This window comes from Varanus komodoensis, unplaced genomic scaffold (assembly GCF_004798865.1).
Source record: "Varanus komodoensis strain SLA01 unplaced genomic scaffold, ASM479886v1 scaffold105, whole genome shotgun sequence".
NCBI lineage: Eukaryota > Metazoa > Chordata > Lepidosauria > Squamata > Varanidae > Varanus > Varanus komodoensis.
In genome coordinates this window covers 234295-304938 of record NW_025335297.1, presented here as the reverse complement: position 1 = coordinate 304938, position 70644 = coordinate 234295, and the positions used below count along the sequence as shown (strand labels likewise).

Here is a 70644-nt window from a genome sequence, read left to right as displayed (position 1 = left end):
AATGCATTACCGGGTAGAGGCAAACTCAGCTACAAAATCACAGCCCATGTACAGACACTTTTACAACCTGCTGGTCGCGTACACCAATACAGAGTGTTAAATTTCCAGATAATGTTGGTGCAATAGCATCCTGATGTCTTTAGGCATGACATAATGTTCTAAACTATCAGAAATACTGGCAGCAATAGGATGGAAACCATTACCGGCTGCTGTTTTGATAGGTCAGTCTAGCAAATTCTTGACAGTTCGGGTCAGCCGAGTCGGTCTGCTTAAACATGCCAGTGTGTCCGATGGAGGAGCCCTTCGGGAAGTCTGGTTTGACAAGCACCCTCAGCAGGGGCTTGCCTCTGTTTAGGTGGGCCCATTCAGAAACAAATGAACAGCATTATTTCAGTTTTTCTACAGCTGATAAGAACACAGGTATTTCCTCACTAATAGTGTTAGTGAGGCTTCTCAGTCCAGCTGAGAATGCCATCTTCTTAAGGCAACAGCAATGCTAAGCAGTGACCTGGCTTGGAAAGCTGGTGCTTCGTGAGAAAGAGTTGCAGGTTTGCTTTTCTAACACAAAGGCACATATAAGCAACATTTTTCTGCCAGAATTTATCTCAATTTTTCCAACACTGGTCATAATTTGGGAATTTCCCAAGGGCCACATCAAGTGCAAGAAAGATGCTGCCCATCTGTCCTCACACCCCACAGGTTCACAAGAGAAAGTGACATTTGCCAGAGTAAAAGTGGAGTGTAATGTGTGTGCGGGATTGAGGATGGGGGATCCCGCAGGCCGGGTCTCCTCTGCACCCAGACAGAGAAATCTCTGAGCACTGCTCAGCGGCTGCCTGATCGAGCTAAGAGACTTCCCTGCTCCCTGCACCCTGCTGCATTTTGCCTGCGGTGGAAGCCCAGCTGAGGCGCGGGAGGGCAGGGTCACTGGTGGGTAGAGAAAAGCTAATCCCATCTTCCCCAGTGCTGAAATCGCCCTGCATGGAGAGCATTAAGTTGGGGGAGTTTGCTATTTTTTCTTTTTCTTTTTACCAGCAGTGTGTAGAGCTGGCAGTGATGGTCAAGAAATCTCCAGGCATTATTCACCCTTCCGGCTAATAGCCAAACAGCCCAGTCTGCACGCTTCATATACCATGTGGTTGTTGCCACGAGCAACTTTGCTATACCCACTGCATGAAAAACAGAGATCATGTGACTTGCCCAGGGTGTGTAGGCACAGTCCGTTCCACGGGGGCCCCACAGAGGGGGGGTGGTTAGGAGGCATCTTGCGATCTCACCCCAAATAACATGGAGCCACTCCTGTTCCCGGGACACATCACCCTGAATTAAGTAAACAATCCCACCCATTATGACAAGATGGGCCTGCCAAAATCCTCTCTTGTGTGCAACTTTTAAAGGCAGACAGGAACCCGAAAGCTTCCTCTGCAAATAGTGCCCCCCCCCAAGCTTTGCACTTTCCCAGATTTAATATTTCAGTCAGCTTGCCAGCTTTCTCCCCACACCCAGCCAGAAAAGTAGCCAGTGGATTCCTCAGCCTGGCAGCGTGTGAGGCTGCATCCCTCGCGGCAGGGGCATAGCTGCCTTTGGTTGTCTGGGACGTCAAGTGGGCTCCAGTGTAAGGCCAGGAAAGAAGTTCCCTGCAGCATGTCCCATCCAGGACGCCCCCTCTCAGCTGCTCTGGATCCAAGACTGTGGCTTACATGTGGCCCTGTGGATGGTGCTGGACTGCAATTCCATCAGCCCCAGCCAATTGGCTCATAGTGAGAGAGTTGCCTCTGGGGGGGCCACATGCTCCCTGTCCCGGCAGCAGGGCTCGTTGTCCCGTCCTTAGGTTACTTCTGAATGAAACTCGTGCCGTACCATCCCTCATCCGGCCCCATTCATGAAAATGTACAGGGATGGGTACAAACCAGATGTCCTCTTTTATTTGTAAACTTCCTGTGTTTTTCTGTGATTTCTCCTTTTCTCCCACTTTTTTAACCACCAAAAAAAAGAAAAAAAATAGAAGAAATTAAAATGAAATCAAAATGAAAGACGTTAAAACAGAGAGGCAAAGTAGCTGTACAATGGCTTTGGTATTGCCAGAAACCCTCCAGCCAGACCCATAATATGGAGGGATGAAAGTGCTGGGAGAGGCTGGAAGAGGAAGGTTCACGGTGTCAGCTCCCAGCAGGGAGGAGGTGGGGATTATCAGCATGACAAGCAACAAAAAACAGCTCGGGAACGGTGAGTAGAAACCAAATAAAGAACGGTGAGTAAAGACAGTGGAATTAACCACAGACAAATCAAACCAAATATGAGAACTGAGCCTCAGACAGACAGAAACAAGAGGGCAGGGAAATGCACCCCACCCGCTGCTTAAATGGGAATGGGGCACACCCAGGGTGTCAGGTCACAACCTGGAGATTCACTCTCACCATAATACCAGGGCTCAGGGCACCCGTCTGCCGGCCCGGCCCCTCCCTGCTTAGTCCTTCCTACGCGACACACCAGTGCGAGGAAAGGTTGGCACGCGCTGGAAGAGGAGCAAAGAGGAGCGAGCCAGGGAAGAACCTGGCAAAGAGCCGTGGCTACCGCAGCAGGTCCTTTCTCACGTGATAGAGGCAACTTGTGGCCACCCGGATATTCTGGCCAACAGTTCCTCTCATCCTTCACCACTGGATATGGGGCTGATGGAAGCTGTGGGCCAGCACATCCACGTGGCCACAAATTGCCCATCCCTGTTTCAAAGGATATGGTGAATCCCATGGCTGCATGTCAACTATTCCACATACACCAGTACAGAAGTAAACTGCACATCCTCATATGATCCTGGAATAGAAGTGTTTCTCTATTGTATTTATAGCCTGCCTTTCTTCCGAAGAGTTCAGTGTGGCACACACTGTGTGCCTTCTCTGCCTCATTTTATCTTCACAAAAAATCCAGTGGGGTCACTTAGGCTGAGAGAAACTAACTAGGTTCAGGCAACATTATAACCCACATTTAGGGAAAGTGTATGGGTTGTCTGTGGGTTGCTGTTGAACCATGGCTTGTTCTTGAGCCATGGTTCATTGTGTTGTCTGAATCCAACTGAGATAACAAACCATGGTGAACAACCCACAGTTCACAGCACAAGAAACCATGGGTTCTCTTCTTGGGTTGTTCATGGTTAATCCATGGCTTGTTAGCACATCTGGATTCTGACAACGCAATAACCCAAATCTCAACATCAAGCCACGGTTCAGCAACAACTTACCCTCAGGATTGGCATTTTTGGCAGCAGGCCCATGTTTATAGCATTATGGCCCCCTTACCAGCATTCAGCTTGGTATAAGAAACTTGCAGAGCCTTCCTCAACTGGATGCCATTCCGGTGTGTCAAGTCCCACCATACTGGCTAGGAGGGCCCCAGGCTGGGGAAGCCAGGTTTCCACGAACACCCCTGTAGTAGCAAACCTGAACTGATGCGGGCACAGGAATTGCTCCCACTACTAGAAAGCAAAAGAACTGTGCGGCCCTTTGCAGGGCTCATGCTGTCTTTAACGCAGGCTTATGCTGGCCAGGGCCATTGCTGTGTTCTGGCCAATGAGTCAACAAGGTGATTGAAGACATGCTGGAGGAAAATGAACCCTGGATCAAGCCTGGCAAGGGCTTTAGAGATCACGTCGTCCAACTGCCCGCTGGAGCTGTAGGATCCCAAGCAGTTGGGCTGGCCAGGCTGTGCTAAGAACCCTCCAGCGAAGGAGAAGACACCACTTCACAAGGTCGTCTTTTCTGTTCTGGGCCCTTCTTGTTAGGAAACTTCTCCTAATCTTTAGCAGAAACCTGCTCCCACATCACTTCCAGCCCTTGGTTCTCCTGGACAGAGTCCAACAATTCTGCCCTAAGGGCAAATAGCCACCACCATTCCAGCTTCTGTTTCTTGAAGGAGCAGGTGCAAGTTTACAAGATGCCCAATTCACACACTCCCTCACGTCATAATTTTGATTCTGAGGGAGACAATGAAATGATGAAAATCAAGGACACAAGGGCTGGGTTTACGTGACCCAACAAGCCACAGCAGTGTCTTATCATTCCTGGTCTGCTGTGTCATCCAGCCCGTGTATTCAGCACAGACAGCTTGGCCTTTAGAAACCACAAACCTTCCTATGGTTCCTTGCACCACCGTGGCTTGTTGTGCTTTCTGAACCCAGAAAACCAGACCATGGTGGTTTGAAGGCCAGAACCAGAGCGCTGCCATTCTCGCTGTTCTTGCCAAGCAGCGAGCTGGAGATGCTGCTCTGCATGACTGTCAGAGGCATCCCATCTCTGCCCGCCTCCTGTGCTAAAGATTTTCTCCAGGCCAGAAGCAGGCAGTCAGCTGGACAGTGCTGCAGGAAAAAGTGGTGTTGCTCGGCTGATGCCCCCGCTTCCTCTGTGCCGGAGGGAAGCTGTCCTTGCAGGAGCAGGAGGCGTGAGAAAAAGCTGGGCAGTGGGGCCTGCTTGGGGATGGCACCACTCAGCCGATTTGCCCCAATTTCTCAGCCCCACTCATGAGAGAGAAGGGCAAGTGCTTCCCCTCCTTTGCGGCTCCTGCTTGCAAGAAAGGCCCCCAGGCAGGCACGGCAGGCAAGCGGGAGCAAGAAGGGCACAAGCAGGGCAATCGGCTGAGCGTCACTGCCCGGCGGATTCCCTGCCCTCCCAGAGGCACCCGTGAGGGGCCTCCATCAGCTGCGTGCGTGGCAGAGCAGTGAGGGGGCTCAGCTGAGTGCTGCTGCTGTTTCCTTTTGCAGTGCTGCCCAGCTGGTTTCCTCCCACTGCCCTTTTGCCTGAGGGCCCCTGGCAGGCCCCCCGGAGAAGCAGGCGAGGGGCCTGATCCGTTTCCCCACCCTCTCAGCTGTGCTTCAGGACATGAGCCCTGCGTGCGCAGCAGAGCCGCCTGACAAGCCAAACGGCACTCATCACTGCAGCTGCCAAGGAGAGGAGCCTCCTGGGATACCTTCTGGAGGACTGAGAGGGAAAGAGTCGGCCAGAGGGAGGAAATGTCCCACCGGGAGCCTCTCTGTCCGATTGCGAGGCTGAAGAAAAAGCCACAGGCCACACAGAGCTGCGTGTCGTGACGTGGGAACCCAGCCCAGGTGCTGAGGCTGGCACCGTGGAACCAGGACTGGGTGGAAAGAAAACACACTGGTGGAGGCTGATCTTCGAAGGAGGAAATACGTCCAACGTTCACTGCCCAGCCTCTCAACGTGGGAAAGAGCAGAGCCACTGAGAAGCCCAGCAGGGATGCAGGAAGCAGAAATGACAACTTCCTGTGCGGGTTTGTTTGCAAGGGAGAAATGCAGACGTCCCAGGAGGGCTGCATCAAAGGATACTCTTGGCACCCCTCAAATAAGCTTTCCAGGGGGTTGTCTGGGTTTCTCGTGATGGAATAATAATCATGATACAAACATAGCAATATATTTTGTAGCTACCTTTCAAGAACTTCCCTTTTTCAGCTAGCTGTATCAATTCGCCTGCAAGCAAAGCAGCAGTTGCATGCCACAAACACGAATGATGCAATTTTAAACTTGCAGGTGCTTCTGTGTTACTTGTGTGGCATTCCTGTGGTTTCTTGTTTATTACGTTGTGGTAATATTTCTTTTAAAGCTTTCTGGAAGCATGACTGAGAGGTGGTACAGGAAAATATACCCACAATACATAAAAGAATATGTGTTGTTGTTTTTTAAAGTCTTTACATAAATAAATCATCTAAGGTTGGAGCACTATGAAGTTGTGGAGAGAACTGACTCACTTGGCATCTGTGTCTTCCAGAGATGGTGGCCACGGGAATGTGTCTGTCTGTCTGTCTGTCTGTCTGTCTGTCTGTCTCTCTCTCTCTCTCTCTCACACACACACACACACACCCTTTTGCATTTAGACATTCACTTCAGGAACTGCCCTCATGACCAGAAGATCTGCTAGCAAGGCTGGCCCAGGTGTTTTGGGACCTGAGGAAAAGCGGCGACGGGGGCCCCCACTACGCCCGCAAGCTGCCAAGTGAAGCTGCACGGTTTCCCCACACAGTGACGCTAGTTAGGCTCCTGGGGCAGAAAGCCCCTCCAGCCCCTCTCCCGCTTTCAGGCAGGAACGACACAGGAAGCCACCCACAGTGAGCTGCCTTGTCATGAGGCCCAAACCCTGCGGCCTGGGGCAGCGGTGAGGGCGGGCCTGCTCCTGCCTCACCCTCAGCGGGGCGACCGGCTCCCCTTCCTCTGCTTCCCCCGCTGCTGGAGGGCCAAGGGCAGAGAAGGCGGAGCTGGGACTCCACGGCCAGGATGGCCTGGTTGTCTACAGGACACGGCCGTGGTTTGTCCCCGGGGCAAGCAAGCCGCCCGCACAGCTTGCTGTGTTGTGTCAACCTGTCCAGTCACACCAAGCAGAGACGGAGGTGCGACGCCCAGATTTCTGGCTCGGTCTGCTCTGCGAAGGGGACCTGCGGCTCCTGCTTCAAAGCTGCCCAGCGCCACCGGCTGGAGCGGCAGGACGTTTCCTGCTGACAAAATGGAGAGGTTTGGAACAAACCCCAAAGCCACACCTCACCTAGGCATGGGGTGGGTGTGAAATGAAGAGCCGCCCAGCGTCCATCTTGTTGTGGGGGACGGGTGGGCAGGAGGAGACGAGGGGGCCTGGGGGGTTATTTCCGCAGCTTCCTAATCCCCCACCCCCAGCCTCTGTCCTCTGCCCAGTGCATGGCCCATTAACGAAAGCTCCTTACTGTGGAGGGAAGTTGGATCAGAGCAGTGGGGTAAGAGGATTGCTCGTCTCCATGGCGGAGGAGACAGGATCAGGAGCACTAAACCGCTGGCCGTATGGTGCCCTGGCTGAGCTGCTGAAGGCCTGCCGGAGGCGCAAGGCTGGGCTGAGGGAGAGCGCTCCTGGGGCAGAGCCCGCCGCCTCTGATCACTCCCCTTTCCATCCTGATTCCACTCCTCCCCCAAACACTCCGGGGCATCTTTCTGCCGGCAGGAGGAGAGCCTGCCTTGGGTATTTCAGGTTGCTTTTCCAAATAGGCTGCAGGATCTTCTCAGCCGTACTTCTCTGCACTGAGGTGCCGTGGAGCCCAGAGCTGCAGGACTTCGATTGGCAGGAATGCTCTGTCACCTGCGCATCCTCGCACCCTCCCTCCAGCTTTGCTCTTCCCCCTGACCGGGTCTGCACAGCACAACAGCCCACGGTGGCTTAATTCACCCACACAGGCTGCCCCACCAAGCTGGGAATCCACAGGTGCCTGGCTTGCCACGGCTTATCACGTCATACAAGCCCAGACAACAGGGGATGTTTGAAGGTTAAAATACCCTCAAATAACCCATGGCTTGTTTTAGGATTATTTGAGGGTTGTCTAACACTCAAACAACCCCTCAAACAAGCCATGGCAAGCCAGGTGTTGCTTTCTATTATGAAGTGAAATTATATTGTATTTTTTTTCTTTGAAAAGCCTACTTAGAAACATAGAGCGAGTCAGAAGGGGTCTCCTGGGTTATCTAATCTGACCCCCCCCGGCTCTAGCTGGCTCCGCTCATGACATGCCCCTCCTTTTGGAAGCTCCTCTGCCCTAAAAGGCTAATACATCTTTTGAATAAATAAAGCGACATTGATTTTAAAGAGCTCCCCTTTAGAAGGAGCAGATGCACCAGGGTGCTTAGTGGCTGCCCAGCCACGCTGACCCCCGTCAGGGTACCAAACGTCCTCCGTCCTGGAGCTGAACAGTCTCGGCACGGCCACCCAGACTTTCCTTGTTTTTCCCTTCCTCAAGCCACAAAGGGTGCGGCAGAGGAGAAAGGCCTGGAAAAACACACCAGGCATCCTAGCCCATTCTGACATAAGCCCCAATTCTGGCAACTGATCAGAAAAGGAAATCATGGCAAACGTTTCCCGAGGGACACCGTTTCCTTTCTCTCCAAGACCTTTTGAAAAATTGTATTCAGTGAGACAGGCAGAGTCAAGCGGCTTCAGGCAAAAGGCCTGCCGGGTTTAGGCTGCTTCCCCCTCGCAAAAAAAGGCACCGTGGAGCCTCTTATGCATGCATACGATGAGCCCAGGCTGGGAAGCAGAAGTCCCAGTCCTGGTCCGTCTTGCTAAGCACCGCACTGCTCTGGCCCCTGAGCCCAGCCACCCAGGGCTGGGGCCTCGCCCTTTAAAGGCTGCTGTGCCTTTAACAGGTCCCGGAAGTGTAGATACACTTTCCCAACTGGGTGCCCTCCAGAAGTGCCGAACTACATCTCCCATAAGCTCCAGGCATAGCTGGTGGATTCTGGGAGTTGTTGACCAACACTGCTGGAGGGAGGCAGGTTGGGAAGGCTACATTTGCCAGTGAGGGGAGAATCTCTGTGCCATAAAAAGTTTGTCCTGCTGAGTTTTGCAAACTGAGCTGCAATTTCTGCCCCTTGGTCATGCAACATTAAGAGCAACCCAGAGCCACTCCAGGTTTCTTGCTTGGGGCTGGCGGAAACTGGAATCATCTCTACCAGTCCACTCCTGGTTCTTCTCACTGCTGCTGAGGCCTCCTCTCCCTTCCCTCCACCCCATGCCAGGAATCAACTTCCCAGTTTTCCACTGTTTCCACCAAACTGGAAGGGGGCACTGCAAGGGCAGGCTAGCTTAGCTCCTTTGACATCGGGGCCCTTCTCAGCAAGCCCCACATTCAGCACCCATCACAAGCCGAGCAGAGAAGCAGCGATACTGCAGAACGGGGGGAGAGCAATGATCCACAGAACAAAGAATCAGATAGAACCATTTGTAATCAATTAATTTACATTCTTTTCTGTGCCAGGTAAAAACCTTTTGATTTACCCATTATTTTAAGGATTAAACATCCCTAGTAGGGGGCTATTTAGTCCAAGCGCCATTAGAGCTCACTTTTCCCCAGAGAATCGAGGCACACCAGTTCCCAGCCCCCCTGCACTGGTCTGCTAGGCTTCCCGTCTCAGAGAACCCAGCAATCCTGCTCCAGGCCGGACCCCCCTCCACACCCCCTGCCAGCACCGGACTCAGCACTCCTCTGGCCTCACTTACGTATCCGGCTCAGGTTCTTCATAGACTGGGATGAGCTCTGTCCACCCTCGGCTTGGCCAGCTCCTGCGCCCTCTCTCGCCTTCTCCGCTTCTTCCTCTTCTTCCGCCCGGAGGAGGGCAATTCTCAATCCAGCCACCAGGCGGGGAAAGCTCAAATAGCCCCCACAGGGCTCTGCCACCTGCTGGAGGGCCTGGAGGACCCCGGCTGGAAGCTGGCATCTCTCTCTGTCTCCTTGGGCAGTCACCCCAGAGCCTCCGCGGCCCCAGCGGCTCTCAATCTCTGAGACGTGGATGGTCCCACTCTGCTGGTCATCCAGGATTTCAAAGAGTGTCCGGAGGCTGCGGAGAAAGGGGCGTGGCAGGCGGGTGCCCCGAATTGGAGGAGGGTCTTCTGGGGTGGGAGGAAGGGACGGGGCCGCCAGCCCCCCAGAGCTCATTTGGAGTGGGGCTTAGGCTATCTGAGGGAGGGGGTAGATTTTGTTGGGAATTTGCTTGTTTGGAAGGACTGTCTGGTTCTTTGGGAGAGGAGGAATTCTAGAAGGCAAGTTATAAGAGGGCAGTGGAGAAAGCAGAATTCAGCAGGATGTGCTCAGGAAAGGAAGCGGTGAGACTGGAAGTCAGAACTCCTGGGGAGAGGAGAAACTGGGGTGAGGAGTTGGGACACCTGGGGTTTCTAGGAGGAGCTGCTGGGGGTCTGGAATTAGAAGCAGGGCCCTCCTGAGCCCTCTCGCTGCCTCGACGGCCAGGGTGGCGCGGATGCTGTGCCGAGACCTCTAGTTTGTGAGAGACAGAATATCTGATTGAGCCAGATTGGCCAAGCTGGTCTGGGGTGGGTGGAGGGGGAGCGAGGAGTGTAATCATGTGACCCATCCCAGATAATCGCCTGGACGCCAGATGATTAGCGGCTCTGTCTAATGAGGTGGCTTCCCCTCTAGGGGAAAGAGGGAGAATTAGTCTCCCTGGTGGGTGACTGAACTCCGAATCTGGGGTCAGTGGGGCCAACTTCCTTTCATCCTTCTTTCCAAATGTATTTCTTGATTTCTTTTCTTTTGATAACAGCCATCCCTCTCAACATAAACACACACATGCATGCGCAGAGGCAGCGAAAGACACATTGAACGGAGGAAGCCCTGCGTGTCACTTCCGCTCAAACCGTGGGACTCTTTGGAAAGCACTCCCTCCCTCCGTCCCCGACAGCCGCTTTGCCCACTGCAGAGCTCTCAGTTCATTTACTGCCATTGAATGGGACACAAAATCCACTGGAGAGCCTGCCCTGAAATTAAAGGGAAGTGCACAGAGCAATGCGCATCCTGAGCTTCTGGAACATCACTGGTGATTTCTGTTGACTGTGATGGCGTGGATGCACATGGGGCCATAGGAAACTTGGCTTTAGGGGGCGTCATACTGAACTGGAATTGGCTCTACTCTGATTCCACATATGTCTCTGGTGGGTTTGAGAGCCTGGTTTGCTGAGTCACAGTGGATTTGATATCCCTTCAGCCACGGTTACCTGCTCTGGCATCATGGGTGTAGTCCAAGAGAGAACAGTATGAAAGGGGGGGACCCTTGCAGAAGCCCAGGGGTGCAAGAGGCAGGAGGGGAGCAGTGAGGAGGGAGTCTGGCTTTATCAGACGGGGTGCCAGGCTGAGGCCACGGATTCCTTGCCCTATTTCGCCTCACGATGCCAGGGCTCCATCAGGAAGATGCTCTCTGGAGGAAACTTTTACCTGCTCGCTGAGCACCCTTCTCTGGAAAGGGTCTCATCAGAATAATATCAACCTTCCAAGGGGTGGGAGAATAGGAAAAGTCATAGGAGAGGATAACCAGGAGCAGAATAAGAGGAGATGAGGGAAAGAAAGAGAGTGGGCTATAGAAAGGGAATTAAAAGAACAGAAAGAGACTATTTGCAAAGCATCATCATTGCCATTGCTGTTATGGTGTTGATCATTCTACAAAAGCATCTGCAACCCTTGCTTCATTAGCTGCACAGCCTGTGGTGGCGTTTCTGGATCCAATTCAGCTTGCTGAGTTTTAACCTACAAACCACAACACACCCTGGAACTCACATATATTAAAGACCACCATAATATCATGCCTGCCAGCATGTCCCCTGCTCACCGACACGTGTGTTCCCCGTGAGCCTTGGCTGCCTGGCTGATACGCACATCTGCGTGGATACAGACACGTGGGACTCTGCCACGGGAACCGGTGCCCTGCTCGGCCAAGCCTAAGCTCAGTCAAGTGCGCCCCGTGTGCGCGGGCACCTGGCCTTTCAGCCTTGCTTGCTTGGCGGCAAGTGCTCCACCTTGTGGCCAATGTCTGAAGCTTTTCCATATTCAGGAATAAAATGGAAAAGTTAGACGTCAGGGATACAAAGCAGCTGAAGCTGCATCCGGAGGTCTGGGGAGGCTAAATGAGAAGCGTCTCGGCCACATGGTAGCAATACTGTCCAGCTGCTGGCCTCCAGAACATCAGAGCATTTCTGATGCAATGACATTCTTTCTGGTTTGTTATTCCATTCACTGCTGTTTGTTTAGGTAATTTCTTTTGTTAAAGTTCACATTGGTGTTGGTGCTTGTTTGTTTATTTAGTCATTAGGTTTATATCCCATCTCTTATCCTGCAAAGAATCTAAGTTGGCTTGCATAATTTTTCTCCTCCTCTCCAGTTTATCTTCTCAATAGCCCAGTGAGGTAGGTTAGGCTTAATGACCTGCAGAGTTGTGAGTGAGCAAGCGAGCGAGCGAGCGAGCTTCAGGACCAAGCAGGACTAGATTCTAGTTCTTCCAAGTTCTGAAGAATTAATAATAATTGATACTTAATAAAGCAACAGTAACTAATAGATAATTTGCATAGAGAGACACACACATGCATGCACATTATGTAAAAATGGCATGATTGGCTGTAACAGAGGGCTTTGTTAGGTCCCTCACAAGCCCTGCCTTATGTTTTGCAATTATGCCAGCCGGTTCTTCCCTTGTCCAGGCTTCAGGCTGCTTCTGTTCTAACATGCACGTCCCTCTTCCTGACCCAATCCTTTTCCCCTTCCCTAGCTTCCTTCTTTTGGAGTCTGGGTAGGGAGTGAGATGGCAGCAGCTGCTCAATAGAGCCCGGAAACCCCTTTGCTAATCTGTCCCGGAGTGGGGAGGATGGGCTGGCCCAGGGAGCAGATGCTACGCTGAATTCTCTGGAGCACCTGCAGCTCCCTCATTTCCCTGCAGCAGCCCCTTCAGGGTCCCAGAGAAGAGGGATCGGACGGAGGCCATGCTTGAATAGTGTGTGCTTGCAGGCGGGGGTGGGGGGATGTGACGCAGCTGCCCCTCCCTGTCCTTGGCTCTGTGACTTGGAAAGCATGGCAGATGGCAGATGACGTTAAGAGAAGATGCTTTTCCTACTTTAAAGCTGCACCTCTTGACTATCTTTCCCAGGTGTGCAGCTGTTAAAGGCACACGACCTCAGTCATAAAGGGCTGAAAATTTAGAGATCAAAAGGTTTCTTTCTCACCACCAGTGAACTAGAAATTGAAGCTGGTGGTCGGAGCATAAGGAGTTGCTTTTTCTTCCTCTGCCTTTATGCAAGCTCACTCACAGGGAGAAACTGGCCTCTGAAGGGGTGAGGAAACACCACGGAATGAATGAATGAATGAATGAATGAATGAATGAATGAATGAATGAATGAATGTTGGTCGATTGCAGCAAAGCAGTAAAGTAGCATTGTGATAATGCAGGGCCAGAAGAGATGAGACCTTACATGGCTGCAGTCCTATGCACAATTACCTGAGTCATTCCAGCTGAGTGCATGAGCTTACTTCACAGTAGACACATATAGGATTGCACTGTAAACCTCCGGGTTTATTTGGGGGGTGGGGTGGGGGAGAGAACCAAAGATGCTCTTGAAATGATCGAGGCCACTGCACATGGGGAAGGGGCTTCGGGCTTTTCTCCCTGCAGTGCAGGCTCCCCACCGCCTTTCACCCCAGAAAGGATTCCTCCACTGGGACCAATCCCTTTGCCAGCCACCTCTCTCTGAAGAAAATGTTGGCACACGCTTGATGCAGGTACAGTCAAGACCCTGTGGGAGGGTCCCTGCGGTTGTGGCCCCGTTTCACAGTGCCTTCCTAGTGACAGTCACCTGGCACCTTTCCTCGGGTTTTCTTGCTGTTGGATAAAGGCCTTTCGGGTCGCCCAGGGCTAATTCCTTCCAGGCCTCTCAGTTTAAATCACTTTGGGGGCGCTGTTTGGTTGCCATATTTAAGCAACATGAAGTGGCTGGGAAAGAGGCTTCTTTCCGTCTAAGCACATGCAGGATTGTGCCTTCAATTCTTGCTATGTTTGTTTATTATAAGCTGCTCAGAGAACTTGGTTTTGCAGGGCCGTTGTATATAAACAAGCAAATGAGTGATAAACTGATGAGAATAGTTTAAAGCACAGCTTCTCAGCTGACTCTGTGCACAGATTTGGGATGAAATTTTACTGAAAGGGTAGTTTTTTGACATCTCTTTTGTCCGTCTTCTATTAGGATCTGCTTAGCCTATGCCGCAGACCATCTTTGGAAACAGATGTTAGAAGAATATACCAATTCTGCTTTGGTTTTGCTCTTGTGGTTGTGGTTGTTGCTTTGTCTTGATATCATAAAGGCACAACTGTGTGAGCTACTTGTGTCACTTGGCAGCTCCCTCTGGAGTGTGCAGGAGAGTCTCCCAGCTGATTTATTTATTTATTTAGTACGCTTCTATGCCGCCCCATTCACTGAAGCCTCGGGGCGGCTCACAATAAATAAATAATCACAATATAAAAACAATATAATTTGAGTCGACCTGGCCAAAGAATAAATAAATAATATTAACTATTAAAATAACGCTTAAATAAAAAGGTCTTCGCCTGGCGCCAAAAAACAAATAGCAACGGCGCCAGGTGGACCTCTCTGGGGAACACATTCCATAGATTGGGCGCCACCGCAAAGAAATCCCTCCTCCGGGTACTTTGCCTTCTAATGTCTTTCACGGAGGGTTCCCGGAGAAGGGCCTCTCCCACTGATCTCAAGGGGCGGGCGGGCATATATGGATGTAAGCGCTCCTTCAGGTAACCAGAACCTAAGCCGTTAAGTGCTTTATAGGTCATAAGCAACACCTTGAATTGGGCCCGAACTTCAATGGGAAGCCAGTGAAGCTGATGGAGAACTGGAAACATGTGAACATAATGCCCAGTCCCCATCAGCAGCGTGGCAGCTCTATTTTGAACCAATTGAAATATCCGGACCGTCTTCAAGGGCAGCCCCACGTAGAGCACGTTACAGAAGTCAAGTCGGGAAGTCACCAATGCGTGTGTCACTGTCGCCAGGCAGTCATTCTCCAGGTAGGGATGCAGCTGATGGATCAGCCAAAGCCGAAAGAAAGTGCTCCTTGCCACCGCTGTCACCTGAGCTTTCAGTGAAAGCTCTGGGTCGAGGAGCACTCCCAAGCTGCGGACCTTGTCCCTAAGCGGGAGTGCAGCCCCATTCAGGAATGAGTTCAGGTCCCTTTCCCCGAAGCCTGATCCGCCAACCAACAGGACCTCCGTCTTGTCTGGACTGAGCTTCAGTTTATTGGCCCTCATCCAGCCCATTACCTCGGCCAGGCACCGGTTCAGCACAGCCACTGCCTCACCTGGATTGGTAGAGAACGAGATGTAGAGCTGGGTATCACCAGCGTACTGATGATTCCGCAGCCCACACCTCCTGATGACCTCTCCTAGCAGTTTCATGTAGACGTTAGATAGCAAAGGGGACAAAATGGATCCCTGCGGTACTCCATGGCATGGCATTTACCAACTTCTGCATGAAGAGGACTTCTGCCTACAATGTGGAACTTATGAATGCAAGTGAAATGCTTTTGCTTAAGCTAAAATCAATCCAGAAAGGCAAATTATAATGATTTCATATGAATAAATAATGCCAGGGATCAATCATTACAATTTATCTGCCTGAACAGACAAGGGAACTGGCTTAGATTCAGAGGCCAATGAGTTTTGGAGGAGAGATTGTGGTCCTGGTCATTGGCTTTTCTCAGTCCAGGCATGTATTCCCCTCTCCAGGTGATCAACCCAGTTTGGAGTTCACCTTCCCTTCCTTCTAAATCAGCACCGAATCCATGGCCATGGCTGTGTTCAGACATTATAAACCCACACTAAAGGGTGGCATATGGATTCCGTGTCAGTTGTCAGTGCACTCCAGGTCCTTGTTGAAATACAAAGTTATCTTGTTGTCTGAACCCAGCTGTGCTAACCAATCACTTTTTGTCAACCATGAACAACCCATGAAGAAAATCTATGGTTTGCTGCTTGGTGGTGAACTGTGGGCTGTTTGTGGATAGCAAACCCTGGTTTTGCTCATGCACCTGGGTTCAGACATGATAAGCCATTTTTTGAACAACAGCCCATGATTAATCCATATTCAACTCTTGCATGTGGGATGATCATATTGTCTGAACCCATCTCCATTTTGCTGACCATACTTTTAATTTTCATTGGTGAAGGTGTTGTTGTTAGTCATGAAGTTGTGTCCGACCCATCATGACCCCATGGACAACATTCCTCCAGGCCTTCCTGTCCTCCACCATCCTCCGAAGTCCACCTAAGCTCACGCTGACTGCTTCAGTGACTCCATCCAGCCACCTCATCCTCTGCAGTCCCCTTCTTCTCTTGCCATCTGTTGTTCCCAGCATTAGACTCTTCTCCAGGGAGTCCTTCCTTCTCATTAGGTGGCCAAAGTATTTGAGTTTCATCTTCAGGATCTGGCCTTCTAAAGAGCAGTCAGGGTTGATCTCCTCTAGGACTGACTGCTTTGATCGCCTTGCAGCCCAAGGGACTCGCAGGGGTCTCCTCCAGCACCACAATTCAAAGGCCTCAATTCTTCGGCGCTCAGACTTCCTTATGGTCCAATGTTCACAGCCATACATTGCAATTGGGAAAACCATAGCCTTGACTATACGCACTTTTGTTGGCAGGGTGATGTCTCTGCTTTTTAGTATGCTGTTTAGATTTGCCATAGCTTTCCTCTCAAGGAATTTCTTGGCTGCAGTCCCCGTCTGCAGTGATCTTGGAGCCCAGGAAGATAAAATCTGTCACTACCTCCATTTCTTCCCCATCTATTTGCCAGGAAGTGATAGGACCGGATGCCATGATCTTAGTTTTCTTGATGTTCAGTTTCAAGCCAACTTTTGCACACTCCTCCATCACCTGCATCAAGAGACTCTTTAGTTCCTCTTCACTTTCTGCCATGAGAGTGGTATCATCTGCATATCTGAGGTTGTTATTTCTCCCAGCAATCTTAATGACAACTGGTGATTCATCTAGCCCTGCCTTTCTCATGATGCGCTCTGCATGTAAGTTAAATAGGCAGGGCGACAGTATACAGCCTTGCCAAACTCCTTTCTCAATTTTGAACCAATCAGTGGTTCCATGTCCAGTTCTCACTGTTGCTTCTTGACACGTGTATAGGTTTCTCAAGAGACAAATAAGATGGTCTGGTACTCCCATCTCTTTAAGAACTTGCCACAATTTGTTGTGATCCAACAATCAAAGGCTTTAGCATAGTCAATGAAGCAGATGTTTTTCTGGAAATCCCTAGCTTTCTCCATGATCCAGCGTATGTTGGCAATTTGATCTCTAGTTCCTCTCTGAAACCCTGCCTGTACTTCTGGTCGTTCTTGGTCCACATACTGCTGGAGCCTAGCTGGTAGGATTTTGAGCAGCACTTTGCTAGCATGTGAAATGAGTGCAATGGTGCGGTAGTTTGAACATTCTTTGGCATTGCCCTTCTTTGGGATTAGAATGTAAACTGACCTTTTCCAATCCTGTGACCACTGTTGAGTTTTCCAAATTTGCTGGCATATTGAGTGTAGCACTTTTACTGCATCGTCTTTTAAGATTTTGAATAACTCAGCTGGAATACTGTCACCTCCACTAGCTTTGTTGTTGCTCAGACTTCCTAAGGCCCATTTGACTTCACATTCCAGGATGTCTGGCTGGAGGTCAGTGACCACCCCATCGTGGTTATCAGGGACATTAAGCTCTCTCTTGTCTAGTTCTTCTGTGTAATCTTGCCACCTCTTCTTAATCTTTTCTGCCTGTTAGGTCCCTGCCACTTTGGTCCTTTATCATGCCCATCTTTGCATGAAACATTCCCTTCATATCTCCAATTTTCTTGAAGAGATCTCTGCTCCTCCCTATTCTATTGTTTTCTTCTATTTCTTTGCACTGTTCATTTAAGAAGGCATTCTTATCTCTTCTAGCTATTCTCTGGAATTCTTCATTCAATTGGGTGTATCTTTCTCTTTCTCCCTTGCCTTTCGCTTCCCTTCTTTCCTCATCTCTTTGTAAAGCTTCCCCAGACAGCCATTTTGCTTTTTTGCATTTCTTTTTCTTTGGGATGGCTTTAGTTGCTACCTCTTGTACAATGTTGCGAACCTCTGTCCATAGTTCTTCAGGCACTCTATCAGATCTAATTCCTTAAATCTATTCGCCACTTCTACTGTATATTCATCAGGGATATGATTTAGGTCATACCTGAGTGGCCTAGTGCTGTTCCCTACTTTCTTCAATTTAAGCCTAAATTTTGCAACAAGAAGCTCATGATCTGAGCCACAGTCAGCTCCTGGTCTAGTTTTTACTGATTGTATAGAGCTTCTCCATCTTTGGCTGAAGAGCACATAGTCAATCTGATTTCTGTGTTGCCCATCTGGTGATGTCCATGTGTAGAGTCGTCTCTTGGGCTGTTGGAAAAGAGTGTTTGCTATGACCATCGTATTCTCTTGACAAAATTCTTCCAGCTTGTGCCCTGCTTCATTTTGTACTCCAAGGCCAAACTTGCCTGTTATTCCGGTTATCTTTTGGCTTCCTACTTTAGCATTCCAATCTCCCATGATTTATTTATGTGTTGTAAGCCACCCCGAGGCTTCGGCGAATGGGGCGGCATAAAAATGTCTTAATAAATAAATAAATTAAAATGATGACAAGGACATCATTTTTTGGTGTTAATTCTAGAAAGTGTTGTAGGCCTTCATAGAACCGGTCAACTTCAGTCTCTTCAGCAGCAGTGGTTGGGGCATAGACTTGGACTACTGTGATGTTGAATGGTTTGCTTTGGATTTGAACTGCGAACATTCTGTCATTTTGGAGACTGTATCCCAGTACTGCTTTTCCTACTCTTTTATTGACTATGAAGGCTACTCCATTTCTTCTGAGGGATCCTTGCCCGCAGTAGTTTACCTGATGGTCATCTGAATTAAATTCACCCATTCCTGTCCATTTTAGTTCACTGATTCCTAAGATGTCGATGTTCAGTCTTGTCATCTCTTGTTTGACCACATCCAGCTTGCCTTGATTCATGGATCTTACATTCCGGGTTCCTATGGAGTATAGATCTTTGCAGCATCAGACTTTCCTTTCACCACCAGATACATCTGCAACTGAGTGTCGTTTCGGCTATGACCCAGTTGCTTCATTCTTTCTGGCGCTACTAGTACTAGCCCTCTGCTCTTCCCCAGTAGCATACTGGACACCTTCCGACCTGAGGGGCTCATCTTCCGGCATCATATCTCTTTGCCTTTTGGTACTGTCCATGGGGTTTTCCTGGCAAAGATACTGGAGTGGGTTGCCATTTCCTTCTCCAGTGGATCACCTTCTGTCAGAGCTCTCTGCTATGACCTGTCTGTCTCGGGTGGCCCTGCACGGCACAGCTCATAGCTTCATTGAGCTACGCAAGCCCCTTCGCCATGACAAGGCAGTGATCCATGAAGGGGTCACTTCAGTTCACCTGGTGAAGGTGGCGCCACCACATATATCTCTCTGCCTGAGAAGAGCTAATCAGAGTTCCCTGGAGCCAGTTTGATTCTGCAGCAGTGAATACTTTTGTTGTATAGCTTGTCTTGCTGGTATCCAGGTGGATCCCTCAAATGGCTAGATAAAAACTGCAGGGTGTGAACACGTGTGCCCCAGCATCAATGACAGATTATGTTGTATTGGACACATCCCTGTGACTTAGTGGGTAGTCCACAGCTGGAAATCTTGTAATCCACGTGGTTATGCAGACATATATGCGCATTTTGCTGTGAACTCCCCAGAGGGCTTTGGCTATCGGGTGATCCAAAAATGAATGAAGCACATATTATTATGTTAATTATTATGTTTTATTGGGTTTAATATGGGGAAAGACAATGAGAGTCTGTGACTGGCCCCAAGTCACCCAGTGAGCCCCATGCCTGAGTGGGGACTAGAACCCAGATCTCTCTCAACCACTATACCACACGGAGTCCTGCCTGGGCTTGTAAGCTTCATCTTTGTCCTTTGCTTTGGATGTGAAAAGTTCCAGGATTGCTCCATTAAAGGATTGCCATGGCAATTCTTTGTGCCATTCAGATCTTGCTGGAAAATATTCGGGGACAGAAAATTTTTGCAGAACTGCTCTTTTGTACCCCGTTGCTCTTTTTTCCCTTTCTTCCCCCCAGTTTGCACCCATTTATAGCAAGTGTTCCCTCATCTGCTGCCATTTGCGTGGAGGCTTTTCCTTTTTAAACTTGAAAAGGCTTTTTTGCAGCATGACTCCAGCCAATCAGGAGTGATGCCAGTGAAGAGGCTGACAGCATTGTCCCCATACAGTGTCAATCAGAGTTGCTTATGGAGGGCCCGCTGCATGGGGAGGGGGAGCAAGAGGGACCCCTGTCTGCTGTTGAGGCAAACCTGCCAATGCTGTTTCCTTGCCCTGCTTGTGCCAGCAGCTCCGTTGCCCACTAGCGCCGCACTCTCTGATTCAGCTGTGGTTGAGTAGTCAGAGCAGAACATGGGTGGGGAGGCACATTTTCCCTTATACTTCTGGAGACGAGGTCCACTTGGCACCTGCTCTGTTATCTTTTTGGCGCCAGGCAAAGACTTAGCAATTTTCTCAGGCTTTTTAATCCCCTTTATACTTCTGCTGCCATGTTGTGTTTTTTCTGTTACTTCTCTGATATGTTTAGATCTTCTTCTAGTGACACCTGTTGTTTTTGCCTATGTTGCTTTTAACTGATTGCTGCTCTTAGCTGATTTTTAAACATGTTTATGCTGCTTTTGATTTGATTTATATGGGTTTTGCATGTCATTTGTTTTTATTGTATGTCACTCTGAGAGCTATTGTCTAAACAGCATATAATAAACTTTAGAAAACAGTTGGAGATGAACTTTTTAAAATTGTGAAAGCTGGAAATTCAGAGAAAAGACATGGGATATCCTAGGGGTGGGCAGACCTCCACAGCATCCCCTCCAAAATAGGGATTGCAGTGTATGATTGGAGCCTCCCAATTTACTGCCAAAAATGTGCAACCTAAGTCACATTCCCCATTGTGGTGGGTCCACTAAGGTCCCTTAAGGCACAGGCCAGTGCATGTTCAGACAGAAAGCTGCCCTGCAACTTCCAGCATTTTCCAGAAATCCTACAACTCCCAGCATTCCCCAACTATGCTGGCTAGGGAATGCTGGGAATTGTAGGACTATTCTTAGTCAGAACAGGCATAAAATTGCTCCTTATTTATAAAAATATATTTGATGTAGTGTAATAATAATAATAGCAATAACAATAGTATTTCTATGCTGACTTTTAGGGCAAGCCTCACAAGGAACTGGCAATAAAAATGTTAGAAGCAAGACAGTTTGACAAATAGCTTAAGAATGGCATATGATTAGATATATATACACAGGATTAGCAGAAAGATCAATAAAAAGTTTGATAGATTAAAAAAGACTTTTAGCCTAACCTACTTCACAGGGTTGTTGTGAGGGGGAAAATCAAGAGGAGTAGGATTAGGAAAGCCTACCAATATAATTAATAAATAAAGGGCAGAGTTCCCATCGGAAAGGTTCCACCCCTCAAAACTGCCAACTGGAATGCCTTTTGTGGCGGGAACCAGGGAGTTTTGGGGACTGTGGGAGAAAACGCAGCACCTAAATAACTAAAAAATAATGTTGATACCGCTTTACGTGCGCTCCGGCTTCTGAAGAAGTGGCATTTCTGCTACATTTTGCTCCCGTTGGTACGTGCCCGCTTTACCCGCGCAAGGGTCCTGCTGGGCGGCCAGCTGAGGCCACCCGGCCTGTTCCAGGGATGATGGGCCATGTGGGTCTGATTCAGCGCCCGTTCAGCACCCACCGCGAGATCGCGCCGCTGCGCTCCCTCCCCAGCCGGGCCGGGGCTTGCGCGGCGGGGACGGCCTCGGGGGCAGGAAGCGGCCGTAACGAAAGGAGAGGACGAGGGAAGGGGGAACGGTGACATCCTGTCGCACGCAGGAACCCAGCGCTTTAAGGGGGCGCCAGAAAAATGGGAGGAGAGCCGGGCACAACACGAGGCGCCCTCCCAGAGTTGCTTTCGGGCCCGATCCAGCGCGCCCTCTCCCGCCACTTTCTTTTTGCTAAGCTCAGCCAGGGCACGATGCTGCGATTTCCTCCTGGGCTAAACCACCGGGCACGGCGTGCGGGCATAAAACCTCTATCTCGCTAGCGAGCGAGCAGCTCTTCGAAAACCCGGCCTGGATCACTTCCTCCCAATTCTGCTCCCTGCGCTGAGCGCAGCCTAGTTTTATCCTGCTGTTAAGTACAATACTGACTTTACAGGAAGGCGCCACTCCCTACGCACGTTCCGCGCCGCGTTTTCCTTTGTCCCGCGGAAGAACCTGAACTTGAATGATGGGTTGTTTGAAATGTTGCGGCTTTGGCTGCCTCCTCTCCCATTCATGAGCGCGCACAGAGGCCGATTGTGCTGTTGCGAGAGCACACCCACCGCCTTCCATCTTCCAACAGTTTCCTGTCTCCGCCGGGCTTATGATAGTCAGGGCTGTTTAGCTGGTCACATTTATCCGGAGGGGAGCTGTCTTCCTGCAAAGTGCTTGTATATCGCTCACGGACAGCTACACTACAAGTGTTGCCCCAGCCCTCCACGAAAATCCTGGCTGCTGTAGATCGATGAAGGTCCTGAGAAGGCTCTGGTGGAGAAGATGCTTACAAGAACCATAGTTCGCAGGGTTCCCCAGGCAGAGAAGACAATTAAATCCACATAAACTGTCGCATTTATACACCCGAAGCCTACCAAAGAGAGGCCGACCTCCTTAAAGAAGCTCACATTTATTATGTGTTTACCCCATCCTTGTTCTGAGGAGCTTGGGGTGGTATATGGGTTACCCTGTAACCTTGCAACAAACCTGCGCAGCAAGGCCTTCCAAGAAATGACCAGCAGGCTCAGTGTTAGCTCCTGTGATTGGGGGAGGGCTGAACCCAGACCTCCCTGATCTAGGCCTAAGACTTTGAACTCTTCAGGGCTGTGTTGGGAAAATTTGGATATATCCTGTCTGAAAAGCATTACTTCTGTGTGCTTTTGCATGGTGGGATCAAATCCTGTCTTCCTTCTCAAAACCAAGCTAAGTCACTGTTAAAAATGGCATTGGAATTCAGTTTACAAGGAAGTATCTTGCTAGCCCAGAGGGCTTCATGTGCCCTGGTCATTCAGGATGTCTAGAGTCTAGATAAGGGTCTGAGCTTATCATGAATAGTTTCTCAGTAGCTTGAATTTACATGTCTAAGCAGACCTGGAGGTGGGTTCAAGTTACTCAACTAAAGTGTCAATACAATGCAATTAGAAATATTGTAATCTCATTGTCTCTGTATGATTGACTGACATTCCTTTATCTGTTCTGTATGTGATGACCTCAGAACCTTATTGTAATGTCTGCATTCTGTCATCAATTGCCCTGTACCTGTGTACCTATAAATGCCCTGTAATGGTGTTGAAGCTTGGCAGCAGAGTTCACCTCTGCCTGCCGGGTAATGCATTATCATGAGTATGGACCTGCAGGGAACCTGGGTAATACAATAAAGCCTAGATGGTCTGTACGCTTGATCTTTCCCATGAACCCGAGTTTTATTTCCTCTTCTCAAATTGAGATTTCGGGATTCTGACAGCTGCACAATAAGCGCACTTACCTGGGAGTCAGTCAATCCGAACTGAAGTATAGGATTGCACTGGAAGTCCATTGCAGTCCCTGGACTGGTTCTCAAGTCGAATATGACCCTCCTCTAAGTTGCTCCAGGTTCCTTTGCAATGTCACAGTGAATGCTGGGGTAAGGGGATCGCACGTGGCCCAAGAACTCAGGGATGGTGCCAAGAGGGTGTCAAATATTATCATTAGTACAATGCATTTCAAACCTGCCTTTCTTCTTGGAAGAAACCCGAAGTGGCTTCAATTTATCCTCTCAACAACCCTGTGAAGTGGGTTAGAGTGAGAGAGAGAGCAACTGGCCCTAAGTCACCCAGTGGATTTCATGGCTGAGCAGTGACTAGAACTCAGATCTCCTGAGTTCTAGCTCAGCACTCAAACCACTACACCACACTGTCTCATAGATTATAGGCATATAATTTAAATTATTTAAGTTGAATTGTTTTTCACTTTGCTGATGTAAGAGTTATTGTCATTGTCTTAGCTGCTTTTTAGTGTATGTCATGAGATGCCATGCATAAGGGACGGCATACCAAAGTTTTAAATAAATAAATAAATGTTCTTATTGCAATGGATGCCTGTTTAGACATTATGCCTTAGGATCCTGTGAGTGAAAGGTGACCTATCAAGTGGCTGTCAGACAAAACAGAGAAGCAGAGCCTCTTGGGTCCCTTTCTGTTTTGAGCACCAAAAAGCATGTGCTCCCAGTGTCAGAGCATAGGAGGCAGCCCCTGAACCAGTAATTTGCACCTGGATCCTCTGGTGGGGTGAGGGGTGGGGGTTGGGGAACAGGATCCTACTGGAAAAGAATGGAGAACCCACAATATCTGTTTTGAAGCAGTGGTTTTCAGATGGTGTTCTAGGAGGAGCCCTTTTGCAGACCAGAACAGGAGGTGCTTGTAACACTTGTATTCTCAGAACAAGAATATTTGTCCAAGTCTATTCCCTACTCCTGCTATTACTGAAAGATTTACTATGCCATCTGTATTCATCTGCTCTGCTTTGGCCTGTTTTGATGGCCACAGCAGCCCTGACAAGACAGCATTTTGATCTTTTGGAATTTGGATTTTTTTCCTGGCCAACACAGCTGCCTTTGTTTTTTCTGTGACTTGGAGAATACTAAATTTAGCAGTCCAACAGCATCACCCTACATGGGAGGATTTTATACCACTTGAAGTTGGATCTGTAGAGGGTTCATTGCGTCCAGCTACCAGAAAAAACTACCCAATCTGGTTTCTTTTCCCTTTCTTTGCTTAGCAGAGCATCCAACTTTATGTCCAGTGTTATTAATATGCATATTATCAAGCTATGTAATCTCTACTTTCATTTTCCACTCTCCAGGGAATCTGCCTGTTTGCCCAGGGTGGAAACAGTTTTGAATTAATGGGTGGATTTTATATGTTCAAAAATGGAGGATTAATACTTGGCTGCTTCTTTCTTGCTCCAAGTACTGCTGGTGTTGTAATGTGCCATCAAGTCATCTCTCATTTACAGCAATCCTTCGAATGAAAGCCCTCTAAAATGTCTTGTCCTTGACAGATTTGCTCAGTTCTTCTAAACTTGAGGTTGTGGTTTTCTTTATGGCTTCGATTCCTCTGGTCTTCCTTTTTTTTTTTTTTTTTTTTTTGCCTTTGACTTTCCATAGCATGATTGTCTTGCTTACTTTCAAAGTATCACAGCTCCAGTCCTGCCATTTTTGCTTCCAAGGAAAGTTCTGGCTCGATTTGATCCAGGATTGACTTGTTCACCTGTCAGTCCAGGATATTCACAATGCTCTTTTCCTGCACCATGGTTTGAACTCATTCATTTTCTTCCTACAGTGATCAGGAATACAAGAGTGCGGGTGATCTTGACCTGGGTCTCCAGTAAAACATCCTTATGCTTGATGATCATTTCCAGTCTGTTCATTGCTGCCCTGCCAAGGTTCAGCCTTCTTCCAATTCCTTGGCTGCAGCCTCCCCTTGAATTGATGACTGGGGCAGGTATGTAAAATCTTTCACAATCTGAGCTTCTTCATTGTTGCCTTAAAGTTGTGTAACTCTTCCACAGTGATGATTTTTCTTTTCTTAATGTTCAAGTACAGCCCTGCTTCTGCCTTTTCTTCTTTCACTTTCATTAGGAATAATTTCAATTCACTATCGCTTTCTGCCAGTTTAATGGTAGCATCTGCATATCTTAAATTATCCGTGTACTTTGTGTACTTTTCTCCAATGTTAAACCCTTCTTCCTCTAATTCTAACCCAGCTTTTCCTGTGCTGTGTTCTGGGTACAGGCTGAACAGATAGGGAAATAAAACAAACTTTTGCCTGATGCTTTTCCCTGCAGCAGATCACTCCAGTTTCCCATGTTTTGTCCTAAAAAGTAGTTTCAGGACGAGCCAGTGCTGAGGCACCCCCATTTCTTTCAAAACCATCCATAGCGTCGCATGATCCACCCAGTCAAAGGCTCTGTTGTAGTCTAAAAAGCAGGGGTGGCCAGCCTTGATCCACGGAAGGGCCACATACAGTAAATGTCAGATGTTTGAGAGCTGCAAGCAGGTGGCCATGGGCAGCAGGGCCGGAGACGAGTGGCCAGCAGGGCCAGTGGGGACGAGTGGCAAACCACAAAATAAACTGGAAGAGCTGCATGCAGCTCACGAGCCTTGGCTTGGCCATCCCTGCTATAAAGCATAGACTGATCTTCTTCCGAGTTTCTTTGGTGAGCTCCATTGACCAACATATTTGTGAAATGATCAAGTGCCTTTTTGGAATGCAGCTTGAACGCCAGGCATTTCTCACGCTATATGGGGAAAAGATCTTTATTGCCACACCCTGAGCATCACTTTTCTTGCCTGGGAAAGTAATGCAATGGGCCTATAGGTGCTGCACGCCTTTAAAACTCCTTTCTTGGGATTGGAATGTACATTCAACTTTTCCTGTCTGTGGGCCATTATTTTGCTCCCCATTTTTGTTGGCTTATTTTTCTTAGGAGTTGGACCAGTTCAATCTTGGCAGTTTGGAATAGTTCTATTGGTATCTTTTCTACCCTGAGTGTTTTATTCCTTTCAGGTGCTTTCAGAGCAGCATTCACTTCACTTTCCATTATTACAGGGTGTCCTTCATAGGATTCTTCTTTGGGGGGGGGGTCATGTTTTTAATCTCTTCTGTATGATTCTTTTAAGTGTTCATTCTACCTTCTCTTTATTTTCTCCTGGTCAAAATGAATGTTCCTAAATTGGTTTTTCAGCATTCCTAATCCAAATTTGAATTTCCCTTTGGTTTCTTGGATCTTCTGAAAGAGGTCTCTTGCTTTTCCTCTTTTGTCACTCTCTCTCTCTCTCTTCCCATTTGTAAGAGTCAGTGCTGGGGAGGCCACTGAAATCCGACATCATCACATCACCTGACAGACACCACCCTTGAATATTTGCATATCCTCCTGAATATCACCTGAAGACTTGGCTATGCAGATATCTTGACTGCCTTTCTCCTACCCCCCCCCTCCCCGTGTTATGTACAGAAAAAAACAGGTTTAGGTCTACAGGACAAAGAAAAAACAAACCACACATTGCTGAATCATTTGGCAGGGAAGTATGCCTCTAATTCTATTGGGAAGCTATTCGCTGCCTTTATTGACCTTAAATCAGCTTTTGATCTGGTCTTGAGGGAACTGTTATGGTCTAAATTACATAATAGTTTCATGGATAAGCGCCTACTGTTCCTTATCAGATACTTGTAGGACCAGACTTCCAGTCAAGTCTGATGTGGTCTGGAGGGACAAATTTCTAACCCTATCTCTGTTACAAGGGGAGTTAGACAGGGTTGTATTTTGGCCTCTTTTTCTTTAAATTTATTTTTAAATGATTTGGCTCTTCATTTCTGTACCATCGATTCTCATGCTCCCAGATTGTATAATGCTAAGATACCTTTACTTCTGTATGCTGCTGCTGCTGCTGCATTATGATCACTTTTCAGAACTGAGTTAAATTATTTACTAGCTGCATTTGGAATTTATTGCTTTAGAATCATAGAATAGTAGAGTTGGAAGGGGCCATGAAGGCCATCAGGAATAAGCTGATAATTAATATAATAAGAAAACAACTTATTATAAGAAAACAACTTAATTTATATTGTTAATTTATATTATTCTGAGGTTTACTTATGGTTGTGAGCCGCCCCGAGGCTTCGGCGAATGGGGCGGCATAGAAGTCTCCTAAATAAATAAATAAACAATTCAAATGGACTTTAAATGGCAATATCATTAAGCAAGTTTTCTGTATAAAATATCTTGGAATCCAAATGCAGAGCACTGGACTCTGGTCTCAACAATGTAGACAAGCAATTGAATCAACAGATTTTCTTTTAACTCAAGGTGGGCATCATATCCCCTCTACAATACAAATTTACAAAGCTAAGACCTTGGCCCAACGTATTTATGGCATCCCTATTGGGATTTTGGGATTTCATTCTGTTTGCTTAGGAGTTTGGGTCTTGCTCTCTGTTTGCAGAATGCAGTCATTTGTAGGAAGTAGGAATTTGATCTGTTGAGTGCAAGGCTTGGATTGAAGCCTTTAAATGGTGGCTTTGTTTACATTTTCTAGTAGCTCCTGCTAGCTACCTGTCTCTACTTCTTTCAGATATGTACATTAACCAACAGGTAAGAGAAATGCTATATCAGCTAGGTTTCCCTGCAGAAGTGCCAGGCAATTATTTATTGAAGTCCAAATATCTTGTTGTTCAATAATAGACCGAGGACTTCAATATTTGAGAACTGCTGCTAATAAAACTTGTTCCTCAATATTTCATCTTAACTGCAGTAATTGCTACAATGATGGATTGACTCCAGTCCCATATCTGTAGACAGTTACTATTCCAAAGTACAGAAGAGCATTTCCTCTTGTCGCTTCCACTGTGTTTCCATCAGTACTATTAAAGGGACAATTTACCGGTAATAAGGCCTCAGTCAATGAATGGGTATGTTCCTGAGGTGTTGGAGCAGCAGGAATAGTGGAGCATGTTCTTGTATATGGCAGGTTTTCTAGGGAATGCTGAGAGAAATTGATTAAACCTTTAATAACAGAGCTTTATAGGAATAATTCTTCCACTCTGGTATCTATTTGTTTAAGGGATGTTTTCTCTTATTGTACCAGAAATGGTGCCAATTTTTTTTATGACTCCAACGCAGATTAGGAAAAAAAGTGGGCCCTTGCTTGAGCGAAAATATGTGTTTTAGTTTTTTACGGCTGTTTTATCTTTTTATTGGTCTTTCTGGTTTGTGACTGTACAATAAAAACCGCTGCTGCTGCTGCTGCTACTACTACTGCCAGGAAGCAGTTATTTGCATGTCGACTTGCATCCGCTCCACATGCTCTGTGCTAGTCTAATGAACCCAGTCTCCAAAGCACACTGCTGTTCATAAAGAGAGATGCAGGGACAGGAGAAAGGGGGCGTTTAATTGCAAAGCAAACACACACTAAAGGTCTCAGGCAGAAAGATGCAAAGGGGGAGTGGCAGGAGGTGAAACATGGGCAAAAAGCCACCTCGTCCAGGGAGGATCAGCCCTGTGACATCAGGGCCCCTGCTTCCTTCCAGCAGGTGCCCAGGGACATCAGCGGGGTGGGGGTGGGGCAAAGGACATCCCAGAAATGTAGGGCTCCCAATGAAAGCTTCAGGGGGCCCGTCCCTTGGCAGTGGACTCCAGGGGTTGAATCCTGGGGCTGAGGCTAAACAGTAAGCTAGAGCAGCAATCCTATTTTCTGCCTGTCCCAGATTTGGGATTCCCAAGAGCCCTCTTTTCTGTCCCTGCTGATAACTGCTCTCCCCTGCAACAGCCCCTGGGTCATCTGTGGATTGTATCTGCCCCTATTCTTGAGAACAGTCTTGATCTTCTGGTCCCCAGGGAATCACTCCTCCCCTTGTTCCTGTTTTGCCTTTGGGCAGGGGTGCAGCGCTTCAACCCCATGGGGAGAACTTGTCCCTCCAGGGATTATAAACTAGCTTGCTGGGGCTCCCCAGAGGGCGATACCCCTTCCCCTGGTGGCTGATCCCCGTGTTGCGTTTGCCCTCCCCCAGTTCAGCTACCGACAAGTGGAGCTTTAAGCATAAAATATGCTGGTATTTTTGGCATTTGGCCCTGCCCCTTTGCCCTCACCATATCTTGGGCTTGGTCCTGCCCAGCCCTGGAATGCAGCCCCTTCCCCAGAGCTTCTCCCAGACAATGCCGCCCTCAGAGGTTGGTTCAGCAGCCTGCTTGGGGGCGTGTGTGGGGGGGGGCTCTACCACTGAACTAGGACCCCAGAGCTGTGGGTGGGGGGAAGGAAGGAAGGAAGGCAGGCAGGAAGGAAGGAGCTTGTTTTATCTCTGTGTTATGCAGGCATAATGCAGCCTTGGGTAATCACTGCTTCTCAGCCCCAGCAAAAGCTTGTGCAAGATATTTTGTATGTTATCTCTCTCTCTATGAAGGCTGCTTTTCGAGATCCTGTCTGCAGAGTAGGGAATGGCAACTTTCGGCTTCTAGATGTTCTGAGCTATACCAGTGTTCAGGGGTTATGTGTGCTGTGGATCAAAATATCTGGAGGACACCAGCTTGCTTCTCTCTGCTGTAGAATCAGCAAGAGTCAGGATCCTGGTGGAGTGAAGCAGAAAGGGTCAGATCTGCCTCGAAGGGGGTTCTCCCTGAATTCTCAAGGATTATGCATAGATGTCAGATGTTCTACACCCAGATATGTAACTTTATGGTATATGCAGGCCTTCCCTTCCTGCAAATACATGTCATCACTGCTATCTTTTTAGCAATCTGGAATAACAACAATAAGTTTAACCAAAATAGCTGTTATAGCTCTAAGGGATTAGCAGCAGCAGAAATAACAACATACTGATGAAGAAACAGCCCAGAAAACTGAAAACTGAAAGAGAAAGCAAAATAAAAGAAATGGAACAAAAGGCAGGTGAAGGGAAATGGAACAAAAGGCAGAGAATCCATCTATTGTATTCAGGCCTGTAGCCAGGCCTGCCCCACTAATATTTTAGCAAGTAATAATTTAAAAAAACTTTATGAATTTGCAATGGAAAGGACTACAAACCAGATGAACTGCCCCCTTACTTTTTTGGTACCTCCTTCCTCAGAATTTTTAGGCTGATTGTATAGGCCTGATTATATGGCTTCCCTTAATGGGAATGTAATTCCAAAAGCTCCCTTTAGTCCAGTCAAGAGAATCCTGCTGAATATCTTGGGAGGTTCCTAAGCGCAGAAGCAGCTAATTTATCCCACACATTTGGAGACATGCGTAAAAGTTCCATGGGGCTGTCCTGGTTGGTTATTCAAGGATAGACCAATCCTCCATGAAATTGTGCTTGTCAATACACAACAGATAAATATTGTGTACAGAATTTATTAACCAGTCTAGAGCTTTGGAGAAAAGATAATTCCTAATCATTATCTTCCTACTTACCACAATTCTACAAACCCAGTTACAACTGTTTTTAGGGTCCCCTGCAACCTGTTACTGAGGCTTATTCATGAATTAACTTTTCTAAAACTTCATGTGTAAAGTAGGCATTTAAATGTGCAATGCATGTGGCAAAAAAGAGTTGGTGTAAGCATGTACAACTTGTCTAATTGTAGTTCTGAACTGCACGCACACTTGTAACACACCCAGATTTTGAAGTGCAACATCCCAATCACTTTGATTTCAGTAGAATTCTCTACTGTACAGTGTGCTTCACATTGAACTGTATGAGAAGGCAGATACACCTCTGGCCCACGCAGAGACTCCTGGCTTGTACCAAAAGAGATTCCTGTGGGCAGACAACAAGTTTCCGAGACCTACTTTGTGTGTGTTCAGTTCCTATAACCCTGAGAACCACCAGCTGGAGTCTGGTGGAAAAGAGAGAAGGCAGTTCATGAACAGACTGATCCTCCACCCTCTGAGGTGGTTTTTCAGCTGCCCTGGGGTTAAGCAATGCACCCTGCTGAGTGCCACAAAGGGTCCTAAGCCCCCCCCCCTCCATCCTCCTGCCTGTATCCCAGAAGACGTCATGAGCGCTGAGCAGAGTGGAGCAAAATTGAAAGTGGCACCTTGGGGTAGCTGTCCGAGGCTCCCTGCCATTCATTCAACCCCTTTCTGACAGGATTGACACTGGCAGCTTGTGTCTGATGCACCAGTATTTGTTACATACTGGCAATGCCTTTTGTTCCCACTTTGCATTGAGTGGGGGAGGGATGAGTGGATGGTGCTCAGCCTGAGAAAGACACAGTAAGGCTTGTCCTGCTGTTGCTCGGTGTTCAAGCGGCCACCAAGCCAGGCAGGGAGAGGGTGTGTTTGGCCAGGTCCCTTGCAAAGGATGAGACAGGATGTCCGCTGGCCTTACCGGCCAACGAGCAGCTGCAAGGTGCATTTGCTGGGGCCTTCCAAGGAGAGCCAGGAGACCAAGCTGCTGCATCAGCCTGCAATCGCAGCACCGGGCTTCCTTCGGGGATATCCAGTAGAACGGATACTGAGGAGGAGCAGGCGCCACCGAGCAGCACCTCCTCTGGCTCCAAGCAGGACACAGGAAGGCAGTGCATGGTGGGCCCCGGCAAGGGTGGCTTCTATGGCACAGAGGCAGGGAAGCCAGTGCTGCCTGGGCACTTTGAGCCATTGCCATTGGAGCCCCTGGACTGGAGTGGCAAGAATTTCCGCTGCTGTTGCCCAGTGGCTTTGTGGGCTTTGGGGCGGCACCTGGGTTTGTTGTGTCTGTGCCTGGGTCTGGATGGCGTGGCAAGACCAGGGGTGACTATGAACCTCTACGAAAGCCATGGTGTGCGGTGATGGCGTCGTAGCCACAGAGAAGCCACCCTGTGGTGATGGCTTTCAGGCAACGCACTCAACAGCCTGGGTTTCAAAGCCACCGTGGGTAGCGCTCTTCCAATTCAAGAAGTCTGAGCCCATGGCCTTGTCCTGCGTATCAGAACTGAAGGCGACACGCAGCCCTTCTGTGCACAAGTAAATAACGAGGAACGTTTTTCATCCCAAGCCTTCTTCCTTTTTCCAGCTGTAGCATTTAAGCCAAGGAATTGCTCCCACTCTTGCAGCAACCCGTTGTTAGAAATCCTCGCCCATCTCCCGCAAATCTGCCGGTATATTCCTATCTCCCTTCTGCCCACTCCCAGGGCGCTTCCCTGCGGTAGAGGATCGGAGGATTTTTAAATATGGTTGCCAAAGCGTAAGAAACCAGTTTGACCGGACGCCCCATGATGGGGCAAAAGAGAAATCGTGCGTGCCCTACCCCCTCGTCGGAAACGATGGCCACTTTCAAACCCTGATTAAAGAGAAAAGAAAGAAGAACGACCCGTCGCCAGCCGCAGCCACCCTCGCTCAAAAGCGCCAACAAGCAGCCCGCGCCAAATTTCGACTCCTCAGGGCTGCTGGGAGATGCTGGAAAGGCACGAGGCGAGAGGGGCCCCAGCGCGGGCCGGGAGGAACGGGGCTCGGCCGAGGCGCCCCCCGCCCCGGCGCTGCTCCCGCTCCCGCTCCCGCTCCGCTCCCGCCCCACGCCCAGCGCCATCCGCCCATCTCCTCTCCGCGGTGACTCAGAGCGCCCTGCTCAGTTCCTGGGCGTGGCCCCCGCGCGGCCGAGGGAAGTTCGCCGAAGTTGGGAGAGTTGCTCGGAGCTGGGAGCGGCGCCCGCCCTTCTGTGCCCCCTCAAGCCGCGCGGCGCCCGGGGTCCTCGTCGCAAGCCCGCAGCAGCGCCCCCCGCCCCGCGACCGCGCCATGGCCGAGGAGCAGCCCCTGGTCGAGCTGTTTGTGAAGGTGAGCGGCGGCGGCGTGTGGCTCTTTGTGGGCTGGCCCGGGGCGCCCCTTTCTGCCTTCCAGCCGCACTTGAGCGGAATCGGAGTACGTGGCCGGGAAAAGGGGGGGGGGACGAGATGCGGGAAGGCTCTTGAGGTGGTATTTCATGGTGGAGGGTCCCCCGCCGCCCTTTTTACTGCCGCCGGCTGCGGAGGAAAGAAAAGCCGAGCCATGCCTTCCTGCTTTTCCTGTGCGCCCCCCCCCGGGGGGGGGGCTGAGGACTAAGGAGAGTGCAAGCCAAGAAGGGCTTTGAGGGAGTCCGCGCCCGGCACCTGGCTTGGGCGAGGTTTCTGGTTATTTTTTCTCTCTCTGACTTGTTCTGAAAGGGCGTTGAATTAAAGCTTTCGCCACAGTTCTGTACCCGCTTAGCTGGAATAAGCCTCATAAAACCCAGTGGAGCTGACTTCTGAGTAGACACGTGTAGTATTGTATTGTTCGTTCATGCTTGGGGCACACCACTTGAAATAAGCGGGACTTAAGATAGTCGCCGCGAAATTGGCTTGGTGGTTTCAGTGGGGCAGCAGTGCCTGGAAGCGACCCCAGTAGCTTTCTATCCCCCCCCCCAACCGACCACTTGCCTTAGCATTTGGTGTAATGAATGTGCAAGGGTTAGAAACCTAAGGTGTGCAAGGTTCTGAAAAAGTGCCCTTTCTGTTGTGGTGGAACAGAAACAAAGAAGCAAGGTAAGTCTGGGGAAAGGGCTGTCAGGTTTTGTTTGCATGGCTAAATTGTATTCTTGCAACTTAGAAATCTGCTTTCTTTCTTTTTTTATCAACGATCTCATTTTTAAATAGTAGCTGTCAAAAGTTAGAAGAGAGACGTCAGCCTGGATCACTTCTTTGAAATCAATACATACTTTTTTTGGTCCCCTGTTCCTGGAAGAGACAAATGTGGCTCTGCAGGTGATACTGGACTACAGTTCTCATCATTCCCAGCCAGCAGAGCAGATTGTGAGGAATAATGGGAGTGCCAGCTCCATAACATCTAGAAAGCCACAAATTCCCCAGTGCTGTCCTTTTCTTTCCAAAACCAGGGTGATAAAAGTGACAGATATGTTTAAACTGGCCTTCTGCAGCCCTGCCATTTGCTATTTTAAAGATGTCTATCTGGGCAAAGCTATCCTCCTCATCAGCTTTTTAAACAGCTTTTTACTTTTCTGGTCTCCTTCGTACTTTCTTCCCTTTGAGGCCTGAACCAAGGAAGGGGAACTAAGTCTTTTCTAAGCTCCCCCTGCATTTCAAATGCTGGTTGTTTTCTTCTCTATCTGTTCCACAGCTCCCCATCTATTGGAACCCTTCTTTTTCTGGGCTGGGTGAACTGATGATAAGCATAAGCAACTGCTACAGAAACATCCTCTTCGAAAAACAAACAAACTTGTGTCTTCCTTCTCTCCAAATATCAGGTTCTCTTATGTCTTTTCCCCTGCTGATTCTCTGAATGTGGTTTCTTGGTATGATGACATTAGAAAAGGGGAGGAGCTTGAAGATGATGCCCTGGGTGTCCCGATGCTCATCAGAGGACCAGCCTCACTAGGTCAACTATGTATTTTCTGATGTCAACCAAATCTGCGTCCTGATATAGATGTTGTACCACCTGCCCTCTTGGCCCTGCCCTTTTCGCCTGTCCAACTGTTTACCAAAGGTGAACATGCTACAGGAGCTGGGAGCATAAGGCCTTCTTGGGCATCTCATTGTGGCATGGAGGGTTAGTTCTGTGGGACCAGCTAGCCTCTCTGGTGTGGTCAGTGTGCTTTCCTGCTTCGGCATTAAGGAACTACCTTAGATTTGGTCAGGGCTGCTCATGCATCTGATCTCGCCCAGGATTGGCTGGTCCAGCAGTTGGCAACTTGCTTCCTTTGAGATCTTTTGGACTGCAGCTCCTAGAATCCCTGGTCATTGATCATGTTGGCTGTGGGCTTATGGGAGTAGCAGTCCAGAACACCAGAGAGGACGCTAGGTTCCCTCTTTCCTGATCTTCCCTGTCTGTCAAAAACTGCCTCGAATCATATTAAGGGCTCTTTGCCACTATTTGTTATCTGAGGCGGCCTCTAGCCAGAGATGCCTCAAGGGTGGAACCTGGGACATTTTGCATGCAGAGCCCGCACTCTGGCACCGTGCTGCGTGCCCGTCTTGGTCCGGGCCTGGCTGCCCCATCCGGTCTTTGTTCTTCAGCCTCTCCCAGTCTGCCTGCAGTATGTTCTTTGAATCCTTTTGAGCTCCTCCCCCAAACATTTATCTTCCCCCTTTGCACCCATGGGCCCAGAGAGCCCAGAGACACTTCTTGTAGCACATGATATACTCTCCGCCCCTCCTGAGTTTTTTAAAAAAAATATTTTTTTAAAAGAGTGCAGAGATGTTTAGACAGAGAAAAGGTCCTACAACTCCTAGCATGCTGACTGGGGATGCTGGGAGCCGCAGCACTTTGTTCTGTCTGAACACACACAGGGGAACCCTCCCCATTTCTTTAAACTGGAAAGTGGGCAGGCTGCGAAAAGGAGGGCTGCCTCAGCACTATGTTTATTTGGGTTCAAAAGCTTATATATATTTGCTTTTGGAGTTCAGATCTCACCTCTGCCTTCTATTTAGATTCTTGGGCAATTTATTTTTCTTTTCGGTTTCACTGTTGACCTTTTGGCAAATGATTATCTTGTGATTGGCCATGCCCATCATGGCAGTCTCCTCCAGCATGGCAGCCATTTTGTGAGAGTGCCTGCAGAAAGCCAAAGGTGCCCACTAACTCAGCAAGGCTGGTGAGCCAAAGGACAGTAATTACTGGCTCTCTGGGCAGATGTGCAGTATGCTGTGCTGTTCCTTGGGCCTGCAAACTGAAGAGCGTCCAGACTCTATTATTCCATCTAGTTGCCATGTCCTCAGAAAGTTCTGAGGCCTAGTAGGAAGGCCTAGTAGCTTCTGAGTTTCTATGCAGATTGGTTTTTCCATTCTGAAAGGAAGCAGCAAGGATGGTGGAGCTAGATGTGGTTGTGAAGTACATTGTGCCTTTGCCCAGTGAAGCCACAACCTTCCTGCCTCATGGTATGGCTGGCTCAGCCACTTTCCACCAGTGGTTACCACTCTTAGATCTTTCCCAAAATAATGCCTTCCTCTTCGATGGGCCTCATTTGGGAGGAGGTGGTTATGCTTCTGCCAGGCCAGGCCAGATGCATTAATTCTGCAAGACCGCTGATGTCTTGTGAGTTGTGTATGCTTTTAAATGATATCTCTAAATGACTAGTCTGTAATGAGCTGGCCACACTTCAAGGCCACCGGGCTGGTTAGCTCCAAGATGTCTACTTGTGGGGTTGGGAACCCTCGAGTTGCGTGCAAAGGAAAGGGACTTTTGGCTTCTAGGGTTGGATCATGCAAGCACTGGCTGAGTCCCTTGCCCCCTGCCTAAATAAGCATGGAGCTGCAACTTTCTCGGGGAAAGGAACTAGGAAAATGGGTAGGGCCAGATTAAGTCATGGGAGGAGGTGGTGAGGGTTCAAGCCAGGCTCCACCCCACTGATACTACCAGATCAGCTTATAGGTCTAGGGGCCCATAATTAGGGGACCAAATTAGGTTCCCCCTGCAGCAAGGCCTCCACACAACACAGGGATATTTGCTTATTTCATTTGTAGCCCAGCCTCCACAATAATCAAAGATAACTGGTCATGTACAGATTTTTTTTAAAAAAAACATGTAATGCAAGATAACATCGAAAGAGGTCATATAAAGGCCAGATAGAGTCACCGGCATCAGCCCATGACAAAATTAAAAAGTAAAACCAGCAGCAGGGATAAAGCGTTGTGGGGTTCTTAAAGCACTAAAATCTGTGCATGCACTGATGTGGTAATAAAAAGGTTTTCCACCTGTATAAGGCAAAACAACAACACAAAACCTCAGAGATTTGCAAAAATAATGCCTTAGAGCTGGGTCCACAGACAGGTCACAGCTGAGAAAATGCCAAAATAAGTAGATAATGTTTTCAGTAAATGGTGCATGGTAAGTAAATATGGAGGGGGGTGGTCTTTCCCTGGCCCCAGGCTGTTCAGGGCTTTAAAGATTAAAAACCCGTATTGTATTTTGAATTGGTTCTGAATATGGACTGGCAGCCAGCTTAGATTTATTAATTTATTATACTTATAGCCTGCCTTTTTTCCAATCAAGGGACTTAAGGCAGCTTGCATAATTCTCCTCTCACTCTCAATTTTATCCCCCAACAACATCCCTGTGGGGTAGGATGTGCTGAGAGTCTGTGACTGGCCCAAAGTTACCCCAGTTAGCTCCATGGCTGAGCAGGACTAGCACCCAGGTCTCCAGCCCAACTCTCTCACCACTCTGCCACACTGGCTCTCTACACTAGATGATGAAGTTCTGGTATAGCCTATTATTGTTTCAGCAAATCCTCATTAACAGTCTGACTGCCCTCCTTTCAGATCCCCCGCCCTTGGCCATGAAGTTCACGGGGTGACTTCGGACCAGTCACTCACTCTCAGTCTAACTTACCTTACAGGTTTGTTGTTGTGAGGATAAAATATATATAAGCTACCTTGGGTTCCTTCCTCACAAGAAGGGAAAAAGGTGAGATACAAATGTAATGTAATAATAATGGAAATTTATCCAGGGCAGATTCCTCATACTATGTCCTCCATCCAAGCGTTCTCCCTCTCTTCTGGTGATCCATCCACAGGCCCAGCCTTGTACTGTCCAAGTCTCCTGATCAGCACAGGCAGCCTTCGGTTGCACCAAGCCTCCTCTACCATCCAGGTTGCTTTCTGTATTAAGGAAAGCAAAGACATTTTCTTCCTGCATCAGCATCATGAAAAGTAGGGGACGGACAGGTGACTATGTGCTTGCCCACCATCAGCCAGCTTGGTAGAAAGCTATTTTTAAAAACTAGCCTACTAAAAGACCAGTAGCCTAACTTTCTATGCTGAATCTCCCCTTCTCTTTAGCCAATGTGGAAACACAGCTTGCTAGCCTCTTGGCAAGCTAATAAAAACTTCTACAGGCAAAACACTTTGGGGGCATATTTCCAAGCATGCACAAGGTCTCCTTGTGACCAAATGCGAAGATAGAAAGACATACTTTTCTCCCTTTTCTAATAATACCTTGAGGTGATCATTCCAGGTGGTGGGGAGGGGTGCAGAGTTAAGTCTGAAGCACCTGAGTTAATGTGTACCTTCGTGCAATGTTAATTTCGTTAAGTTTTAAAGCTTTGCTACTTCTGGAATGTTCTGGGAGCAGGGAGGGGACTTTCCACCATGCCTTCATATGCCTCCATCATTGGAGCAAGCACTGTGTGGCCCTAAAAATGATATTGTACTTCATTGGCCACTGGATCCAGCCAGAATGTATAGTACTCAGGGTTGATGGGAACTGGAGTCCAAGTACATTTGGACAGCCTCTCTGTTCAGTTGCAATCTCTACTCACGCTATTGGCATGTCTGTGTGCTGCTACCTTTTAAAATTCTACCTAGTACAATGGAGAGAATAATATGATTTTGATGGCCATTTCAATTCTAAAACTAAACAGATCCGTGCCTGAAATTGAGAGTGGGCACAGTTCATGTGAGCTGTTTTGGGCTTCTACATGGAAGCACAGGATACACATTTTAACAAATAAGTTGCAATTAGGGTCCAGGGTGGCCCATGACTAGTTCTGGCCTGCCCCTCTTTCCCATTGCAGCTTTGTACATTTTCCCCCTCTCTAGTGCAACAGTGCTTGCTGGTTTCTCCTTACTTCCTTGGTGGATTCTCCCGTGTTCATAATAATGCACTTCTCAGTACTTTAGCGCTGGGGGAAAATGGGAAAGAGGTGTTGGGGTTTGCATGCTTCCCAGAAGGGTCTAGCTGGTCACTGTGGGAACAGAACACTAGGCTAGGTAAGGTAATGGAAATACTGACTTGGGCTGGTGCTCCATCTAGCTCAGTCTTGTCTGCGTACATTAGATCCTCTGTCTTTCCCAGGGACAGAACCTGAGACCTGTAGACAATGCACGTCCTGCCACTCAGTTAACAGTCCTTCTCCTGTAACAAAAATAAGGCTCTAGTCCTTATGGTTCTGAATTGGGTGCTGATTTAAGTACTGAATCAGACCATTGTTGGTCCATCTTGCCCAGTATTGTCTGTTTCCATTGACTGGCAGCACCTCTTTGGGGCTTCAGAGAGCAACTTACCATAACACAGAGGTGACAGGAATTGAGCCCGGGGCCTCTGGCATGCAAGCCATGTGCCTTGCTACTGAGCTGTGCTCCTCCCTCCAAAACTAGAGATGTTGGTGGGTCTGAAATGGCCAGCCACTTTGTGTGCTCTGAAGTCTTATCCTGTCCTCTCCCTTCCCTGAACTCGCAACTACATGCCCTTCAGGACTGATGTCTTCTCCTCATCTGTACTTATGTAGTTCCTGCTTCCCTCTGTAGAAAAGGAATATTTTGGGCTCCATGTTTAAAATGTGATATGGGCTGTACACCCAGCTAGGATAGTTTCTAGATTTAGCAAAGCAGGACTGCCAATCCTGAGTATTTGGAAGAATGGAATGCAGAGCACACATCTCAAGCATCTAATCCCAAAAGGGAGATAAGAGATCATAGGGTCATTAACTTCACTTTGATTAACTTTATGACTTCCTAGTTCTAAACAGAGACATTAGTGATATCTCTTGTTTAATTCCTTAAATGTAAATGCATAGCAACTACAAAGATAATAGACAGCTCTGGTGCATTTTTAAGAAAGGGGAAGTTTCTTCCCTCTCCTAATACAGAGGGAATAGCTCACTGTGCTGAGTTCACTAGCATGGGGTGTTGAAGTCAAGAAGTTTTCTGTTCTTATATATACGAAGGTAGCTTTTTGCAACCTACTGCCTTCCAGATATGTTGGACTGCATTTCCCATTGTCATCAGTAAGCATAATCATTTGATCAACTCCAACTTGCCCTAAATATGTGTAGCTTATACATGTCCAACAGAGAAACATGGCAGATTTTTTTTTAAAGCACTCTCATTGAACTTGTTCCTGTGATTGGCCTAAGGTGTTGTGATAGCATGGAATGCTTATAAACATACTAATTGTTCAAGGGGAAGGTATCTATAATAGTCAACAGCAATGAAATTTCTCTTGCAGAAATCAAAGGTCAGTTCAGCTATAAAAACATCATATGACTTAAGGAAGAAGGGACCATGTGCTGTTGACAGGAAGGGTGTGGACAAGCAAAAGGAGGATGTTTTAAAATCTTATTCTGAACTAAGCTAGCTTATCCAGTATTTGTTCTAACCTTGCCCAAACCTGGAGGCTTAGAACAAGTAAACACATTTTTATTACACCTTGTGGAGACAACTCAGTAAAAGCATTATTATAGTATTCTACAGATGGAGAAAATAAGGTTTGAAAGAACTGTCCACAGCTATCTGATGCAGTTATGACTGAACTGGAACCATGATTTCGTTCAAAACCCCTCGGTTGTGTGAGATGCATCTCCTCACCGGTTGACCCCACACTGCTTAAGAGGACCATCCTTTGTGTAGCACGGGAGCATGTGAAGTCACTGCAGCGGCGGTGACATGGCCAGCTGAGGCAGTGAAAGGGTGCGTGTGATTGCAGCACCCATGCGGGAAGTGGTGGACACGGAGGTCTGTTCTGTCCCATCACTGTCCTCTGGATAAGATTCTAACTGGTGTGAAGGAGCCACATAGTTCCCCCAGCCACATGTTTGCAGAATTCACACGTGCCTCCCTGGTGGCATTGGATTGTATCACGAGGAGATGTCGTGAACAGAGGTTCCTCTTTTGAGCAGTCAGAAGGCATAGAGCAGTTTCCTTGCAAAACTTTCTTTATGGCTCCCAAGTACAAATCCCCCAGAAAGGATCTCTGAGCATGCACAAAACAGTTCTGTGAACCCAATCTAGTGTATACCTCCAGGAACCTTCCTTGTCAACATGCCTGGGCCTCATTCCATTGGGAGAGGCTTTCTGAAATGAGCTCACTTCCTCTCTGTACATTGCTCATTCAACTGGGCTTCCCCATGGGGTCAAGAGCAGTGGGGGGATGGTCTGTGTCCAAAAATCCCTCATCCTCAGAGCCCCCTCCCACTGGCTGTACATCTTGGTTGTTCCCAGAAACTGCCTAGCTTGGCAAAGGGCCTGGTCTTGCGATAATCACCTCCGCCTCCTTCATTTCAGAATTCTGACCTAACCCATCCTCCCCAATCTCACTGTGAGTTGTGTCATATTCCAATTCTGAATCACCGTCTGGGATGCAGCTAGCAGTCTGTGAGAACAGTTGCCCGAGACTGCCCTCCTCCTCACTGCCAACAGGTGATTCCTCTGCAGGTGCATCGGAACATCTCAAATGTCATGAATGAAAACGAGAGCACACCTCTTTTCTCTCCCTGAGCATCACTGTTCCACCGCCCTCTTCCCCCAACCACACTGAGCAAGGGGTTGGACTTGGTGACCTCCAAATTCGCAAATAGATTTCCAGACTCTCCGCTCTTCCTGCTGTATGTTGTTCTAATTTGCTCTGCAGTAAACTTGCCCTACGAGGACAGGTGGGAAAGACAGGGAGGGGGTGTGGCTCAGTGGTAGAGCATCTGCTCTGTGCACCAAAAGGTCCTGGGTTCAATCCCCAGCTTCTCCAGGGAGTGCTGGAAAAACATGCCTGGAACTCCAGAGAACCTTAGTCTGGGTGGACAATATTTGGACTGACGAGACTGTCGTCTACCTCCATATAAGGCAGCCTCCTGAATACAAATGTTTCCTTTAACGCAGCTTCATAGAAAGTGTTATGCTTTTTTACAAAATGTTCAGCAAGAAGGCACAACATGTGATTTACTGCACCCTGGTATCAGAAAATAAGAATGGTGGCAACAAAAGGAAGTCAAGAAGTGTCGGTGAAGGAGGAGAGGATCTAGCTTTGAAAGGAAGTGCTTCCAAACCTGTGAGGTCACAGGCACCATGGAAAGAGTCTCAGCCTGTAGAGGAGCCCTAGCCCAGTGCTGGGACACCAGCTTTGCAGACAGAAGGGCCTGGGTTCTCCTGCCCCAAGCATGTTCCCAAGGATCCTTGAATATATACCCTGCATTCAGGCTATGATGCTGGATACTGGGGGTAAGTCTCACCAAAGCCTGTTGGAAGGATAATTCAGTGACAGAGCACATATTTCATCTCCCATGATGGCATGAGGTGGTAGGAAAGACCTTTGCCTGAAATCCAGAAGAACTAGGGCCAGGCGGATGAGAGAGCAGAGTAGTGCGGTGGGACGATCCACACCTGGACTTCCAGAGGGCTTTTGACAGAATCCCTTAACAAAGACTCCTGAGCAAACATAGCTATCACAGGATAAGAGGAGAGGTGCTCTTGTAGATCAGTAACTTGTTAAAGAGCAGAGTAAGGAGTCAGGATAAATGGTAAATCCTTTTGAGCTAGAGGTGCAAATCCTTGGATCCCACAGAGATCTGTTTGGACCAGAGCTTTTAAACTTGTTTATAAATTATCCGGAACTAGGAGGGAATGGTGAAGTAGATTGCAGATGACACCAAGAAATTTAGGGTGTTGAAGAGGAGCCCTAAAAGGTTTTCTTCAGACTGGAAGAATGAGCATCAAAATGGCAAATACAGTTCCTTGTAAACTGGGACGGAAATATCCTCACTTCATATATATACTGATGGGAACTGAGACTGGGGTTGTGGAGAATTTGCTGAAAATGTTGACCCAGTATGTGGTTGCTTTGAAAAAGACAAATTTCATCTTGGCCATGATTAGGAAAGGAAACCGGACTGAATCTTCCAGGATCATACTGCTCCTTTATACAAATCTACAGTGTGACTCCATTTGGAATACTGTGCAGTTTTGGTCCCCGGTCTTTTCTTTCTTTATTCATGTCAGAAGCATCACAGTTAAAAGAAGGCATATTATAAAACATGTTATCTTAGAACTTATTATAAAACAAGAAAATTAAAATACAGCATTGAAACATATACAAATTAGATCTAGCCCAGAAGCTAGCAACATTGCATTCTGTGAAGCTGCCATAAAAATCCAGAAGCATCCAAACCTTTGGACAAAGGATATTGTAGCATTGAGGAAAAGTGCAGGAGGAGGAAACTGAAATAATCAAGCAGCTGCAGCAACTTCCTCATGAGGAAGGGTTACAACGCATGGAGCTTTTCCACTTGGAAACAAGGCAAGCAAGGGGGAGACATATAGATGTGGGATGTTCTCATTTTTAAACATGAGAATGTTAGTGAGTTTCTGGGCATGGTAGAAGCACAAAATTACATGCAAATAATGTCACAAAAGATTGACCATAAAATTGAGAGGAACTAAAGCAATACAAAGCAGATAGGTTTTCCTACAAATGTCTCCTCACAAACACAAGGGGCTGAAGCCTCTGTTTTCCATCTAGGCACCCTGAGCCTGTCAGCAAACATATGCTGTTTAAAATCCATGGCAAATTTCCCTCTATAAAGGATCTGGACTGATGGGCATTCTGGCACCAGCAAAGTTTTCCTCCTACTTAGCTGTCTGTCAGTTGCCATTTTTAATGAGAGACCGGCTAGTGATCTGTAGCTGCCTCCTGAAAGGATGGCATACAAAATCTCTAAACAAACAAACAAACCTCTCAGGTGGGCTCTTTTGTTTTCCCAGCCAAGCTGTGGAAAAGGAATGCCACTGGGCAGCAGCAGGGGAGCAGCAGCTGGCTGGGAGCAGCTTCGTTTGCCTCAGGCGAACCAGGCACTTTTGCTTCCTGGGAGAGGAGATTGCAAACAAATCAAGGATCAAAAATCGACAGGGTGTCCACATTCGGGGTGCTTTGTTTGGGCCCCAGACAGTGTGACATTTATGGGTGGAGGCGGCCTACACCATTTTGTGTGATCCATCAAGTCAAAGTCAGCCCACCAAGGGCTTGGTAACTGTGCTTGAATTACAGGGAGGGGAGCCCTGAATGAACTCCACACGCTTCACCCACTGGTTTCCCTCTCTTTTAGCCAAATCTTGTTATCGCCTCAGTTGCTTACTAAAGAGATGCCTAAAGAGGCTCTTGGATTTGAATGCTGCTCAATAAACATTGTTTTGCTGCCTGCCTGACCCTGCAAAGAACAACAACAAACTGGAGAGTTATCTAGCCTATACCAAGGTAGAGAGCGTGGTTAGCAGGCTGTGTTAGGCATGCCAGAGACAAATAATTTAATTTTCTTCTGTCTGGTTCGGTGGCTTTCATTTTGCATGTCTTCCACATGTCGCGATGCTGTTTTGTGCCTTGAGTTACCTGCTTGCATTGATTTCACATTGTCTTCAGTGGGTGTGATAGAGACAGGATTTTAAAAAATAAACTGAGAAATAAGTCTACACAGACTTGGGTAGAGGGGGACTGGGAAGGGTGGTTGGCCTTGTGCGTGTGCCCCTCACCTTGGACTTCTCTGAGGAGGCAGCTCCCGGCTGTTCTGTTTGTCCAGCAGCACCATGGTCACTGCAAGGTGGCTGTTTCCTCAGGTGTGTCACTCATAACTAGATTCATCTGAGAGAGTGGCAAGGTGCAGGTGGTGGGGAAGGAGCCGCAGCCTGCAAACACGCCTGCGGTTGCTAAGACAGACAGTGGCAGGCTCTGCCCAAACAGTTACTGGGTGGAGCGAAATCCCTCCCACTGCAAATCTCCATTTTCATCCCCCCCCCCGCCCCCGCCCCCGAAAGCGGAAGTCTCTCACTCTCATAGCTGTGCAGACAGACTTGAAAACATGCAGATGGAAGCCTGGTGATGTCTCAGAAGGCAGAGTGGGCAGGACTGGGTTAGGTTTCCAGGAGTCTCTGAGATGAGACTAAGAGCTCCCCTGCTCCTTCTGAGAAATACCCTTTAATAAACACTCTAGTTAGTGTCACCTAATCTGGTGTCCTCTTGGTATTTTAAACTTCTCCATCTGCCTTGGCCAGCAAGGCAGCACTTCCCATATCTTATCTTGTTCTCTGTATGCCCAGAGAGGTCAGTTTTTTATCAGCCTGGTGAGGGTGTGGCTTGTGGCTGAGCAGTGTGACATGCCAAGCCCATCTGGTGAGTTCATGGCACAGGCAAGATTTAGGCCAGGGACTTTCTGGCAGCTGCGCTACATCTTTGCCGCACTGGGACCGTAGCTTAGTGGCGAGAGCATATGCTTTGCAGGTAGAAAGTCCTTATTATCTCCTGTTTGGAAGGTGTCGCCAGAGACTTCCTCCTGAGAAACTCTCCGTGTTGACGGCTCGGTGCCAGAGAGCAAGTTGTGTCACCTGGCATAATGCCTGCTTTCACACGTGCCAGCCTGACAGGGACAGGATCACGTGTGTCCATACAGCCCCTTTGCAGCCTCGCTCATTCTCCCTGCTTCAGAAGAGTTCGGAGTGTAGTCAGATCACACGAACTGGGCCAGTGCTTCGTATCTGATGAACTGCAGTGAGGCACATGCTCTGAAACTGGGGCCATGGGTGGACTTTAGTCATTCACCTACTCATTAATGGGTTGGTTAATTAGTTGAGTGCAAGCACTTTTTGTGGGGTGGGCAGCCAGCGTCCTGGAGATGCCCTCACCCCCTCGGGCCCCTCTGAGGCTGCCTGTGCTCTGGTCTTTTTGCCCCAGTGTCCCCACTTCTTGCCCACCACGGCCACACCCACCAGAGGGCACATGACAAGAAGCATCCCTGCACAGCCAGCAAAACGGGGCTTTCAGTAGCCTTCAACCTCACCCTCCCAGTAATCCTGATTGTCAGATGGGGGCAAGATTAAAACTTCTCCTGTGATCCTCCACATGCGTGTGTCTTGTTGTGCTTGTGTGCCCGCTTTGTACTCCATCAGGCAGGATATTCAAGACCGTGTGCTCAACAGTGGACCATTAAGAGGGAAGAATTCTCTTAGGTGTGGTTTCTTCTGCCCCTGCAGCTCTGTCCCTGAGCAAATGCAATGCTTAAAGTCACAAGAACAACCATGATTGTCAGGACTTTGTGCAGTTTCTGGACTGCTGCGTGTTCTGTGCAATTAAAAATCCAGGTCTCACTGGTTTAGCATGTGGGCATTATATCTGTGTTGCAGAGAGCAAAGAGGGCTCTGTTTGCTTCCTCCTGTTTGTTCTCGCTCTGTTTTACTTTGCGCTCTGGAATCATTCTCTTATGCATCACTCGATGTGTTCTTCTGTTTTGCCTTCCTTGCCCAGTGTGCCAATCCCAGTTGCTCTGTGTGCACACGTGTGGGTGGGGACGTGTGTGAGGCCCTGTCTCTGATTTGCCTCTGTATCTTTTTGCATCAAGCCAAAGGCAGTGGCACAGATGGGTGTAATCAGTCAGTAAACTTGTGCTTCTGCTTGAGCAGATTGAGTTAAGTCACAGCCAAAAAGGATGACTTCAGAGCAGAAGTGGGGAACTTGTTGCCTTCCAGATATTTGGGCCTGGAACTCCCAGCAGAGCCAAAAGTGAGGGATGATGGGAGTTGTAGCCAAAGTATCTGTCGGGTTGCAAGTTGCTGGGAGGGAGAGAAAAGACTCCCCCAACCTGATATCTTTTGAATATTTTGGACTGTAGCTCTCACTGACATTGCAAAGCTGACTGGGGCTGATGGAACATGCAGGTCGAAGCACAGAGGGGCCCCGCTCACATGTCGCTGCACACAGTCAGAAGTATAAGGTAGCCGTGCTGATTCCTAAGAAAACATTCAAGAATCTTAGCATTTTAGGGCACAGTCCTGCTGGTTGCACCACTGATGCTTGCACGCAACTGAACGCGGAGGCCTCCAGGAAGCCAGCGCAGAGTGGGAGGAGTGGCAGAAATCACTTTCCTACTAGATCCATTTTCGGCTGTCAAGCTGAAGCATTTCAGAGCGGGAGGGAAGGAGGCCAAAGCACTGCTGGGATACCTGGCATCCTGACGGCCCCAGTCTCCTCCCCTCTCTATCCTCTAGTACAGGACGCTTCCTGTACTCCTGTCTGAAGTTGGTTTCCTGACCTTGGAGAGGCAGCCACAGGGCAGGAGGAAGGGATGAATGCACAAATCCTTGGCTCAGAGACACTGTCTGTGGACTCAGATCTGGGAATCTGATTGCTCTTAATACCTTTACTAAGACCAACCAAGTTTCCACAAAGCCATGAGCCAGTTTTTGAGTTTTAGGACTCCTGATGAAGCATAATGTTGAACCAAATAATAAGGGGATAGTGTGGAGAAGCGGCTGTTCTCCAAATCCTCAATTTTAAAAACAGAACACAGGAGGTACTATTCAGACATAATTGGAATAGTTTTATTTGGCTCAAAACACACTGAAGGATTCCTCTGGGGGTATTGGGGGAAAAAGCCTAATGGTTTAGTGTTCATTTAAAAAAAAAATCGAATTATTTGCTTTCACCATAATTGGATAATTGACTCCTGTATTAATCTCTGAGAAAAAAGTCTTTAGGCTGCTAGATATTAGTTGTTAGTTTACTATGTATTTCAGAATTGCTTCAACACTGCTCTATAAAACTGTATATTGATTATATAATTTTAAAATAGATATGTTATATTTTGCAGGTCACCCAAAGAATGGTAGTTTTTGGATTGATGTTTATTAAAATAGGTAAACTAGTAAAGAGAAGCATAGTCCTGAGATTAGTGATGAGAAAGATTAATTGTAGCGTAAATCAACCGGTTACTTTGAGTAAATTGAGTAGAATTGGGTAGTGGCTGAAAGTGTTTACACCTCCTGTATTTAACCTCATTTAAAATCACCCTGCCTGTTGCCTACCCCCAAAACTGCATAAGCTTTACTTTGGTGAGAGCAAGCCCAGAGAGGCAGGTGTTTAGCATGTCTTTGCGTGCTGCGTGTGACTGGTGTCAAAATTCCAGAGACTTCTGGCCTCAGACTTCGACTGTTGCTCAGTAACAGCTTATTATTACTATATATTTCATTTCTATAACACTCCAGTAACCAGCACTCTCTGGATGGTACACAGCATTTTATAGCAAGTTAATAGCAGAAGAGATAACAACATGCTAAAATATTACTGGTTTATGAATACAGTAAAATTCAGCATACAGTTTAGATACAAAATTTAAAATAGTTTTAAAAATTAAAACAATTTCAGTGCAAACTACGCATGTTAAAATACTGACATCATATGCAATTAAATGCCTGGGAGTAGAGAGTAGTTTACCTGGCACCAAAAAGATGACAATATTGGTGGTGCCAGGCAAGCCTCTTTGGGGAGATCATGCCATAATTGAGGGTCATCACCAAGGCCTTCTTCCTTGCTGCCTTCCCCTGAGCCTGTCTTACAGGTGGCAGTTGGAGAAAGGCCTCAGATATAGCTTGTAGAGTCTGGGTAGATTAAAGCTCTGGAGAGGTGTTCCAACAGGTGTTGCGGTCCCAAGCCATGTAGGGCTTTTATAGGTCAAAACTAGCCCTTTGAAGTGGGCTTGGAAGTTTACAAGCAACTAGTGCAAGTAGGCCAGAATTGGTCTTCTAGGGTTGGAATTTTTGCTCCCAGTAATTAATCTGGCTCCTGCATTTTGCACAAGCCACAGCTTCTAAACAGTCTTCAAGGGCAGCCTCACATAAAAAGCATTGTCAACGTCTAACTTGGAGGGTGCCACAATATAGGCTACTGAAACCAAGTTTATGTTGTCTATTTGTTCCTACTTCACTCCTTCTGCTGATGGGAGCAATAGTTAAGTGCTGTGTACCAGCCATAGAAAACAGGGTTGCGTTAAAGACAATCTGGAGTCCAAGATGAGACACAAGATCAAGTTTTCTATCGGTAGTAATTTTCTTTCGCTCACACCAACACATTTGCTTGTTGCACAACTCCTGGATTCTTATGGATGCTAATTTTCTGCCATTTCACTTTACTGAAAGAAAGGAGAAGATATTCAGTGTATGCTTTAACCTCTGCTGCTTCTTGCTGTGAGCTTTCGTCGTGGTTAGAAATGTCAGTACATAAACATTTGATTGGAGAGAGCTTGACTTCAAGGGCTCTTGGCTTTAAGAGAAGATGAAGGGTTAGCACAAGGGGTGGAGGCTGGGCACAAAGTCTTCTTGTAGTGTGTGTGTGTGAGGGGGGTGGGACTGACTGACTGACTGACTCACTCACTTACTTGGAATGCCAGTTTCTATTTTACCTGTGCCTATATTTATGCCTATATTTAGCAACTCCGAAATGCCATTTCCCTCCAGTTGCCTGTGTCATCATTTCCCCCATGTCCTCCCTCCTCTCAGAGATAATAAAACCCAGCTGAGCTGAGGTTCTGGCGTTCACGTGCAATGCAGAGTCACTCTTGGGTGGGGCTCCCTCAGTTGCCCTGCTCTGCTTGCCGCCTCTTCTGGGCAGGTAGGGCTGCCACATGCAGAACCTGGCAGGGCAGCAGAACCTTTTCAGAGGTGCGCGGAAAGAATTCTGTTGGCACCAGCTTCTTCCTTCACTGGAGCATGGCAAAGGAAAAGCTTTTCCCCCTTTAAACAATCTTTGAGTCCATTACCCAGTGGTCTTATTGACAGGAGTCTAGAACTGGATGGGGATTAAAACTATTAAAGCCTGGATGAAATCCAGGAAATAGTGCAAGGTCCATTGAAGAGATACGGAACCTCAGGCACAGCCCTCTGGGATCTCGTCCTCCTAGCAATGCTTCCCTTCCCGCAACCCCTATTGTTGGGTCGTTTCCTGGCTTTTCTTCAGTTTACCTGTATTCATAACCCCAAACGTGCCACCAAAGGAAGGATATAGTGGTTGTCCCTTGCCCCCTCCTGCTACTTCTAAGGAATTCTTTCAAGGTTTACAGCTATCTAGAAGTAAACAGAGGAAATATTTCCCTATTTTTTTACCCTCCACATACATAAATCTCTTTACCATTCTTGCTCATATACCAAACATTCTAAGGCAATGTATGAATGTTTCCCTTGTTGTAACAGGGTCAGTGAATGGAACATACTTATTTGTTCATGTAGCAACAACAACAGAAGAAGATAGGTCTCTGCCCCAAGGAACTTACACTAAAATTTGATCAGAGTAAAAATAAGGGTGCTTGGTGAGATCAGAGAGAAATGTGGGTAGCTTCAGGTATGCATTCTTAAGGGTGGGGAATATAAGGGTTGGGCCAAAGTCTTTGAACAATGATTTGAAAGGAGAAGGAAGCTAAGGAGGAGTCAGCTCTGGCCAGTGGCCAAATCTGCCCTTCCTGGGGTACAAATCCAGCCTTTGACTTCTCCAGAAATCCCACCCAATAACCATTTGGCGTTTACTGGCTTCTGTGCAATTTTCCTCCAGACTAAAAGAATGAATACCTCTTTCACGGCTTAGTTACTGGCAGGAAAAGTTCGCAGCTAGGGTTTGGGAGGTTCTTTGGTTCTGTCTCTTTTGACTTTGGCCCTGTCCACCACTGAAATCCACTTCCCCAAACTTTTCTGAAGTAGAATTGCTACTGATCTGGTGGTTAAAATATGGGAAGGGGAGTGGAAAGGGAGAAGGAAAGTGGTCTGTCTCTGTGGTTCTAGATGCACCAACCCTGCTTTTCTGTCGTGTATTTCTGGACTCCCTTCTGGCCACTGTAGTGATATAACAGGGCATTTCTGTTGATCGCTTTGGGGCTGTGTCCTTGGCCTGCCCCCATGCCAAATTAAATGCTGTTCCTGGCTTGGTGGAATTGAATTCAGGGTCCAGATTCCCCGGCACAGGGCCTCAGCATTTCAAGGGTTCTGTCCTGGGAAGGGCAGAGTAGTGTTCTCCAGCCTAGGCATGATGGGAACTGTGGTTCAACATGTTTGGAGAATGGTAGTGTCAGGAAGGCTGAAAGGCAGCAGAAATCAAAGTTTCTGGATTCTCTGGAAAGCGTTAATGCAAGATAAGCCAGGGCAGGGTGCACAAGGAACTTCTGACAGACTAGAATGGTATTTCCTGCCTTCAAGTCTGAGCTGAAAGCTGCCTCCTTGGCAAAATGTGCAAGTCTTAAATGACATCAGCCTGGGAACCCCCCTCTGCCCTTCAGACTGAGCTGGCTCCCACCGCATGGAGCTTCAGCTTCGCCCACCCTTATATCTACACGCCCCCTTTTCTGTGAAGCTGGCAGACCTTTCATTTCTATGGCTCATGATCCTGCTTCAGGGAAGGGCATATTTTCTCCATGTATGGGTTTGTGGTTTCCTTTCTGAGCAAACCCAGAGAGAGTCCATTTTTAGCTAAAAACTGGTAGTTGTTGAAAACGGAAGTTCGTCGTTATAATAAGAACAATTAATCATGCAGGGAAAAGTGGCTGTTCAAAGGCAGCAGTGGGTGTTAAGAGTGGGGCAAGCTCAGAAGAGGTTGGACTTTCAAATTTCAGAAGCAAAATTTAGTTTAAATGAAGCAAAGGTAAAGGCGGAGTTTTGGTGGTAACATCACAGTATATTTGGGAAGTCCCATTGAGAATGACACTGTAGGGTTTTTTAGGGTTTTGTGTTTTCATATGGTGGGACTCCACAATCTGTGACCTGAATACAGCAGGAACAATGCTCTGGATGCCATGATGGCATCCACTTATTTTGCATGTATTTATGTATTCAATAAATATTAATTTGCAGCATTGAAATCTAGCAGTCAGCTTTCTTTAAATCTTTCAGGGTAGAGTTGTGTTCATGTTTACACAGAAGTAGATCCTGCAACTCCCACACTAGAAGTTGTAGGACTTATTTCTGTCGGTACATGCATAGCATTGCAGCCTGTGTACAATAATCATGGCCTGGCTGCCTCCTGAAGTCTCTTCCATTCCCTCAGCAGGTGAGCCCATCTAACACACATTTCTGCCTTTTCTCAAAAATACAAGCAGGTTTTTTCCTTGCCTGCATGAGTGTTTGTTCTTCTGTCTGAAAGTACTCCCAGAACCGGGGGGGGGGGGGGCAAGTCCAGAGGCCAGCTTGGTATACAGTAGGCCGGTCTGTTTGGGCGTCTCTATAGCAACCCTTGTCTGCGCACCTGTCAGTCAGTGGCTGATGCAATCGCAGAGGCGGGTCCTTGCCTGCCCCAAGACCACCCCTTGGCAACCGACTTCCTTGGGGATTGGAGGGAAAGTGGTCTGTTCCCATAGTAACTGCTGGCGGCTGTAGGCCTCTTGGAGGATGATTTGTCTGTCACCATGGTGACTTCTCCTTACTAGCCAGTGACCCTCCTCTCTTGGGCAACTGTTGCCAAGAGGGTTCCCTGTTATCTTAGCCGACCACAGATCCCAGAAGTATGGACTTGTGACAAGAGAAGAGGAGTTGGGGAAATCCAAAAAGCAAGAGCTTTGCCAGATGCTGCTTCCTGACATGTCAAAGATGCTGTCTGCCAGTGCTGGGCAACTGTTCGACTTCAGAAGAAGGCCTAGGAGCGTGCCACTGTAATGCACATTCTAGCAGGCATCCAGGCTGGGGCAGGGATCCTCTCTGGCCAGCTGAGCGTGAACGTGGCCAACCGGGAATCCTGCCCTGCCCTGCCCTGCCCTGCCTTGCCAGGGAGCGACTGGTCCTCATGCTGCAGCTGAGATAGGCCACACCCTACATTGCCACATTTGACACCCATGTGCACTAGGCCATCCATCCATGCCCTGTATCAGCCTTTCTTTAGCTGGTGCCTTACAGCGTGCTGGCTGTAGATGATGGGAGTTGTAGTACCACACAGCTGGAGGGTGCCAAGTTGAATAAACTTACCGTATATTCTTCTCTACAAACCAAAGGATCCTGGCCCTTCCAAACCATTCTAGTGCACCAAAGCTTTCCTCTGCATAGTAGGTCACAGGGCTCAGGTATACGTGATAGGGAGTTGCTTTCAGACCCAGTGAATTACTAAGTCCAGAATTTATTGCCAGGTCTTCTACAAGCTATGTTTCTGCTCTCCTACAGTTCTGCTTAAGACTGCATGGCCAAAAGAAAAGAAATCCATTGCAGTTACCATTAGCACTGTCCTCTTAAGTCCTCCTTTTCACTTGGGGTGCCAAAACTCTACCTCTGAGGGGCAAATCACAGGGGACCATATTCCAGTGGTGGGCAAAGACAAAATGGTATGCCAAAAGAATACTGACTTGTATCGTAGCTTAAAGCGGACACTGCCTTAGGCAAGGCATTTCAGCCTTTCAGAGCAGGGAAAAGAACCACATGAAATCCAGGAAACCAGATTGGGGGAGACTGCCCTGGAGCCCATCTCAAGCCCTACAGGCGTAGATGAGCATCTTCTTCATGGCCACCAGTGAATGTCAAGGCTTTGCAAGGATCTAAGCACTGGCGCTCCCATCTCATTGTACTACCGTGGTGATGCTGTTGCTGTTGTACAGCTTCTCCCATATATGCGCGAGCATCTTTCTCCCTCTGGGGACATCATGTGGAATTGCACTTGGGGAGATTGCTATGCCTTTTTGGTGTTTGTGTGAACCTCTGACTTTGCTGCATTTATTTGGATTGTAGGTCTTTGTCCCCAGCTTAATGCTAAGGGAAGGATATATCTGCACTCTCATTTCATTTCCATCCAGTAGCTAGTCCCAGTTTACATCAGTTCATAAAACAGACGATACAATAAAACACTATAAGGAATACATTTTTTAAAACAGCTAAAGTAATATATGGTAATAGATAGTCCTGCAAAATGCCTGGGATGGGTTTTCCCCTCAAGCCATTAAATATCCTTGGATGTCTTTAAATGCCTTGGTGGTTATCTTAACCTGGTGCCAAAAGGATGGCAAGTTTGGCACTAGAAGACCAGTGATGGATACTGGCAGCTCTGTTTTTTTTCTGAAGGGATGACAGAATCAGCAAGGTTGAAGCTCAGTCTTCCTCATCCCTGTTCCCAGTTGTAACTTCCCTGCCCACTTTCATTTGCAAGGAAAAAGTGTGTATCATTGTGCCCACTTTTCACAAGTTTGCCTCCAAAAGTGCATATCCCCCCATTGAAAAATGCATTTTTCCAGAGTTTGTATTTCATGAATGAGGATCAGATGCACAGAAATCTGAAGCTTTGCCCATGTTTGTGCTTGCAGGTGTGAGCAGGGCAAATTGTGGTCTAAAATTAAGAGAAACAAAATTCTTATGCAGTTTATTTCTTTGTGACAGTTTTCCAAACTGATTCCACCATCTGGTACTAGGAGGCCATGATTGTACTGTCAGCCTTTTTGAAAGACACTGGCAGGACCTCTTGATTAAAGCAGAGCTCTCCCTCCCCCTGCATTGTCCCTTAATTACTCAGCTGTAGGAGGTTAGGAATGACAAGGTTTGGCTATGTTATAAACGACGCCTAATTACACTTCTAGCTACCAATCCTAGTTGGACCTGATCTGTATAAGAGCCAAATGCTTTTTGCTGAACACTGTGATACGATTCAGGAACACGGAAGCCTCAAAGTTTTGCTTTTGCTTTTCCAGGCTGGCAGTGATGGAGCAAAAATTGGGAATTGCCCCTTCTCTCAACGACTCTTTATGGTCCTTTGGCTAAAGGGAGTGACCTTCAATGTCACTACAGTGGACACCAAAAGGTGAGTAAAATACTGTCCATCTGCCTACAATGCCCTCTTGTTCACTAAGCGTGACTAATCCACACGTATGCTCCAGTTTTACCACTAGAGATGGGTAAGAATTTCATTCAATTTACAGTTTGAGGCAAACTTAGTTAATTTGCAGTCCCTGGAGTTGTGCATGAACCCAAACACAACTGTGCACTGAAATCCAGCCTTTTCCAGATGTGTCATGCACGTTCATTAATTAAAGATGACCACAGAAATGCAAGTATCATATGTATAAGATGTACATGCTAGGGGGAATTGTGGACAAAATTACTATATATTATAGGAGGGGCAGAAATGGGTACATTTCAAGCCTCAAAAGGTATTATAATACTACTACTAATAATAATAGGGGGAATACGCATGACAAAATGTGCACATTTTTGTGTAAACTTTTAAAGACAAAATTTTCAAATTGCAGCATAATTGGAGATTTAGTGAACTGAGGAAAAGTTAACTTGATGTAGTATTCATGGTAGTCCTGCTTAGAGCAGGTCCATTGAAATGAATGGGACTTAGATTAGCATGATTAATTTAACTCCCAAATATTTCAGTGGGTCTGCTCTAACGAGGACTAACATTGGATACAGTCCAAACTCACCCATCCCTACAGGCTAGCTTGGCAATTTCCTTTTAGTACTTTCTAGTGACTGTCCTGTAATTATAAGCACTCTGTTCCCCCCACCCTCGTAGGAGAACTGAAACAGTACAAAAACTCTGCCCAGGAGGTCAGCTCCCCTTCCTGATGTACGGCACGGAGGTCCATACGGACACGAACAAGATTGAAGAATTCCTGGAAGAGGTTCTGAGCCCTCCCAAGTATGTGCAAAATGGGGCAGTGGGGCTGATTGGAACAGGGGATTTCTGGCTATAGAAGGAGTTGTGGGTGGTGCCACCATCAAGAGAGCCCACTTTGTGGTCGATTTCCTTCACAGGTACCCCAAGTTGGCTGCTCGTAACCCTGAGTCCAACACAGCTGGTCTTGATGTGTTTGCAAAGTTCTCTGCTTACATCAAGAACTCAAACCCAACGCTCAACGCCAGTGAGTATCCAGGCCCCCAAACGCTCAGCAAAGTTCTCCTGCAAATGCTTTGATTCCCGTTTATTCACTAGTCCTTATATTGCCGCCCTGTTTCTTAATAGCTTGACTTCTTCATCCTTGCCTTGCCGTTGTCTCTTTCCTTCATATACTTCAGTAGATTTTCATTGCTTTTCATTGGCTGTTCTTTTCTTTGGATTGCACTCTGATTTTTCCAGTTCATCCTGGTTTCCTTGGAGTGTCACTTATCCTATGGACCAGGACTGTATAACACACGTTCCAAAGGCCTTAGGTACCGCCCCAGTGGATGTTCTAATCTGCAGAGAAATAGCCATCTCAGTGTAGATTGCTCAGGGGTGGTAGAAGCTTTTGCTTCCCCTCCCAGCTATCCTTAAAGCTCAAGAGAGGGGAAGTTTAAAATTCCCCCCTCCATTCACACCTAGATGTGCGTGTAGGGCTGGGGTGGGAGTGTGAGCATGCACACGCATAGCCTGGACCTCCGTAGCCAACACTGCTCATGACCTGCAGGACCTAGAAGTCTGTGCACCCTTGCTTCACGCTAATGTTGAACAAGGGCCGACCAGTCTGTGAGGACTGATTCCTGCTTAGTCAAGTTCATGGAACAAGGAGGAGGTGTTGGCATGGCTCAGCGAACCCCAGACAGTGCAGAAGTGCAGAGAAAGTTAGGGGCTGCCTCTGGACCACTCCGTGGGTGTGCTTAGTGGCCATGGAATGCTGAGAGAAAGTCCCTTGGAGAGAGAAAGGGAACGAAGGGAGTGGAAATGGAAAGGAGTATCTTAGAACAGGGCGTAGTTGGCTGGACCCTGAACAGCATTTTCTTGTTGGCCTCACTTCTAGTTTAAATGACTTTTTTGTTCTTCTCGGTGCTTGGTTTATACTTTATTCCCTCTGTTTTAGTTCCCTTCTGTCTTCTCCGCCTTGTCCCATGGGATCTCATGACAGCTATTTGGTCTCATTGTTCTCCTTCATTCCTTCCAGTCAAGTTTTTTTTCTTTCCCTTAATTAACAATGGATCTCTTCCTAACATTAAACTGTTTCTGATTTCCTGTTAGCTACCCCTTCTCTAGTTTAATCCTTGAATCTTACTGACTCTTTCATTCTCTTCTCTTGAATCCCACATCTCCCTGGTCCTTCACCTTCTCACCTTGAATCCCATAGGCTTGCTTTCCAAAGTGCCAGCCACCACTCAACTCTTTTCGGAAGCTTTGTGTTCCCCCTTGGATTTTCATTGGTCTCACATATTCTTCCTTCACCCCCTACAACACCTCCTCCTTTCCTAGACCTTGAGAAGGGTTTGCTAAAAGCACTGAAAGTGCTGGATGTTTATTTGATGACACCACTACCGGAGGAGGTGGACGAGAACAGTGCTGAGGATGAGGGCCAGTCCAATCGTAAATTCCTCGATGGGGATGAACTGACGTTGGCCGACTGCAACCTACTGCCCAAGCTCCACATTGTCAAGGTGAAAACTTCTCCTCCTTCAGAGGCAGCACGTCTCTCCAGCAGTTTCTGGGGAATAAAAGGGGGAGGGTACAGTTGCGGTCATGTCTGCTTGTGGGTTTCCTAGAGTAGGGGTGTTCAGCCTCTTTCAGACAAGGGGTGAATTCAATCTCGGTGGGGCTCTCTGGGGGCCACATTCCAGCAAAGTGGGTAGGGCCAAAATAGCAAACTTAATTAGCTATTTTAGCTTAAAAATTTGTACTGTCAGTAACAAAGGCATAGGAGGGATGCTTCTACCCTTTAGATTGGCTGGCTTGAGACAACACGATACCCTGTAGTCAAGGACTGTGTGTGTGTTGTGCTGAAACTGAGAGTTGTTGAAACACTGCTTATTATGTTGTCTGAATCCAGCTGTGCTAACACGTCTTGATTTATTAACCCTGAACAACCTACCATTCACTACTGAACAATACACTGGGTTATCTTCATGGGTTATTTGGTGTTAAGAAACCATAGTTTGTTAGCTCAGCTGGGCTCACACAATATGATAACCCACAGTTCAGCAACAACCTATATTACACCCTTGAGTGTGAGTTGTTCAGTTGTTCTAACCCAGTCAATGGGAAAAGCACACCCAATAGCCTGCAGTAGGATTGAATGGAATCTGGCTGGAGTTTAAATGCTTGCTGCCTCTTTGCCCGTCCACTGCTGGATTGAGTCCAACATCAAATTAGGATGGGCATGTGTGAAAGGAGTAAACACCGAAATGCTCCCAAACTCCTCGGTTTGGTCAGCACACTTGTTTTCTTGAGGGTGTGTCATGCATGTTCTCACAAACTGGCTGTCCTGTGTTGGGCAGTTAGCCAAGAGTGAGAATAAAAGAAAAGCAATTTCCCCAAAAACTGAAGTGCAAGGCAGAGCTGGTGCCAAACCTCTGGGGAGAAAACCAACTGCATTATTTTGAACCTAAATAATAATGGTGCTGGAGGAAAGCACTTGGTTTTTCAGCATGCTGGCATCTCAGCTATAAAAATACTACAAAGCCTTAAGACATAAATAAAGATCAGGAGAAGCAGGGCGCCTTATGGTCTCTGTGGGCATCCCAGTGGAGACGCCAGCCATAGGCTGACATCACACATTGGCTGGCTCAGTGCAATAGATGGAGGCTCTCCACAGATACACCTGCAAGTCGCCAAGTGAGATGAGAGATCTGTCAATGTATTCTTGAACGGTCTGTGTTTATCTGTATTAGCCCTCAGCCATGGAGGGCTAATTCTCTGGCTCTCTGAAGCAGTAATGCCATGTGGCTGACCTTCCCACTATCACCTCCTGCCTACATGTGAGATATTCTACGCAGAGAGGATTCTGAAGTTACTGCCCCAGATTAAATGTATTAAAGGAAACAGTTCTCAACAGAGAGTCCAGGTTCATACATCACCACAAGCAAGCAACTAGAACCAGTAGTTTGTTGTAGGGCTGATTTGACTCATGATGCATTGTCCTATTGTGCAAGCCCAGAAGACATGGCCAGTCCTGGGTCAAGCCCCATGTGCAGGCCGTGGCATGCAGTGATCTGGTGCCTGCAGCTCCCCTTCGAGAGGCGCGCTCAAGCAGAAGGAAGGGCGAGCTCTCCACTCGGTGCCGCTGGCCTGCTCTTGGGTCTTCCTCCTGCCCCTAAAAATGAGCAGTAGAGTTCTGTAGTGTGGATTATTTTGCATAATCTGTTCTGCATTTGCCAAGTAAGGGAAAATGCAAAGAGCCTACAGGAAATGGCAAGCCCAACTAGAACTCCTGCTGCCCAAGTATATTGCTTGTCTGAGATCTCACTAGTTATTTTCTTAAATAGGTTTAAACCTTTAAATTCATTTAATAGAAGTCATGAGAGAGAGAAACTTGTTTTAAGTGAAATCTGAAGATTCTTAGGATGCTAAATTTTAAACCTATTGCCAAATTCTTTGTTGCATGGAGCCTTCAAAAGCAGTCAAAGGCCTGTGCTTATAAACATGTTGATGTTGCACATTCTTTTTTGGTTTCATGATCTCAGGTGGTGTGCAAGAAATACCGTAACTTCACCATCCCCGAGGAATTCCGTGGCATTCACCGCTATCTCAAGAACGCTTATGCTCGTGAGGAGTTTGCCAGCACCTGCCCAGATGATGAAGAGATTGAATTAGCTTATGAGCTGGTTGCCAAAGCTTTGAAATAACAAACTTCTGAGAGTGGGAAAGGGACGTGGAACCTTCCGTGGCAGGATCTATTGGGGTTGGGCCCACTGGAGGGCCGATTTTTATGTATGTACTAGAATTTGTCAGTAGTGACAGGGGATGGGGAATGTTTAGTTACCCAAAGGGACAAAGTGATACCAATTCACGAATAACAATAAAAACCTTGTTTTTAAAAATACCACATGTAGTGTGATACCTGCCCCTTCCCCAGAGAGCTGTTTGCTGCATTGGAATTAGGAAGTGCTAGTCCAGCCAGGGAATATTATAGGGTTTGATTCTGTGGCTCCAAGGTGGGCAGTCTACAAGAGGCTGGAGCAGGGAACCTGCCACCGCGTATACTGAACCTCTGAGGCAGTGTGGGTGGGATTTCCGATGGGGTAATCGCGGTGCTGGGTGAGGTTGGAGTGGTGCTGTGGGTTTTTGGAGACTTTCCACTGGGCCTGCTTTGGGTGGGTGGGAAACTTTGGGTAACTGTTTGAGGCTGGAATCATTACACAGTTTTTTCCGTAGATAAGTGGCTGCAAATGTGGTCACCTGATGATTAGTGTTCGCTGCCCAGAAGGACTGAAGCTGTCCGGCCACTTAAAATGCCGTCTTGGCTGAAGAGAAATTTGAGTATTTTTCTCGGATCAGCAAAGAGCTCAGAGTGATACCCAATGAACCACACTGGGTTGAACTGGGAAAAATCAGAGGGGTTCCTATTTACTGGTTTTTATTTTTAAACCGTGAGGCTCAAGGACTAGGGGAGACAATTCTCTGGGGAGTGAAGAGAATTGGGGTTCCCTAAGGTGGCTTCCTGAGGGCCCTCTTTCCACCTGTCCCTTGAAAGAGTTCATCAGCCAGTCCAGTGACACAGAAGTGCTGCCATGTTTATTGAATGCTGTGGATCCTTGGAGATCAGCTTCATAGGAACACTAGCCGAAAGCAACCAATGGACCTCAAATTTGAACCAAATTCAGAGCAGTCTGTACTGAAGACATCCTTAATAAGTATTTCTTAAAAACCTCCAATGAGATTTTTGAGGGTTACCTTCCATTCTAATGGATACCTTTCCCCTCATTAGTGGATGGCTGTGAGCAACCCTAGAAATCTTGCAGAAACTTAACAGTTCAAGGCTGTCACAACAGTGGTAACGATAATTTTGTCGTCATTTTGTTTAAAGCAAACAGCCTTATGCCCCAACTAAGTTCCACATGTGATGGCAGAGATAGGTAACGGTCATGAAATGGATGCAGTGGGAAGGGCTGGGCTTCCTTTCTCCTCTCTCACCATCACATACTCCCACCTCTCCTTAATACAAAGTCAATTGCAGCACCAGGCAGATCAATACCCTGGTATTTGGGTGCTATTTTTTATTTCCCATTCACAAATCCAGCTGAGAAACTATCTGAAGAAAGGGGAGAATAAAACGGAAAAAGAGGGAATGTGGCTGAGACGGTTCCTGTGCCCCCAGCACTTTGGAGCTCTCAGATTGGTTGGGGAGCTGAAAGTAGTGCCGTTGGAGGAAGCCGCTTTCGAGACGACTGGCTCAGAAAAGGGTGGCCGGGGTGAGAGCCAGGGAGGTGAGGGTCAGCAACTCCCAGAAAGCTCTGAACTTCCCAGAAGCCCCATTGCACAGGTCAGTGGAGCAGCAGTAGGTGTAGTAGGTGAAGTTGGTTCCCAGCATGGAGTGGGTGCCGTGGGCTCCGCACATGGAAGAGTCGCCACAGTTCTTGTTCTGGATTACCAGCTCAAAGGCACCTAAGGAAGAGAAACGCGGGAGGAAGATAAGCAGGAGACCAAAGTAAGTGGTACACAGGTCCATTTTCACCTTTCTTATGCCATTAGAAGTTAACTTGCTAGTAATCCTGCATGTCTACCTCTAGGGCTCTGTGTTTCTGCTTTTGAGGGGCTCAGCTTTCCTTTAAAAAAGTAGTGCTTGTGATAACATGTAGGCCAGCCCCCTCCAACCTGGTGCCCCCCCCAATGCGTGGGATTGCAATTCGCATCTTATGCAGGCAGCACAAGTCTCGTGTTCATTTTTCAAAAGGAACAGAAAGGTCCTTTCCAAGTTAGTCTTGAGGTGACTTTTATCCCATTTTGAGCTCCGGAGTATATCCTGCTTGGGGTTCCAGCCACACATGCTCTCCTCTAAGATAGTATAAGGTTAGAGCCTCAAGCGGAGCTTTCCACTCCTGGCTCCCATTTTCCATTCCCTTTTCCAATGAACACTCCACATTGTGTGGCTACAGTGCACGTGTTCACTACTCTTTGAACAGGCCAGGCCGGGGGGGGGGGGGTTGTCCCTTAATTTGTTTTGGTGTGCACATGTGTACGTATGTTATGTTTCTGACAGCCTCAGGACCCCACTGAACTATTCTTTCATTTCAGTGGCCCCTTTTTAGATCCCGTCTCTGTTGGCATTCCCCATCTGGGGGGTTCACTAGAAGGAGCCATAGTAGGTTATTTATTTATTTTATTTAGATTGCGATTTATATCCTGCCTTTTTCCTACAAAGGGCTCAAGGCAGCTTACATCTCCTCCTCCATCTTATCCCCACAACAACAACCCTGTGAGGTGGGTTGGGCTGAGAGTCTGTGACTGGCCCAAAGTCACCCAGTTGGCTCCATGGCTGAGCGGGGACTCGAACCCAGATTGCCTGAGTCCCAGTCCCGTGCTCTTAACCACTACGCCACACTGGTTACAGCTCTTAGCCTGGCTCTAGACTAGTTTGCTTCTCATCCCTTTCCCACATTTTCTTTCCCAGCCCTTAACATAACAGAATTAAAATATTAGACCATTTGCAACGATGGCTAGAAATTTTGTAACCTAACCTCTGCGCCCTCTCATCACAGATGTGAGACATTTCTGTGCTGGGCCACATGGCAAGGGGAACTTCAAGCAGTCCAGCGGGGAGATGGTGGGCAACGGGCAGGTGTAACATCGCAGGAGAGACCCTGAAAGCAAAATGCAGCAAAGATGGTCTTCAGATGCAATTAAAGTCGCAACCCATAAACGCAGGGACTGGTGTAGATCAAGTATCGGATACAGACAGAAACCGTAATTTCAAGTCTCTACTCAGCCAGAAGAACTTCCTGGGTGATACTGGGGCCAATCTCTTAACATCAGGGGAGCTGGACCTGAGGCCCAAGAATAAAATATGGTCTTCTGGGGACCCCAAGCTGCCTTTTCCATATTGCCAGGTATTTCCTGCTCCCCACATTGTTTCATGGTTTCTTGCCTTGTGTAGATTCTCCCCTCATCCCCTGCCATTCAGAAATCTTTAAATGCCTTCCCCAATGCGTAAGTCTTGTTAGTGAGCGCCTTCAACTAAAACCTGCTGGGATTTGTTACCTTTTAATTTACTGGAATGTGACCCCTGACACTTCCTCTGAAATTGACCATTCTCCAGGCTGAAAGAGGTTTTGTACTTGTCCAAACCCATCTCACACGATGGGCTGTTAGTGAAGATAAAGTGCAGGAAACACACGCAGTTCTGATCACTTCAGAGAAAAACATGGGATACGAATGTGATCAAGCAACGTTCAGTCCTAAAGAAATGGTTAGATTATTTGGGACAAAAGATGGTCGAAACTTCTGCTCCCTTGCGCCAGACTGCTTTTCATCAGCTGCAGAAAGTCTTCCTGCAGCTTCCATTTGAGTGGAGAGAGAGGGAAAGTCAAAACTGTGGTCAAATGACAATGAAATTTAGAACTTAGATTTTGTGATAATTAAACTAAGGCTGAAAAGTATGAAAAAAACAATGACTAAATTGGTAGTAACAACGCACAATTGCTGTTGTTTGGTCTCTCCACCACTATGGGGCACTGTTTCCCTCCAAATGCCATTTCTCTTGGTTATGCTGCTTATTTCTCTTCCAGTAAATTTTGCATACCTTGGCTCAGTCATCAGTTCAAAAGGAGACTGCAGCCAATAAATTAAAAGAAGACTGAGACTTGGAAGAACAATAGTGAAGAAACCTGAAGGAACAAGTGTAAAGATGTTTCACCGTAGACCAAGTACAAGAGCATTCACATTACTCTATTCCTGATGATTATATATGGGTGTGAAAACTGAACAATGAAAAAAGCTGACAGAAAGAAAATTGATATGTTCAGAACATGGTGCTGGAGGAGAACTTTGCAAACATCCTGGACTGACACAAAGACGAGCAAGTGGTTCCTAGTTGAAACCAAGCCAGAGAAAGTCTTGAAAGCAAAACTGACAAAACCGAGGCTTCAGGCACATCATGAGAAGGCAAAACTCCCTGGAGAAGAGCATGTGACTCTTTTATTTTCCATTTGGTGGACTGCCAGAAGCAAGGCCAGTATAAAAGAGAGGATGGGTTGGATCCAGATTTAAACTGGATTAACCCTGCCAGCAGAGCTAGGCTTCCCTGCCCCTCCTTCCCAGGACAGTCTTCCGTCTTCTGAAAAGCCTACCCAGACAGCTTGGATGAGTTGCAGTGTGGCTGGGAAACAGGACCCCCCACCCCTCGAAATTTAGTAGCAGGACTTTTCTGGAATGGAGTCCTGTTTCTCAGAGAAAGCCAATTCCAGTCCTAGCCCCTTAGCAGGTTCTGCTTACCCCATCAAAGCCACACTGGAGAAAACAGCATCAGCTGAAATGCCGCGCCCTCCAATATTTTGCAGATAAAATTAGGAATGCATTTCAGAGGTCCCTCTGTTCTGATGCTGAAGAGCATTACCATATCATCTACTTTATGAAATTATTATAGAATGTATTTACTCGATCTGTTAAAAGCCCAAAGTTTTGCTTGTTATTTTTCTTATTTTTTCTGAATGCACAAAGAAAAGCAGAAGGTGCCCTATAGTATGGGGTACTTCCAGAGGGAGGAGCCCTAGCCCGAAACATTTGATGGCACTGCACAGCCCTTTTGTCGTTGTAAATGGGCTTCCTGTAGCAAGAAAAAGATGGAAGAAGCACGGGGTGGCACATGGAAGAGCATAGCATCTCTCGGATTTTTGAATAAATGTTTGATGGGGGGAGAGGTGCATGGGTGCTATCACTTCTTTAGCACTCACCATGGCACCCACAGACTTTCTTCCCCTTCCAAAAATTATTTTTCCTCCAAACTTTGAAAAACCTTCTCCCTGTTGCTGCTACAGATCAGCTGTACAGAGAAGTACGGCGATTCTTCCTGCTCATGCCCAAACCTGTAACCACACAGACCTGTAGCCCTTCTGCTCTCTCTCTCCCCAATCCCAGTTGTGTTGGAAACCCCCAAAATAGGGAATACTGATTTATTGGAGATAAGTGACAAAAATCAGAACTGTTCCTAGAAAGAGAGGTCATTGGGAAGTAGGGCCTATGTACTTCTGAATGCAACTCTTAAAGCAGAGGTTCCAGACCAGGGCCAGATGCAGCCTTCCTGGAACTCCTAAGGCGCCAGAGTCCCTTCTCTGGCCCCACTGTTGTTCTCCTGGCCACCAAGGGGTTTGTGGCTGAGATTTCCACAGTTTGGACATAATTTTTAAGTTGTAAATGCCTCCCTCAAGGCTTTGTTACAGGCAGTAGGAGATTGACACTGAAAGATACCAGTACTTTTGAGCTCCCCGATTTACCTTTGGTGCTGCCTGCCAGTGGAATGTGGCCCCCAAGGTGACGTGCAGTTTGGTTGAGTTTCTGCACCCCATCTTAAAGGTGCAGGATCCTTGCCAGGTACACTTTGTGCTTTGTCCCTTTATAGTCACCCCCACTTTGCTGCTCTGCTTCTGGTCTGGCTGTTTTGTTGTGGCCGGAAGGGAGAAAAGGCAGGTTTCTGGGCAACTGAAACCTTACTTTTTTTCCTTTTCCCAACAAAATGGTTGGGCTTGGTATGCAGCAGGCAGCCCTGCGCCAGGGAGAGAGTGAGCTCAGTAGAGCAATTTTGCAATCCAGCTTTGAAAATGTAACTCTGCCAGTGCAGAAAAATAATTAAGAATTAGCCCAGCCCCATCTGATTAGGCGCACAAAGCTATATTTGTGTGAATAGCTGAAAAAAAACACAACCACCACTATACAGTTGCTTGGTACTTATTCTTGGGGACCTGAAAGGCTTTTGCAGGCTTGACCCAGTCCTCAGATACCTGGTTCAACCTACACCTTCACTACCAGCTTCTCTGTGCTTCTAGAGCAGGTGTGAGAAACCTGAAGCCCTTCAGATGCCGATATTTCCCATCCGTTCCAGACACCAGCATCCAGCCCCACTTGTCAAGGATGATGGGAGTTGCAGCTCAAAAACCATTTGGAGGGCCACCGCTCCTCCACTCCTGATCTAAAGAGCAACTTCTCTGTTGCACAATCTCCTTTCTTGTTACCCCGCAAAACCCAAAGCACACTGTGAGCGTTCATTGTGCGTTCTGGAAGTCTTGGACCACATCCCATCAGCCGCAGCCAGTATAGCTTATGTTTAGAAATGCTGGGAACTGTAGTCCACACCCTCTGTATGCTACCAGCAAGGGAAGGGCTGCACTATACTGAGCCATGACGACGGACCGCCCCATTTCCTGATGGGGCAGAGGCCACCGTTTTCCATAAATCCCTTGTTATTTTCAGTGCCGATCTGGCATTTCTGATCTCGGCTCAGAGCCTGCCAACATCTGCCACCTAGGCTTGCCTGCCCTTCCCTGCTCCAGCGCCTTTCAAAGCAGGCTGGTGTGCCAGTCCAGGGTTCCCATCCCTTGCTGCTTCTCAGTTGGCTAGGCTCCTCTTGAACAACCACGACACAACATTCCCCTGAGCTCTTCCAACCAAGAGTAGCAGAAATTTTAAAAACCCACCTTGGTTGTAAACCAAGCAGTCTTTGTCAAAGTCCCATGCACATTCCTGATATTCACATTCAGCGGCATGACATCTTCGGGGATGGAATGACACCTGGACTCTGCTCCGGAGTTACTTTCACTTACCTGGCGGGATGAAGAGGAGGAGGAGGGCAAAGCAGAGCAGAGGGGCAACCTTCATTCTCCTTATTCTAACTCCAGCTCTTCTTGTCTGAGCTTAGGAAAGGATCCTTTCTTTAATTTTCCACCTCCCTCTAATTAGCAGCCTTCTTCATCTGATTAACTTCAATTTAATATCCGGGTTTAAAGAAGGCAAGGATGAAAAGAAAAGGACCAGTGTTTTTCAAACTATGTTCCAAAGAACCTCTGACTATCTTAGAAACTCACTGGCAATTCCTTGGTACGAAGATCAGTAATGGGCAATGCCATTCAAAAAAACAGCTTGTCCTGCTAATTAATTAATTAAACGCTTTTATAGCCCATCCAACTACTAGCGTCTCGGGACACCCAGAGTGCAATTCTATCCAGGTTTGGACAGAAAAAATGCTGAAAGTTGTAGGACTTTCTTATGTCTAATCACTGAACCCTGATTAATTTTTTCCCTGCAGTCCTATGCATATTGAATTCCAACTGTGCGAAGTGCAGTTTACTCCTGAGAAAGCACATTGACGATTATCTTGAAGCACAATCCCCTACAAGTTTATAGTTTTACTGTGCTGTTACTTTAGGAGCCCACTTTTCCTCCAAGAAACCTTTACCCAGATGTTCAGTGGGCCCTGTGTGTTCAATGGGACTGACTCCCAAATGATTTTTTAGATTTTTTTTAGACAGTATGCCTAAAAGTAAAGATGGTGAAGTAAAGCACACCATCAGATCACTAGTAGTAATATGTCGGGTTTCTGTCGGGTTTCTGAACTTCAGGCCTGTGGGTCAAATCCAACGCTCCTGGGAAAATCTGTCAGAAACGCTGCTGCTGGTGTTTTTGCCTTGCCATCGGAGTACGGCCCTTGGGCTCCTCCATAACTGAATTCAGCTTCAGACTGAAAGAGGGTCAACAGCCCTGATCTAAGTCCATATACATAGAAAACATGGGCAGAAACAGAACAGCAAGACAAGCAATACCCAAAAGCTGCAACACATTTTCAAAACAGCAAACCAAGAGTATGGATGGACTAAAACCAGAGGCCCACTTAAAGCAGAGACATCTGAGTGTATGTTGGAAGGCCTGTAACAGGCTGGCTGGTTGGATTTCCTGTAGGATGGAGTTGGTGCGGCCACTGAGAAGGCCCTGTTTCCGTGTTGAGGCCAGTCAGACCATGGAGGGAGTCACACCACATGGCCTCTGCGGATGATCCCCATGCTGGGTAGGTACATGCAGCAGCAGCAGGCAGTCTTATCTGTACGGAAGGTAGACTTCGAGCTTGTGCAATCTACTTTGTTTTTGATTGTGTTCTACCAGGGTCCCAAAATCTGCCAGCCAGAACCACAGAAAAAAATGCAAGGCATTGGAATTAAAGAACAAGATGCCTCTGAACACATTTCCAGCCTAGGAATTTGCTTTCAGTACCAGAACTGGGCTGAGCTCACACCCCTGCTCACAAAAAAGTCCATTGGTGGTCATGGCAAACATTTGCCGTCTCAACAGCCTATTTCAAGAGGAAACATTCATTTTATTGTTGCTGTTGTTAAACAACCGGGAGTCAGAATGTGTTGCTGATCTGCTGCAAATCTTCTGCCAACCTCAATCTACCTGTTAACAGTCCACCTGTTTTTTTAAATATTTGGGTCTGCTGTTGCACTGGAGTTTGGAAAAGATCAACTGCACCTTGTGTTGGAAACAAACTGGGAGGCAATGCAGGGTAAACAACAGCTGTGTGAGCAATGCCGGGGATACTATTATCAGCAGCATGCACACACGAGTGCGAGCTTGCGCGTGTGCACACACACTGGAAACTGCTTTCCTGCCAAGATTTTCTGAGTCTTAATTTTCTGACCTTCTGATTTCACCTGAGAGCTTTTGAACTCGCCTAATTTCCAGGGGAACGTGGGATGCATTTTTAGATGCACATTTGATTCTTGCAGGATGCGACTTTCGCCCGAATGTTGAGTGTGGCAGCCCATGCATACCGAGTCTGCCCCAGAGCATACATTTTCTTCAACACTTCTGTTCTGTGGCAGAAAACGTGGAACGAAAAGGCTTGCTCCAAATAGGAAGGCTGACATCAACAGGGCTAGGACACAGTCTGTGAAGTTTCAGTGGGGCTGGGGCAAGCTGCCCGCCACAGTACACAGCCTCTTCTCCAGATATGAGGAGAGCCACTGCATTTCACCCAAGAGACCACACAAAGGGGGTGCAGCTTTGCACAGCACCGGCACAGGCTAATTTCTGTATGCACATGCAAATTTTTAAACAATTGCTACAATTTAAAGGGAAATATAGTGCCCCATGGCCTAGGGGTCTGGTGTGCTAACACAGATGGGCAACTTCAAACCTTTGTTACTCTCCTGTGTGTGTGTGTTTTTTTTTATCTTTAAATGGGACTTGGACTGGGCAGCTCTTCAGAGAGCGAGTGCCTTCCAACAGAGCAGAGGTGGGGAAACTTTCTTGGATAGAGAGCCCAATTCCAACCTGGGAAAGGTCTCAGGGACCACCTCCTATCTCTCTACATGGCCAAACACACATGGCCTGGGGGCCCACAGCAAGGCTGCGTGCTGCACGTCTACTCACAAGTAAGCAGGCCTGACTCACTGGGCAGCCACTTCCATGGCTGGTCCTGCCAGCTCCCATCTGGGGAGGGCACCAATCAGCTCTGGCTGGAGATAATAACTTTTCCCTACCACAAGAGGAAGGGAGGGCTTGGCTGAGCTGGATCAGGACCCCCCCCCCCCCCCCCACTGCATCAGGCTGTGGGTCACAGGCTCCTGTTCTTCCACACCTCCCTCTGTAAAGTTGGGTACCCAGCCAGGCCAGCAGCTGCGTGTGCTCACATGCATATTAATGAAGCGTTTGCAAATGGAATAACTAAACGTTAGAAATTTAATCAAGCCAGGAGAACTGGAGAAGGGATTATTTTCTAGCAGTTCACCCCTGGCGTGGGTGAGGCTCTCCAGCATGGGAACAGCCTCGGCCATTAAGTCGCAGAAATCAAATCTGGGGCCCAAGGCAATGGTTAATAATAGTCCCCTTAATCCAGTTCTGCCCTGCACGGGGGCAGAGAAAGGCCTGGCGTGAGTTGCAGGGCTGTCCCTTGCGTCGAGGCCCTGGGCAGCAGGCGGCTCGCGATGCGTGTGCGCCAGATTTAATGGCTGGCTGTGCTCGTGATCTGCAGCTCCGGGGATTTGGGATTAACGGGCCTAATTGACTTGGCGCGGAGCCGCTGGGTGGGGCCGGGGGGGGCAGGGCAGGCGAGGCAGCGGCAGTAGCAGCAGCTCGGCGGATGTCGCCGGCAGCCTCCTTCTGGCCCGGCTTGGGGGCACGAAGACAGGGTGGCTGCCGTAGGTGTCCGATTATGGGGCGGGGGGACATGGCCCAGGGAGTCCTTGGGCAGAAGGGGCCACTCCTTTGCCCCCCTTTCCCCACCCAGTCGGAGCATGAGGATGGAGTACCCCAAGTTCTGGGTTTTAAATACCCTCACCGAACAGTTAAGGCAGCATTGAGGAGAGCGGAGAGAGGTGCTGCAAACTATTTGCAAGGTTTTAAAGGCCTGCCCTTGAATCCTGCCAAGATGAAATTTCAGACAATGAGCATCTCCGTATATGTGGGAAAATAGCCTTTGACAGAGTCGGCCCTGCAATCCCCTGAGCGCTGTGTGGTCTACTCGAGAGAAGGGGAATGAGTGCCCTCCAGATAAGGGGCTTGCTTAAACAGCAGCAAAAAAGAGGGCACAGATCTGTGTGGTATTTGCATAGGCTAATTTAGAGGCACAGATGCAAATTTAGAAATAATTACTATAATTTAAACGGAGATACAATACTTCTGATCATCGCAGAGAAGCCAGCTTAAGTGGGCATGCTACCCACTCGCTCATGGCTGAGAGATCATTTCAGGGGTCAGAAGGCTTTCCCTGACGAGGTTTCTTCCTCCTCACACTCGAGGAGTCCTGTGAAGCTCTTCAAATACAGGCTGCCCTCTGTGAGGGGCCCTGGCCTCTTGGCTGGACTGCAACTCTGGCTCATATTTGTATCGAGCCAAGTTTCCCCCATCTTGCAACAATGCATTTGGTTTATTTTTCTTAGGTGCAGAAGTTGGCATTTGTCCTTACAGAATCATAGAGTTGGAAGCAGCCAAGAAGGCCATCAGATCCATCCCTCCTGCTCAGTGCTGGACTCCAGATGCATCTTGGATACCTCCAGTGTGGGAGAGCCCTCCACCTCCCTAGCTAATTGGTTCCATTGCTTCACTTGTCTCACAGTCAGGAGGTTTCTCCTGATGTTCTGCTGCAATCTGTCTTCCTGTAACTGGAGCCCAATATTCCGCAATTGGCAATCTCGGATTACCAAGAAGAGATCATGGCCTTCCTCTTTGTAACAACTTCTCAAGTACAGTGATACCTCGGCTTACAAATGCCTCAGTTCACGACCAAGTCGGGTCGCGAACAGAAATTTCAGGAAAAAATTTCCTCAGGTTGCGAATTCTGCATCAGGTGACGATCACGATCACGCCCGTCTTCCCTGCATGGGCAAGATCATTGTCGTGCTCATGGGGGGGGGGGGGATGGCCACAATCATGCCCACCTTCCCTGCAGCAGCACGACCATGTCTCGCCCGTCTCCCCCGAAGTGCGCCTGTAATCGCACCTGTCTCCCCCATCCGTGTGCTCCCACAATTGTGCCCGTCTCCCCCCCCCCCCGAGCGCACCCATGATCGTGCCCATCTTCCCTGTAATTAAAAATATATATTTAT

General features: G+C 47.7%; 2 protein-coding genes and 1 non-coding gene across 4 annotated transcripts in view; 2 read left to right on the top strand and 1 right to left on the bottom strand.

The window, feature by feature from the left end:
• The window catches only part of SAPCD1 (suppressor APC domain containing 1), a 22646-nt gene extending 13167 nt beyond the window's left edge, over window positions 1-9479 (bottom strand). The window contains exon 1 of the mRNA XM_044419592.1: window positions 9012-9479. Coding sequence (XP_044275527.1) covers window positions 9012-9447 — 436 coding nt within the window. The 5' untranslated portion in view covers window positions 9448-9479. The remainder of the gene's footprint in view (window positions 1-9011) is intronic.
• Window positions 9480-32600: 23121 nt separating this feature from the next.
• CLIC1 (chloride intracellular channel 1) lies at window positions 32601-59159 on the top strand. 2 transcript variants are annotated; one of them, XM_044419577.1, is made up of 6 exons: window positions 32601-32767; window positions 54120-54229; window positions 54950-55075; window positions 55192-55298; window positions 56597-56778; window positions 58801-59159. In XM_044419577.1, exons 1-6 carry the CDS (start codon window positions 32729-32731, stop codon window positions 58960-58962), a joined length of 726 nt encoding a protein of 241 aa, XP_044275512.1. In that variant the 5' UTR covers window positions 32601-32728; the 3' UTR covers window positions 58963-59159. The 2 variants fall into 2 exon arrangements, with proteins under 2 accessions (XP_044275512.1, XP_044275513.1); XM_044419578.1 differs by lacking the exon at window positions 32601-32767 and adding an exon at window positions 44963-44967.
• TRNAT-UGU lies at window positions 41347-41419 on the top strand. Its single transcript has one exon. It is a non-coding gene; the product is annotated as a tRNA-Thr (tRNA).
• Window positions 59160-70644: the final 11485 nt, after the last annotated feature.

Excerpts from the sequence above, each read along its gene's own strand:
- CLIC1 (XM_044419577.1), top strand. The coding sequence starts at position 32,729 with ATGGCCGAGGAGCAGCCCCTGGTCGAGCTGTTTGTGAAG. Across the intron at positions 32,768-54,119 it reads TGGTCGAGCTGTTTGTGAAG|GCTGGCAGTGATGGAGCAAA; the intron begins GTGAGCGGCGGC and ends TTGCTTTTCCAG. Across the intron at positions 55,299-56,596 it reads AAACCCAACGCTCAACGCCA|ACCTTGAGAAGGGTTTGCTA; the intron begins GTGAGTATCCAG and ends CTCCTTTCCTAG.